Source organism: Nicotiana attenuata, chromosome 2 (assembly GCF_001879085.1).
Source record: "Nicotiana attenuata strain UT chromosome 2, NIATTr2, whole genome shotgun sequence".
NCBI classification, from domain to species: Eukaryota; Viridiplantae; Streptophyta; class Magnoliopsida; order Solanales; family Solanaceae; genus Nicotiana; species Nicotiana attenuata.
In genome coordinates, this window is record NC_031990.1 from 65498317 (window position 1) to 65570405 (window position 72089).

Consider the following 72089-nt stretch of genomic DNA (forward strand, 5'->3'; position numbering starts at 1 on the left):
TTGACAGAATTTCCTATAATATGCCAATACTTTTGATAAAAAACTGGGTGTAAGCCATCGGGGCCAGGTGCCTTAAGAGGTTGAAGGAATATAAGGCATTGATAATTTCAAAATCCTGTAAAGGGCTATTTAATCTAGTTTGCTCCAATGAGGTAAGAACATTAAAGGGGAGAACAAATGAAGTAGGAGTAGACTTGATTTGTTGAGTAGTAAAAAGATGACTATAGTAATTTGTAATGTCATCTCTAATTTTGTGGGGGTCTGTAATCCAATTTCCACCTAAGTCCTGAAGAGCAGTTATACGATTATTCCTACGTCGATTTAGAGTTGTTAGGTGGAAAAATTTAGTGTTAGCATCACCATTATTTAACCAATTCATTCTTGATTTTAATATCCAAAAATCCTCTTCAAGTTGGAGAATATGATTAAACTCCTTAGTAAGAGTATTTTCTAGACCTTGTAAAAAGTGGCTAGTTGGATAGTGAATAGAGGCTTGAATCCCACCTATTCTTGCCAGTAATTTTCTTTTCCGCTTAAAGATGTTACCAAAGTGTTCTTATTCTACACTTGGATTGATTCCATAAATTGGTTAACGGCAGGAATTAAGAGAATTTTTTCTGCCCAAACTTGCTCTATTACTGTTGCAAAAGTAGGATGAGTAGTCCATATAGATTCTAACCTAAATAATTTTTTCCTAGGAAAAACACAGTGTTGTAATTCGATTTTGATAGGGCAATGATCAGAATGAGTTCGAGGAAGGTGAGTTACCAAAGCATCACCATAACTAGAAATCCATTCATAATTAGCCAACACACGATCAATACGTTCCAAAATATTAATATTGTGATGTCTACCATTTGTCCAAGTATATCGACTACCCTTGTAACCTAAGTCTGTTAGAAGGCACTATTTAAAACAATCTAATAATTTATTAGCTCTAGTATTATTGATAGGCAGCCCCCCAAATTTATCTGAGGCATGTATTATTTCGTTAAAATCACCCCCTAACAACCAAGGTCCCTTATAATTATCAAAAAATATTCCTAATATTATCCCATAAAACTAATCTAGAGGCTAAATCAGTGCTTGCATAAATAGCACTTAATAAAAAAGTAAAGGGTAAAGGAAGAACCTGGACATGGCAATGTATCTCTTGTGTAGATGTGGGCCACCTGTGCTACATTTAAACATACTGCATTCCATAAAATAACTATCCCACCTGATTGCCTTACTGCAGGCACTTCTATCATACCTGTGAACTCTAAGTCATCCTTAAGAACTTGGTAGCATTGGCAGTGTGTCTCCAGAAGTACCATCAAAGTAGGTCGATTATAGTCTAGTAATGATCTAAAGTTACTACGAAACTCTACAGATTGAGCATCCCTACAGTTCCAAATTATAAAATTCATATGACTTAACTGGAGGTCATGCTGCCTAGTACTAGATTCTCCTGGACGAATCCTTAGAGTGGGGAGAAATAACATCGCATATTTCCCCACTAGTGGATTTGTTGTTGGTCTCAAACGGAATGAGGTTTCTAGCAGATTTTGCGGGCACCTTATGAAGATTTTCCTTTCGAACTCTTCCTTCTGGACGTAGACTTTTATGCCATCTAGGCATGCATGTATTGGCCTCGTCTCTCTGTTGTAAATCGATGGCTGCATCTAACTCTGCCTGAAAGTTGACATCCTGCTCGTCTGGTTCTATCTGATTGTGATGCTGTGGAGAAGGAGAAGGAGGTGGTGGTGTTGGAGAGGGGGGAGCTGCTTGCCCCAAAAGAGGTGTATGAGGTTGAGGATCCCAATAGGGTTGGATCCAAGGTGTGTTTGGAGTAGGAGGTGGATAAAAGGGCATGTGTATTAGATTGGGGTGGAGATGCGTGGGATCCCAGACTGGAGTGGGTAGAGGCAGTGTTTGGTATGGTGCTAGGTGGGGAGCCTGCATCATGGACCAATGATAACGAGCATAGAGGTATGTCCCCAACTGCATCCCTTCCATCACTATTTGTGCTAAATCTCTGGGATGATTTATGAGGATCGTCACCTCCTGTTGATTCACTTGCATGGTGAAGGTGAGAGCATGGTTGTACAAACCTGCCTCCAGCCAAGATGATAGTAGAGTTGGTGAGTGTGGTGTTTGTCCTGTGTATATTATCGTGTTTGGCTCCATTTGTAGGTGAGGTGGAGGGTGAGCTGGAGAGTTGGGGTTGTGTTGTAGTCGATGATTTGCCTTTGGTGAGAGCTTTGTCGTCGGAGATGATTTAGGAAGTTGAATGGGAACATGGTTGATACTTGGAGGTTCAGTTAGTGGAGGAGTCAAAGTGAGAGAGGATATATGTGATGATCTAAGTGGAACTGGATCAGTGTCAATGGTGGAGGATGGCGGTTGACTAGATTGACAAGAAGGGGGTGTAATGGACTGGGGAGAATTAATGGAAGAAACATGAGTGCCTATAGCAACAGTAGGTTGAAATGATGGAGGTCTTCCTATATTCAAAGGAGGAGGTGGAGTATATGGTAGTGTAGGTGTGTAATTATTATGTGGAGGTGAAGAAGGAAGGCTTGGGTATTGGGACAAGGTGTGCATGTGAGAGGAGCTATCGTGTCCAGTTGCATGGGCATTGATAGGGTTTGATATTTGAGAAGGGGTAGGTTTTGAATATTGCTCCAATTGGACCGAGTCCTTGAGTACTTGAGTGGTCTTTGAGATTTGGAAGTTATTAGGTATTAGGTTTGACAAGAGTATATCCTGTTCAGTTGGATTTTCTAGTAAACTATTGTACTTATTATTTATTAATACAGGGTTAAGGGAGGGTGTTAGCTTAGAACCATTTAAGTTAAGCTTAGTAAAGGGAAGGTTAGTAGGATTAATTAATCGTTGCTTACCTGAATGATTTGTCTCCCTTGTCTCTACTGGAGGTATCCCTGTCTGATCATCAAAGTAAGTAGATCTTCTAAGATTGGATTTCTTTCGAAATTGAATAACTTGCCATGCTCCCTTAACCGTAGCAGAAACATTTGGAATAGATTGATTATCATCCATGTGATGATCCTGTGTGTAACGACCCGGCCGGTCGTTTTTGGAATTTACGCCCCGATCCCCCCTTAACTGCTTTCCCTAAGTTCATTTCTGCTATTTTGGTTTGCCGGGACGTTCGGTGTTAGGATTCGGAGTATTTTGGGACACTTAGTCCCTAAATGAGAGCTTAAGTGTTGAAAAAATGGTCCGTAGTCGGAACAGTGTGAAGACGACCTCGGAATGGAAATCCGATGGTTTCGTTAGCTCCGTTAGGTGATTTCGGGGTTGGGAGCGTGTTCGGAATGAATTTTGGAAGTCCGTAGCACATTTAGGCTTGAAATGCCGAAGTTTGTATTTTTGAAGTTTCCGGTCCGATAGTGAGTTTTTGATCTGAGGGTCAGAATGGAATTCCGGAAGTTGCAGTAGCTCTGTCATGTCATTTGGGATGTGTGTGCAAAATTTCAGGTCATTCGAACGTGCTTTGGTTAGGTTTTTGATCGAAAGCGTATTTGGAAGAAACTTAAAGTTCTTAGGCTTGACCATTGATTAAATCGGGTTTACGGTGTTGTTCTAGGTGTTTTAAGGATTGGTACAAGTTCGAATAAGGTTTTAGGTTGTATTGGTGCTTTTGGTTGAGGTCCCGGGGGCCTCGGGATAATTTCGGGTGGTTGACGGAAAATTTTGAAGTTGAATGAATTGCTGAAGGTTCTGTCATCTGGTATTTCCGCTTCTGCGGCTTGGGAACCATAGAAGCGGCTAGACCACTGCAGGAGCAAAATTCGAGTGTTCCTTCAGTTTCCGCAGGTGCGGAAGTTTAACCGCAGAAGTGGTTACGCACCTGCGACATAGTAGTCGCAGATGCGGTCCTTGGGATTTTGATAGAAACCGCAGAAGCGGTAAGGAATCCGCATAAGCGGCAACCGCAGGTGCGGTTTAAGACCGCAGAAGCGGAACTCTTGGCTTTAATGAAAAACCGCAGAACCGGTGAGTTGGTCCGCAGAAGCGGGACCGCAGATGCGGTCCCTTGTCCGCAAAAGTGGAAACACCTGTTCTGATATAGAAAATTTGAGGGTTTGATTTCATAAGTTAGAAAAGTCAAATTTAGCTCGGGGAAGGGCGATTTTCAGAGGGTTTTGAAGAAAAGACCATTGGATTTGGGCCATTTGGAGTTGGATACTCGTGGCAAAGGCGTGGTTCCTAGTTGATTATTGAGCCGGTTCGAGGTATGTGGCTTGTCTAACCTTGTGTGGGGGACCTTTCCCCTTAGGATTGTTACTTGATATTTGAGTGCCTTGTACGTGAGGTGACGGGCGCGTACTTGAGCCGATTGATGGAAAATCCGGTTTTACTTAAGTTATTGAGATTTGGTTTCTTTCTTACTTGCCTTATTCTACTTGAAATTATAACTTGTGCTAGATTAGGAAAAGCATGTTTAGTTGACTTGATTGCCTAATTGCTTGAGTCGTTTTGACTGTTCTACGTGAAGCATGCTAGGCTAGTTCTATCTGTGTTGTATTTCGTACTTCATTCCTTGATATATTTCTGGCTGTGGTTGCGCATTTACATTGGGACTATGGTGTGGGATTCCGGTAGCTCCCCCCCCCCGTCCCTGTTTGTTTAGTTTCGGGACGTTACGGGTTCGTACGTTCCCGGTAGATCCCCCTGCACTTTTACTTTGGGACTACGGGTTAGATGCCCGATAGATCCCCCCTGCATATTGATGGTTGGACTACGGGACGGTATCCCGGGAGATCCTTCGGTTTGGCACATGAGTTGGACTACGGGACGGTATCCCGGGAGATCCACTGGACAGTTGAGAAAAGGGCTACAGGACGGTATCCTGGGAGACCCTCATTGTTGTTCTTGGTATTGAGCTGTAGTGATTCTGTGTTCATTTCGTTCCTTGTGTAGTTGTTATTATTTCGTTAGCCTGTCTTATCTCACTGATGTACTCATTATTTTTGTCAGATTTTCATACTGTTAATTAATATTATATTTTACCTCAGTAGGGCCCTGACCTTCCTCGTCACTACCCGACCGAGGTTAGGCTTGGCACTTACTGAGTACCGCTGTGGTGTACTCATGCCCTTCCTGCGCATGTTTTTCATGTGCAGATCCAGGTACCTCTTCTCAGACGCACTACCCTTGAGGCGAGGAGACACACGGAGACTTCGAGGTATATCTGCAGCGTCCGCATACCAAAGAGTCTTCTTCCTTATTCTAGTTGTAGAGCTGTTATCCTATCATACTTTTGATGTAGATATTCTGGAGATTAGAGTACTTATGGTAATTCTATTAGCCTGTGTTTCCCGTGAGTTTCCGGGTTTTGGGATTGAGTTGTAGACTTCCGCATATCTTTAGAGTTGTATAGGCCGGGCGGCCTTATATTCAGTTGTTATTTTCAGTTTTAATTGATTATTCCTCACGTTAAATTCTTATTCCGCACTGTTAGTCTTACCTAGTTGTAGGAACTAGGTGCCATCACGACATGTTCATGGAGGGTGAACGGGGGTCGTGACAAGTTGGTATTAGAGCTCTAGGTTCATAGGAGTCACGGAACACAGGCCGGTTTATTAGAGTCTCGCTGATCGGTACGGAGACGTCTGTACTTATCTACGAGGGGCTATGTAACTGTTAGGAAAAATCTTCATTTCATTTGAATTCCTCGTCGTGCGATATTTTTGGACATCAATTCTATACTTCTGACATCTATTCTCTCACAGATGGTGAAGACACGTGCTACTCGTGATGATCAGGCACCCGCGCCCCCTCCTGCAGCCGTCAGAGGCCGGGATCGGGGGAGAGGTCGAGGACGCACACGTGGTGCATCCAGAGCACCTGCGCGAGCTGCCGCCGAGGTACCACCAGCAGATCCAGCCGGAGCCCAGGCACCTATCACACCTACTACTGCCACTACTACTCTAGCGCTCCAGGAGACTTTAGCTTAGTTCATGAGTATGTACACCACCTTGGCTCAGGCAGGGTTGCTTCCCCTTGCTGCAGCCACATTCCAGGACGGGGGAGGAGCACAGACTCCTGCCGTCTGCACTCCTGAGCAGCGAGTGCAGGTTGAGCAGGCTCCCGAGATTATTCCGGCATCGCCTGTAGCGCCAGTTCAGCCCGAGGATGGGTCAGCTGCTTCAGAGGACGAGCAACGGAGACTTGAGCGGTTCAAGAAGTATGATCCCCCAGTGTTCAATGGATTAGCATCAGATGATGCCTTGGGATTTTTGGAGGAGTGTCATCGTATTCTTTGCACTATGGGCATAGTGGAGTCCCGCGGGGTTTCTTTCACTGCTTTTCAGCTTCGGGGAGCCGCCCATGATTGGTGGCGTACTTATGAGTTAGACAGTCCAGTCGAGGCTGTTTCACTGACTTGGACCCAGTTCTCGGATATGTTTATGAGAGAGTTTGTTCCCTATAGTCTTAGGGATGCATGGCGCGCAGAGTTTGAGCATTTGCGCCAGGGTGCTATGACGGTTTCAGAGTATGCCATCCGTTATACCAGGTTGGCCAGGCATGCACCGGCCTTGGTTGCTACAGTTCGGGAGAGAGTTCGCAGGTTCATTGAGGGTCTTATTCCACCCATCAGATCTAGCATGGCTCGGGAGTTGGATATGGACATTCCTTATCAGCAGGTAGTGAGCATTGCTAGGAGGATTGAGGGTATGCTCGCCAGGGAGCGAGGGGAGAGGGAGGCCAAGAGGTCTCGAGAGTCTGATGCCTCTCTGGTGCCCGTACCCCATCAGCAGGTCGTTATGGTAGAGGTTACTCGGGTCGCCCTGTACATTCAGCTCTCCCAGCAGCCGGCAGTGCTCCAGCTCCGCCTACACCTCAGGAGCATTACTATGCACCTCCAGTTTCTAGCGCGCCTCCTGCGCGGGGTGTTTCCAGAGGTCAGTCCAGCAGGCCTAGTCCCAGCCAGTCACAGCCACCGCGTCCTCCCAGAGCTTGTTTTGAGTGTGGTGATATGCGCCACATGGTTAGGGACTGCCCCAGACTTGGTAGGGGTGCATCTTCACAGACTGCTCAGCCACAGCGTGCTCCTCAGAGTTCTCAGGCCATGATCACAGCTCCAGCTGCTACCCCACCTGCCCAGCCGGCTAGGGGCGGAGGTCGGGGAGATAGAGGTCTCCCTCGAGAGAGGGGCCGGGCCAGATATTATGCTATTCCTGCTCGTACTGAGGCTGTTGCCTCCGACTCCGTCATTACAGGTATTATTCTGGTTTGTCACAGAGAGGCATCAGTTCTATTCGATCCGGGCTCTACTTACTCTTATGTGTCTTCTTACTTTGCTCCTCATTTGGGTGTGCCTCGGGATTCTTTGAGTGCCCCCGTTTATGTTTCTACTCCTGTGCGAAATTCTCTTGTTGTGGACCGCGTTTATCGGTCATGTTTGGTTACTATTCGTGGTTTTGAGACCAGAGCAGACTTATTATTACTCGGTATGGTGGATTTTGACATTATTTTGGGCATGGACTGGTTGTCGCCCCATTTTGCTATTCTTGATTATCACGCCAAGACCGTGACGCTGGCTATGCCAGGTATCCCGCGTATTGAGTGGAGTGGTACTTTAGATCACACTCCCAGTAGAGTTATCTCTTTTCTTAAAGCTCAGCGTATGGTTGAGAAGGGGTGTGCCGCGTATTTAGCTTACGTAAGAGATGTCAGTGTTGATACCCCTTCTGTTGACTCAGTTCCAGTAGTACGGGATTATCCCGATGTGTTTCCAGCTGACCTTCCGGGCATGCCGCCCGATAGAGACATTGATTTTGGCATTGATCTGTTGCTGGGCACTCAGCCCATTTCCACTCCTCCGTATCGTATGGCTCCTCCTGAGTTGAAGGATCAGTTACAGGATTTGCTTGGTAAGGGTTTTATTCAACCCAGTGTTTCACCGTGGGGTGCTCCTGTTTTGTTTGTGAAGAAAAAGGATGGTTCTATGCGCATGTGTATTGACTACCGCCAGTTGAACAAGGTTACAGTGAAGAACCGTTATCCTTTGCCTCGTATAGATGATCTGTTTGACCAGCTTCAGGGCGCACAGGTGTTTTCTAAGATTGTCTTGCGCTCAGGTTACCATCAGTTGAAGATTCGGGAGCCAGATATCCCGAAGACTGCCTTCAGGACTCGATATAGCCATTACGAGTTCCTTGTCATGTCATTTGGGCTGACCAATGCCCCTGCAGCTTTCATGCATTTGATGCACAGTGTGTTCAGGCCATATCTTGACTCGTTCATGATTGTTTTTATTGATGATATTCTGGTGTATTCCCGGAGTCGGGAAGATCACGACAGCACCTGAGGACCGTGCTACAAACCTTGAGGGAGAAAAAGTTATATGCAAAGTTTTCAAAATGTGAGTTTTGGTTGAGTTCTGTGGCATTCTTAGGCCATGTGATTTCTAGTGAGGGTATTCGGGTGGATCCGAGGAAGGTAGAGGCCGTGCAGAGTTGGCCCAGGCCGTCCTCAGCTACAGAGATTCGCAGTTTCCTTGGCTTGGCGGGTTACTACCGTCGTTTCGTGGAGGGATTTTCATCGATTGCTGCCCCTATGACTAGATTGACCCAGAAGGGTGCCCCATTTTAGTGGACAGATGAGTGTGAGGCGAACTTTCAGAAGCTCAAGATAGCTTTAACTACAGCCCCAATCTTGATGTTGCCTACCGGTTCGGGTCTTATATTGTCTATTGTGACGCCTCGAGAGTTGGCCTTGGAGCGGTGTTGATGCAGGATGGTAGGGTGATTGCCTACGCGTCCAGACAGTTGAAGATACATGAGAAGAATTACCCTGTCCACGACCTTGAGTTAGCTGCTATTGTTCATGCCTTGAAGATCTGGCGTCATTATTTGTACGGCGTGCCTTGTGAGATCTATACCGATCATCGGAGTTTGCAGCATATACTCAAGCAAAAGGATCTTAATATGCGTCAGAGGAGGTGGTTAGAGTTGCTGAGGGTTATGACATCACTATCCTGTATCACCCGGGCAAGGCCAATGTGGTGGCGGATGCCTTGAGTCTCCGGGCGGAGAGTTTGGGGAGTTTGGCATATTTACCAGCTTCAGAGAGGCCTATGGCGATGGATGTTCAAGCCTTAGCCAGCCAGTTCGTGAGATTGGACCTTTCAGAGCCCAGTCGGGTTCTAGCTTGTGTGGTTTCCCGGTCCTCCTTATTTGATCGTATCAGGGAGCGGCAGTATGATGACCCTCATTTGCTTGTCCTTCAGGATAAGGTTCAGCGTGGGGATGCCAGAGATGTGACCATTGGAGATGACGGGGTATTGAGGATGCAGGGCCGGATTTGTGTGCCCAATGTTGATGGTCTTCGAGAGTTGATTCTAGCAGAGGCCCATAGTTCGCGGTATTCCATCCATCCGGGTGCCGCGAAGATGTATCAAGACCTGAGGCAGCACTATTGGTGGAGGCGAATGAAGAAGGATATAGTTGGTTATGTGTCTAGATGCCTCAACTGCCAGCAGGTGAAGTATGAGCACCGAGCGCCCGGGTGGGTTGCTCCAGCAGATAGAGATTCCAGAGTGGAAGTGGGAGCGCGATCACCNATGGTGAAACCACAGTCCAGTCTGAAGATGCATCACAGGAAGGAACAGGTGATGGAACAGGTCCCTCCACCCAGGGCAACATGACAGGGGGAACTAACTAGAGAGGAACTGATCCTCAAACCTCGAGGGAACCTGTCCATGAACCTATTCCTCAGTAACAAAACCAGGAAGGAACATCCAAAGAAATTGACACTCCTATTGCAACATCCACGAAATTGGATATAGATGAACCTGGTTCATCTGTTGATCAGAAGTTGTATAGGGGAATGATTGCTTCTCCTTTGTATCTTACTACTAGCAGACCTGATATTGTTTTCAGTATAGGTCTTTGTGCTCGATTTCAAGCAAATCCAAGGAAGTCCCACTTGACTACTGTCAAGAGAATTTTGAGATACTTGAAAGGCACCACTGACCTTTGCCTTTGGTATCCAAAAGGTAGTAATTTTAACCTAGTGGGATATGCTGACGCTGATTATGCAGGTTTCCTTATGGATAGGAAGAACACCTCAGGTATGGCACACTTCCTTGATTCATGTCTTGTGTCATGGGCTACTAAAAGGCAAAATTTAGTGGCCTTATCTACTGCTGAAGCTAAGTATGTTGCTGCTGCTTCATGATTGTGCTCAATTGTTGTGGATCAAGTAGCAGTTGATGGATTTTGGTATTGAAGTTGGTTGCATCCCTATTTTCTGTGATAACACTAGTGCTATTAGTATGCCTAAGAATTCGGTTCATCATAAGAGAGCTAAGCACATAGATGTTAGACACCATTTTTTTAGGGACAACTATGAGAAAGGCTTGATCACTATGGAGTTTTGTGCTACTGACAAGCAAATTGCTGACATCTTCACAAAAGCCTTAGGTAGAGATCACTTTGAGAGGAACAGGTTGGAATTAGGGATGATTAAGATCACCTAAAAGGACCAGTTCAAGGTTAAACGAAAAAAAAATGAAAAAAAAATTGATTGAAAAAAATTGGTTAGAAAGTCTGTAAATTGTGTATAATTAGATTAAATTTTGCTCAGTCTCATACTTTCCTTAATATACTCTTGTGCCATGTGTTAAAATGACTCATTAATCTCTAATGATATTTTCTCTATTTTGGCAAATTTAGACTCACACAAGAGAATTATCAGTGAAGAACCTGGTTCATCAAGATAACACGGTATGTTTTCTACACTCTGCATAATTTGAAATAACTATATTTGGATCATGAGTAGAGTCCTACCAAATATCAAACTCCTTTTGGACTTATCCATTACAAGTGAACCAGTCCTATTCAAAAGAGTTCCAACCGAATGGAAGTATCTATTTTCTAGGGATACACTCCAACGTCTCTTCAAAACTGAATTTCAGTTTAATTAAACTTCGAAGAGTCTGAAAAGTTGTAGTTACCCCATCAATTATTCCCCTGTATATTGATCAGCTTTAGTGTATTCCTTACTTCATCTCTCTCAAGCGGTTAAAAAAACTCTCATTCTTCTTTCATCTTCCAAACACAATCTAATTCTCTTCTCTTCCATACCCTAGCCCAGATATGTCGAACACCTCTGAAAATCCTTCATCACCACCACATGAAACCACTTCACACCTTCTACAACACCAATCTCTAAGAAAAGTAGAGTAAAGATGATGGTTAGTGAGATTGTCGCTGAAGGAGAGCAAATCAAGAAAATAAACAAGCAATTGAAAGCATGTAGGGAAGAAGAATCCTAGAAATCTGAAGATTCATTTAAGTCTGCTACTAAGGGGGAAGAAAGTAGGTCTTCCGAAACTGAACAGGTATCTTCTGATTCTAAAGTTACTTCTGAGACAATTTCTGAAGTTGCTGCAAATTTGGAGAATAGATTTGTGCTGGTAGGATCTATAGCATGTGTTGAGACTACAGAATCTGGAGAAGTTGGTGGTAAAAATAAATAGGTAAAAGAAAAGAAGAGCAAGGGTGCTAGGAGTGCTGTGAGGGGAAAGGGTAAAAGAGTGATTGATTCTTCACCCACTCCTGTTGGCCGAACAAAAGAAACTGGTGCAATGGTTGTTTCGGGAGAGGTACTGAAATAGAAGAGAGTGTGAGCAAAACAGGGGGAAGTGGGAAGCTACTGAGGGGTAGGTTCAACTTGAAAAAATATAGATGAACCTGTTCCATCTGAATAGGAAACCCTTTTGGACCTACTGATAGGGTTATCAATGGCACCAAAACTCATGCCATTCCCTATGGTTTCATTCTTACAACTGTGCTTGCACATTTCAAGGTACAAGCAGGGATCATTTCGGGGTTAATACTCTGCTTGCTTGCGATTATGAAGTCAATGTCATTCTTAATGAACCTGGTTCATCTAAAAAGATACATATCAATAGCAAAGTCAGAGTCTTGGTACAGGAGAGTGAGGCAAAGGATATTGAGATAGCAAGGCTGAAGACACGATTGGTTGAGGTAGAATCTGAGAGAGATGTTCTCAGAACTGAACTTGCAAGGGAAAAGGAGAAGAATGATGGACTTCTTCAAGACATGCTGAAACTTCTCCAAGCAAATAACTCAGCCCTACCTCTTCCAAGCCTTAAATCCTAACCTAGTGTAGATCAACCAGTGACCCAATTTGAGACTTTGTTTCTTTTGCTCATGTTTTTAGTATTTTTATTTCTTCTTATGCTTTGTGGTAGAATCTTATCAATCATCAATGAAATTCACTGCCTTTTGCTCTAACTGTTTGTTTATATTTCTTTGATGGTTAAAATTCTTAGCTTGATCTATGATAATTAATCCATGATTGCATTTGAAGTAGCCCCAGTGGCCATGAGTAAGCTTTAAAATCTGGTTATCTCACATTTTTATGCAACTTTTCGATGATTCCAAAAGAGGGAAAAAGGTTGTGCTTTAAAAAAGTGATGTTTACACTTTGAACAGTGATGTTTATAACCTAATGTACCTGGTCCTTGATGTTAAGTGATAAAAAGAAAAATGTTTCTAACATTGTGTTGATGTTGAGCTGAGTTCTAGCAAGGCCTAAGTGTATGAAAAGCACAGTGTTTGTCATCATCAAAAAGGGGGAATTTGTTGGCTCAAGTAAATGTTAGTTTTGAAGACTGACAAAGGAACTCAGACATGAACCAGGTCCATCCAGTGGTCCATCCCTCAGGTTCACAAAAACGGGCAGATTCAAGCATGTGGGATGCACGTGAAGGAGATAAGCTTAACTTGGTGTATTTAATATCTCCTGATCGAAAAGGTTGCATAATTGATAAGGAGAAGGAGTCCTTAATCAAAGAGAACACAATTCAAGATAGGGAAGGAGTTAGAAGTTGAAATCAACTAGAACTCTTCCACCAAGGAAGAGTTGCATCAGAACTCTACTTATTTCTTCATCTACTAACTCTATAAATTGCAGGATGTTCTCATAGTAAAGTGTTGCACAAAAACGCAGAAGTTAAACGTGAATTGGGAGCAAAATAGCAAGGCTTTTTGCAAGCAGTTCGTGTGTGATTCAAGTGTGCAAACCAGAAGCTACATGAATTAGATTGAAGAACCAGCTCCATAAAGAGTTTTATGTATCTTTCTTTATTTCTAGTTCAATTGTAGTAGGTGTTTCATATTGTACCTTTCAGCTTTATCTAGAAGCAATTATAATAGGTATATTGAGTATTCAAGTTAGAGTTAACTTGAAGTTGTCGCAGCAGTTAGAGGCTGGTTGCCACAACGGGATTAGAGTTAATCCTTAAGTTTACAAAGAGTTTTTGTAAATGCCGTTTTGGCTCAGTGATTTTAGTCGAAGTTTGGGAAAATCCTACTGAGTAGTAGGTCGTGGTTTTTTCACCTTTTGAGCCAGGTGTTTTCCACGTAAAAATCTCTGTGTTCTTTATTTTCTGTATTTATTATTCCGCAAACAGCAGTAGTTAGTACATCTAGAAGAACCAGGTTCTTCTAGAGCAAAAATTGGGTACCACATAAATCACCCCTCCTCTTGTGTGGTATTGACGTTTAAAACATCATTTATATCCGGGAGATTGTCCGTCTGCATGGTATTCCAGTTTCTATTATTTCGGACAGAGATACCCAGTTTACATCGCGGTTCTGGAGAGCCGTGCAGTAAGAGTTAGGCACTCGGGTGGAGTTGAGCACATCATTCCACCCCCAGACGGACGGACAGTCCGAGTGCACTATTCAGATTCTTGAGGATATGCTCCGTGCGTGTGTGATTGAGTTTGGAGGGTCTTGGGATCATTTCTTGCCATTGGCGGAGTTTGCTTACAACAACAGCTATCAGTCCAGCATTCAGATGGCGCCGTATGAGGCCTTATATGGTAGGAGGTGTAGATCCCCGGTGGGTTGGTTTGAGCCAGGTGAGGCCAGGCTATTGGGCACAGAGTTGGTTCAGGATGCATTGGAGAAGGTTAAGACGATTCAGGATAGACTCCGTACAACCCAGTCCAGACGGAAGAGTTACTCGGACAGGAAGGTTCGTGATGTTTCATATATGGTTGGTGAGCGGGTTCTGCTTCGGGTTTCGCCTATGAAGGCGTCATGAGGTTTGGGAAGAAGGGAAAGTTGAGTCCGAGGTTTATTGGCCCTTTTGAGATCTTGCAGCGAGTTGGGGAGGTTGCCTATGAGCTTGCCTTGCCTCCCAGTTTGGCCGGAGTTCATCCGGTATATCATGTTTCGATGCTCCGGAGGTGTCACGGTGATCCGTCTCACGTGTTGGATTTCAGTTCAGTCCAGTTGGACAAGGACCTATCCTATGTTGAGGAGCCAGTGGCTATATTGGACAGACAGATCAGAAAGTTGAGGTCAAAGAACATTGCTTCAGTGAAGGTTCAGTGGCGGGGTCATCCGGCCGAGGAGGCGACTTGGGAGACCGAGCAGGATATGCGCAGCCAGTACCCTCATTTTTTTACTACTTCAGGTATGTTCTCTATGCTCGTTCGGGGACGAACGAATGTTTAAGTGTAGGAGGATGTAACGACCCGGCCGGTCGTTTTTGGAATTTACGCCCCGATCCCCCCTTAACTGCTTCCCCTAAGTTCATTTCTGCTATTTTGGTTTGCCGGGACGTTCGGTGTTAGGATTCGGAGTGTTTTGGGACACTTAGTCCCTAAATGAGAGCTTAAGTGTTGAAAAAATGGTCTGTAGTCGGAACAGTGTGAAGACGACCTCGGAATGGAAACCCGATGGTTCCGTTAGCTCCGTTAGGTGATTTCGGGGTTGGGAGCGTGTTCGGAATGAATTTTGGAAGTCCGTAGCTCATTTAGGCTTGAAATGCCGAAGTTTGTATTTTTGAAGTTTCCGGTCCGATAGTGAGTTTTTGATCCGAGGGTCGGAATGGAATTTCGAAAGTTGTAGTAGCTCCGTCATGTCATTTGTGATGTGTGTGCAAAATTTCAGGTCATTCGGACGTGTTTTGGTTAGGTTTTTGATCGAAAGCGTATTTGGAAGAAACTTGAAGTTCTTAGGCTTGAATCATTGATTAAATCGGGTTTCTGGTGTTGTTTTAGGTGTTTTAAGGATTGGTACAAGTTCGAATAAGGTTTTAGGTGGTATTGGTGCTTTTGGTTGAGGTCCCGGGGGCCTCGGGATGATTTCGGGTGGTTGACGGAAAATTTTGAAGTTGAATGAATTGCTGAAGGTTTTGTCATCTGGTATTTCCGCTTCTGCGGCTTGGGAACCGCAGAAGCGGCTAGACCACCGCAGGAGCGAAATTCGAGTGTTCCTTCAGTTTTTGCAGGTGCGGAAGTTTAACCGCAGAAGCGGTTACGCACCTGCGACATAGTAGTCGCAGATGCGGTCCTTGGGATTTTGATAGAAACCGCAGAAGCGGTAAGGAATCCACATAAGCGGCAACCGCAGGTGCGGTTTAAGAACTCAGAAGCGGAACTCTTGGCTTTAATGAAAAACCGCAGAAGCGGTGAGTTGGTCCGCAGAAGCGGGACCGCAGATGCGGTCCCTTGTCCGCAAAAGCGAAAACACCTGTTCTGATATAGAAAATTCGAGGGTTTGATTTCATAAGTTAGAAAAGTCGAATTTAGCTCGGGGAAGGGCGATTTTCAGAGGGTTTTGAAGAAAAGACCATTGGATTTGGGCCATTTGGAGTCGGATACTCGTGGCAAAGGCGTGGTTCCTAGTTGATTATTGAGCCGGTTCGAGGTAAGTGGCTTGTCTAACGTTGTGTGGGGGACCTTTCCCCTTAGGATTGTTACTTGATATTTGAGTGCCTTGTACGTGAGGTGACGGGCGTGTACTTGAGCCGATTGATGGAAAATCCGGTTTTACTTAAGTTATTGAGATTTGGTTTCTTTCTTACTTGCCTTATTCCACTTGAAATTATAACTTGTGCTAGATTAGGAAAAGCATGTTTAGTTGACTTGATTGCCTAATTGCTTGAGTCGTTTTGACTGTTCTACGTGAAGCATGCTAGGCTAGTTCTATCTGTGTTGTATTTCGTACTTCATTCCTTGGTATATTTCTGGCTGTGGTTGCGCATTTACATTGGGACTACGGATGTGGGATTCCGGTAGCTCCCCCCCCCCCTGTTTGTTTATTTTGGGACTAGGGGTTCGATTCCCGGTAGATCCCCCTGCACTTTTACTTTGGGACTGCGGGTTAGATGCCCGATAGATCCCCCCTGCATATTGATGGTTGGACTACGGGACGGTATCCCGGGAGATCCTTCGGTTTGGCACATGAGTTGGACTACGGGATGGTATCCCGGGAGATCTACTGGACAGTTGAGAAAAGGGCTACAGGACGGTATCCTGGGAGACCCTCATTGTTGTTCTTGGTATTGAGCTGTAGTGATTCTGTGTTCATTTCGTTCCTTGTGTAGTTGTTATTATTCGTTAGCCTGTCTTATCTCACTGATGTACTCATTATTTTTGTCAGATTTTCATACTGTTAATTAATATTGTATTTTACCTTAGTAGGGCCCTGACCTTCCTCGTCACTACCCGACCGAGGTTAGGCTTGGCACTTACTGAGTACCGCTGTGGTGTACTCATGCCCTTCCTGCGCATGTTTTTCATGTGCAGATCCAGGTACCTCTTCTCAGACGCACTATCCTTGAGGCGAGGAGACACACGGAGACTTCGAGGTACATCTGCAGCGTCCGCAGACCGAAGAGTCTTCTTCCTTATTCTAGTTGTAGAGTTGTTATCCTATCATACTTTTGATGTAGATATTCTGGAGATTAGAGTATTTATGGTAATTCTATTAGCCTGTGTTTTCGTGAGTTTCCGGGTTTTGGGATTGAGTTATAGACTTCCGCATACCTTTAGAGTTGTATAGGCCGGGCGACCTTATATTCAGTTGTTATTTTTCGTATGTTCAGTTTTTTTTAATTGATTATTCCTCAAGTTAAAAGGTTATTTTCGCACTGTTAGGCTTACCTAGTTGTAGGAACTAGGTGCCATCACGACATGTTCATGGAGGGTGAACGGGGGTCGTGACACTGTGGTGACTTGTCTGTATGTGCTTCATCATTCATAACAAAATTGCAAACCCTTTGATTATGGCCCATACGACCACACCTAACACACAATAAATTTAAACCCTCATAAAGAATGATTTGTTTATGGGTGCCAATGTATAAGTGTGATTTTAGAGGTTGATCAAGCAATACTTCCACACATAACCTAGCATATTGACCAGTACAAGTGTCCACCGATAATAACCTACCTATTTTCTGGCCTAACTTGTGTAAAATCATAGTATTCTGTAGGTAATTCCGGTAGACGTACCCAAATAGCTGAGGTTGTTAATTTTGTTTCAGAAGCCTTAAACTTAGGTTTCCATTGGCGAACCGAGAGAAAATGATTTAAAACAAACCAAGGGCCACCCTGCAAGGCATGGATTTTGTTTTCCTCTTTTTGAAATTTTAATAAGAAGAAGTCTGACCTAAATCAATTAGAGGAAGATTTTCAGTAGGTTTCCATAGAGCATAGATTTTTTATCTAAGTATTTGATGCTCAACTTTTCGACCATAAACTTTGATGATCACTGCATGTTGCCATGGTTGGTATAGTCTAGTTTTTTCTTCAACTGATAAAGGTATAAAAATTGAAGAGTCAGTAGGTGCATCCAGCTCATCGGAATTCTCCAACTGAGAAGTAAAATTTTGCTGGAAATATATTTGGTGTAGAAGAAAAGTTGTTTGAGTTTAAAGTTTGAAGATATATTTTTGTCTGTGTTGAAGTGTCTTTGATTGGATCTTGCATGTCAATATTCATATTAGCAGGCATGGTAGAATTTGTATTGGTTGAAGAGAGTATGGTAGAATTACTATTTGAGGGGATTTGATCCGGTGGTTCTGGTAGTTTGGGGGGAATGGAGGTGGATGGGTCGTGCCTGTTTGAGGATGGTATTAGGAGCATCTTTTCTAGAAAAAGATAATGATTCTAGTACTGATATCATGCTAACTCATTATATCGAATACTAAGCCTAATTCAACCTCAAATTTAACTCCTAAAATAAAAATTATGTACACAACAAGATATAAGAAGACAAACACACGTTTCCTCAACTAAGAACCCGTTTGGCCAAACTGTCAAAATCTACTTATTTTGAAAAGTACTTTTTTCAAAAGTACTTTTGGAAAAAAATAGTTTGTGTTTGACCAATTTATTTAAGAAATACTTTTTGCAACAATTGGTAAACAAATTGTGTTTGGCCAATCTTTCTAAAAAGTACTTTTGAGTGTCAAATTACCAAAAAGGATAGAACTAAAGTCTTATAATTCTTTTAAAGAGAAAAATGAACTCAAATATTTATCGTAAGAGACTATTATTTTTATTATTTAATTAAAATATAAAACATAAAGTAAACAAACATATTAAAGATTTAAAACAATTTTACACATATAGTTATACCAAAGCATATATCTAGTATAATTACTTATTGTTACATGATGATCTGAATCATCAAAATACATCATTCAGTATGAATTAGAAGTCTATTCCACAAATTACTATATATTGATAATCTACCATGAAATAATAAGTAAAGTCACTCACACATGATAATATTTCTCAACAATTTTATCTCTACGTCTATCACACGATGCCTCCATATTAGTAGAAGACTTGCCTTGCATTTCTAAAGGAATATCATAAGGTCCATCTCCTTCTCAATCTCAGCAGTAATTTCTTCATTAGCATAATAATTGAATTCCTTATCGGTAGAAGAATGTCGTCGGATGAAATTATGTATAGCCATGGTAATTGTAACCAGATGATTTTGAGTGCCAAATTTGAAAGATGGCGTTGAACGTAAAATAGAAATAATTTTAAATATATAAAGTAAATTATTTTTTTTGTAAAAAAATAGTTAAGTATGTTTAAATTCAAATTCAAAAAGAGTAACTAATTATTAACAACACATTAATGTAAATTTTTTTTTAAAAATTTAAATTCAAAAAGAAACTAATTAGTATTACCTAACCTTACTAACTTTGTCCTAAATTGCCAAATGTCCTATTTTCAGGCTACCACTTGGCTTAATTTGTGATGCTTTTTCTTCTTCTTCTTTTAATAATATATAGATAGATTATGCGATGGAACTGAAAATTTATTACCTATTTGTAGGTAATTTTCACAAATTAGATTTGATAACAGTTTTAAAGATTCGAGAACTAATAGCATATAACAGAAGAAATTATACATGATTATTTGTAGGAAGAGATTTGATAAAATCCAAAGAAGGATGTAGATAATTTGCTTTAGTGTCAAAAAAGAAGAAGATAATTTGGAAAGTTACAAGACATTACACAAAGAACAAATTAAGAACAAGAAAAGTCAATAAAGAATTTGGAAAGTTACAATATGATTCATGTATATGATATCTTTAATTTTAAAAGAACGGTAAAAACTAGAAACAAAAATGAAAAGAAAAAACTTAAATTAGTAAGGGATAATTTGGAAAATATAATTTTATGGCGAGGATAGTTTTATCTTGAATAAATTAATTTTCCACTTCTGCTTCTTGGAAGAAGCTAGAATTTTATACTTCTTCCCAAAAATAAAAAAAACTGCTCAGTCTTGACCAAACAGTTTAAAATTTTTTAAAAGTACTTTTTTGAAGGAAAAAAAAAAAGTACTTTTGGCCTCCATCATCGCCAAATAGGCTTGAGCACTTAAGCAACGAGGGGTCCACCACACCCTAATTAAATTGAAAATAAATTAAAAAAGAACAAGAAAAAGAATCAAATCCCAAGTTTGACTGGACCCGAAATATGAGAAAAGCAGCATATTTCTTAGCAAAGAATAGAGAGTGTTGAATGTAAAGGCAAGAGACGAGAGAGTCACAATACAAAAGTGCTATTCTATTCATCTTTGCTTTGTCTTTAGTCTTTACTTTCCTCTACTTCTCTCCTCTCTCGTTTGCTTCCGACAAGGAAGTGGAAACCTCAAAGCTGTGGTTCAAAAAATCGAGTCACCACTATACTATTTCCCTTCCCTTTCTTTCGCTTTGAGAAACTTTGTTGAGCCTTGAGAGTACATTATTTTTTGCCAAAGTTTGACAAATATTAATCCTAATTTGGCAAGTGTTTCCAAACGGCCCTCGCGGAGCAAATAAGTCCCAGGTATAGACAAAATTTTCCTCTCCCTCTCTTCTGATACCTGTTGTATCTCTTTCCGATTTTATAAAGTTACAATATTTTGACAAATTTTGTTCCCTCTCAAGACTATAAGAATGGAGAGAACTCCATCGGCTTGTGCGATGCAGTGGAGCATTGACCTTGAAAAGGGCCTCCGTTCTAATAAACCTGGTGAGTTATACTTTTTGTTAATTAAATTAAGAGTTCCTTCTGTTTAGTTGAATAAAAGTAGCTTTTAAGCACCAAGTGCTGCAAATTACTTTTTAAATCTTAGTAGCAGAGTCGGATCTAGGATTTTAGTTCTATGGGTGATTTTATAAAAAAATGGTGACATATAAGTGTTAGAAGCTGAAAATAAGGAGTTGATGTGTCTTCTTAAAACTGTTAACACTAAAAGGTGCTTATTATTACGAAAATTTTAATCCTAAAGTTATAGTTATGCGATAAGTTATGCTGCCTTGATTTCCATGAAAATATTGTATCACAGGCATATAATTATAGACTTTTGAAAATAATTAATATCCTGGGTAATCCTAGTTGAAGTAATATGTTTATGCTATTGCATTATAGAAATTCTCCCTGCTTTACAATTTAATCTTCTTAAATACAGTTGAATTGCACAATTCACTGATTTCGGAGGACGACAAAACTTTAAGCCACTATCACACAGGAAAAAGTATAATACAAAGCCTACTTTGTCCAAATGTATGCCTAAATTAAAAATTATAATAAAAAATGAGTCTAAAATTCGAAGAACAGAGCGCAATAAAATACAATATATTAGTTGATTTATCTCCACCATTCGATCAATTTATAACGTAATGCAATGGATATGCAAATCCATTTGAGCGTTGCAGTTTTCATTAGGGAGCCTTGCAAATTTCATATCTAATATCGACACAATTAAAAATCTGCTTCAAACTGGATGTTTGGTCAAATGGCAAGATGATATTTGTAGATAATGGTAATACTTATTATAAGGGATGGAATTATCACTTACGTGTTGGCCTTTGAAGAGAAAGAAAACTACAGCTTCTCCGGAACAGAAAAACAAAAATAAATAGGAGTGTGAAATGAAGGGTATTTTGGAGAGTATAAGAAAATTCAAGGGATAACATAGTAAAATAATTGGTCAAACTCAAAGAGCTTGTAAACTAAAAAGCATAAGTAAGGGGTGAACAACTTGTGGCTTCTTTTGGCTTAAAAGCACCTTTGGTGTTTACCAAACACCAAAATAAGTCAAAAAGTGCTTAACAGCTTTTAAGCCCACCCAAACACCCTCTTTGTCGTTTTCTATAAGAAAGTCTTTTGCTCTTACAATTTTCAATGATGATTCCAGTTTGATTGTCAATGTCTCTTAAATGTTGTGAAGAATCATTGTTTGGTTTAATCCATTTTGCAATAACTTTATCGTTTCTGAGTGATACTTGTGTATTTTTTCTCATGATGGTTAGGTAAATCTGCAGAAGCCATACTAGATATTGGGCCAAAACTTGAGTGGTGGAGTAGAGAGTCAAATCTTAGTGCTGCTGAGTACAAAGTATTCGGCTTACTTCGTGGGGAGGATAAGCTATTTGCAAATACTATCCTCCTTAGGCTTGCAGATGCATTTAAGTCGGGGGACAAACATATGAAGCTTTGCATTGTTAAGATTTTCTTGTCCGAGCTCAAGCAGAGGAGGCGATTGAGGAGCAAGGGGAGAAAAGATAAAGGGATCCTTTCGAAGGATAAATTGGATAGCTATAGAGAACTTCTAAGTAGAATAAAGATAGTATTCGACACTGGAGACGTTGAAGAGAGAGCATTGGCTTTAGCTCTATTTGGTTGCTGGGCTCATATTGCAAAAGATAGTGCTGATGTAAGATACCTCATCCTTTCAAGCTTGGTGTCTATGCATGTTCTGGAGGTAAGACGTGCTCATATTACTCAGCACTACATATTATTTTGACATTATTTACCTAATATTCATATTATTTATATGTGCATAATATTGGCATGAAATGAGTTTAGATGGAGTAATGTGGTCAGCGATTCATATAGCCAACCCCAACTTGTTTGGGACTAAGGCATAGTAGTTGTTGTTGTATTAGCCCAATATTGCTGACTGTTTTTTCCCAGTAAACGACTTTACAGTCCATATGGGGCTTGTATGAAATTTCATCACAACAGATTATCCACTGCTTGTTAAGATTTAGTTTAGGGATGACTTTATTAAGGTGTAGGAGTACAAGATGTTTCCCCCTGTCCATAACACATTTGTTTGGAAAATCTGCTTGCTCGTCTATGGCTCCTAGTTCCCAAATCCCAATACACAATTATAGGGATGATTTGGAGAAAGTGTGCTGAAGAGCATTGTAGGATATGAATGATCTAGATTTCCTGCCATTTCACCCCAAATATGTTTCAGAATAGTTTCCAGATTTTGGCAGCTAGCCCGCCTGTCATAAATAAGTTCTCCATGGTACTGTGGAACGTGTACCACGCTCACGCATTATGCCAAAAAATCTGAAATCTGAATGGTACCATGTATAACTTTACAAAAGCCTCCACATGAAAAAGTAGACTTTGGAAGGAAGCACCTTGTTCCAATTCTGGTTCTAGGTGTCGAGAAATAAAATCAAAACTTCTTGTCAATCTGTGAGGCAGTCCTCTCAAATTTTCTTCTGGGAAAAATATAAAATTAAAGTCTCCCTCTATGTGCCGTGGACCTTCTGAATTTTCTTCTGAGGCTCTAGTCTGCTCCCTTAGAGCTATCTCCTTCTAGCTGTGCATTTGTGATAAATGCAACTATGCAAGTAACACAAACTGGAGAGTTTTATATTCAGAGTGTTTTAGCTGAAGACTCACATGCTGTTTGTTTGATCTAATAGTCAAAATAGGAGTCCAAAAATATTCACAGTTTCCCGTTTATGTTATCAAAACAATGGCAAAACCAAGTTCTTTCCTAAATCCTTCAATCTTGTCTTTACTGACCAAAGGCTCTTAAGACAGACACAAGATAGGTGATTAATAGATCTAAAAAAATTTAACTCTTGAAAAAGCATTAGGGATTTGATCCCTTTAACCGCATTATGGATGGATCATTGGGCAACTGCAAGAATTTATGTTTGGAATTGTTTTTTGTGCCCCTGGGAAAGGTCTGATCATCTTACCTCCTATGAAAAATTATGCTCCGAGGCGATAATCTCCCTCTAGCAATTAAACTAACTGTGGAAGTTTCAGCATGATCAAACTTCTAAGGGGCAAAAGGAGTTAATCAAGCATTAGGCAATCTCATCCTCTATGGACCCTCTCGTGGTTCCTTTCTTCGCTATCGTCCCCACTGCCCTCCTCATCTGTCTGATATTCCTAATCAATGTGAAAGGGGTATCACTCTGATCATTGTCTCCTTTGTCCGTAGAGAACTTCGCTTTTTCATTTTGTCGCCAATACTTGACCATCTTATTTTGCGTTCTTTTTCTTTTAGTCCAGAGATTGAGGTAACACTAACTACATATTGTTTCTGTTTGCGTCTAACTTTTGGCATGAATGATAACTGATACAAACATTTTGCATCTATCTACAGGCAAAGGCTTCTTTGTTTGCAGCTGGATGCTTTTCTGAATTGGCGAACGACTTTGCTTATGTATTTCTGGAAATGCTTGGAGGTCTGCTGATGTCATCTGAAACATCAAGGGTTATAAGGTTAGCAGGAGGACGTGCTTTTGCTAAAATGTGGTGCTCACTTGTACTAGCGGATAGAGCTCATAAGGTTCAGTATTTCTCTTCAATATGTGTTTCTGCCACCAAGCACATGCAGGCGTTCTGATTACACTTTTTGGCGCATTACACAGGCCCCTTATCCTTCTTTCCCTTTTCGTTTTGCTCTAAAAGTGCTTGCTTTTCGAACAAAACATTTTTCAGAAACCATACTGTTAACAGTCATAGAGACGGCAACCTTATGCATGGTGAATGCAATGTTTTTCCTTTGTATGCATGAAACGCTAGGTATAATCTATTAATGACTGTTGCAATAGTTTCTTGTTGCAACTTACAACTTCAATAAAATAGGTTTTTAACGATACCAGGTACACCTGTATTTTCTGACCACTTGCTTACATGCAGAAGTGAGTTCAAATTTCTATTGCAGCGCTAAAGTGGACCTTTCTGATATTGCAGACTGGTATGAAGCTTATCCTAGAATCTTCGGAAGAAGACTTCTCGTTGGTGATGCTAGTTTCACTTTCCAAAATTGCTTCTAAATGGACATCTTTAATTCCTATACAGGTATATAATTTTACTCATTTATTTTGATTTTCATTGTTCTCTATTGCCAACAAACGTACAAAGAGAGAGGCAAGAACTACAAAAGTGATAAGGAAAATAAGAAAAGAAATAGAAGCTAAGGCCTCATTTGTTTTTTTTTTAAGATTAAGACGCCTGAATCTGAATACACATCTGAATGTCAAGATGTGTATTAAGATTAAGACATCTGAATCTGAATGCACATCTGAATATATTAAGATGTGTATTAAGATCTGGATACTATATAATTAAAGACTGTTTGATTTTTAACACCTCAATGTATAAAATTTATTTTTGTTTGAAAATTAATAAATATAAAATTCAAATGAAATACTAGCTAATCTAATATTCTATCAATAAAATATATAGTTTTTTAAAATATGATAGTTGTTGGTGGTGATGGCTAACGGGTGAATGCCGACTAGAGGCGGTAGTTGGTGGTAGTTCTGGTTGGTGATGGTGGTTCATGCTAGTAGCTAGTAGTGATTGGTAGTGGTGGCGATTACGATTGAGGATGGTGGTGGTGATAGTTAATTGGCGGGTGGTGGTAGTAGTTGTGACTGAGGAAGGTGGTGGGTGGGTGGTGGTAGGTTATAATGATGGGCAGCGCCGGCTGTGGTTGTTGATGGTGATTGGGTGGTCAGCTGTGGTAGTTGAGGTGGATGAGTGTTGACTATGGGTGAGAATGATGGTGGTCGGAGTGGTGGGGTAGTGGGTGGTGATGGTCGATAATGGTGGTGGCTATGATTAAGGATGATGGTGGCGTGGTGGTGGTGGCGGCGGCGGCGGCGGCGGCGGCGGTGGCATGGTGGTAGTTGATAATGGTAGGCTTTGGCGGCAGTTAATAATGAATATGTAATAGCATCTTAATGAAATTAAGTCTCTGTTATGGATCTTAATCATATAGACCTATTCAGACCCATTAAGTGGTTGTGAAGTAAAAAAAACAAACACACTTAATGATTAAGATCTGAATATTAAGATTCAGACTTTAAAAACAAACGCACTTAATGTCTGAGATCTGAATTAAGATTCAGACCCCCATTAAGTGCAAACAAATGAGGCCTAAGTGTTGTTTCAAAGTCCTAAATTATTAATGGTAAAGAACTGTAATGATGATAAAGGAAATAGAAAAATAAGATGGAGCCAAATTAATTTTCTTGAAATGAAACTTAAGACCCAAAAAGCACAAAAGAGCAACTACCATATTTTAAGGTTTTATGTAATCTTACAAGATGGATATGTTGGTAAACGGTGTGTATAGCTGGTGTTAGGAATTTATGATATTAATTTGAGGTTAATTATACAATGTCATAAGTCTTGAAAAATGATAAAAATCAGTACATAACCGGAACGTAGAGAAGGTTGCCTAAGTATGGTTTACACCGATCTCCTATGTGGACCTCCAAATATATCATTTTAGGCATGAAGCTGGTTTTAGAGAAGCTTCTGCCAGAGTAAGCATAAGTGCTAAGTATAGGGAATCTCTAGCTTTAGAGAACCCCTAATTTAAAAGACCAATTCTTTACCAATATTAGAATGAAATAGGCCTGAATAAAGCACAATGTATAGAGAAGAATCATATTTACTTAGGCTAACTAGGTTGGGATTTAGGTACAGTTGATTGATTGTTTAATATGTAAGGCATGCGATATTACTATATTAATCATGACTGAGGTTGTCTCTGCAACTAGTTGAATCATAGACTATATAATATCGAAATCAGGGACATCTACTGTACTTTCTACCTGATTTTTTGCATATTTATTACTGGATTTTGGTAACAGATGAAATTACTTTTCTTTACCAGATGGAACTACTTTTCTCATTTATGGCAAAGGACAGAGGTTTGAGCCTGCAAGCTTTGGCATTAAAATGCCTCCATTTCATTTTAGCCAAAGGAATTTATCACTTCCATGCCAGTTCAAATGTGACTCTAAAGTTGTTTGGTGTCATAAATCAGTCTGATTTTCCACCAGCTTTACAGTTTGAAGCTCTAAGAGCTTTATACAAGGTATTTCTTTCGTTCTGTCAAATTTATGGTATTGGCATCACAGGCCTACTGTTTACGTTCTCTTACTTTGCAGATGCCGCTGCCCAACCTGGAGACAATTCCATGCACAGAGATCCTCGCTAGTTTCTCCAAGTTCTTACAAATTGTTGAGTTCAAACTACATTCTTCAATTATCTCAGAGAGGCTTTTCTCTGTTCATGTATTAGCTAGTATTTTTTACAAGCTTTTGGGAATATCGAAAGATGCAGCTGGTGGAATTGGTTCAATTGTTGCATCTCACATGATTACTTTCACCATCGATCGTATCTCCCAACTAATAAAGTTAGTGGTTGATGATCCTCATCCAAACAAAGAGGCGGAGCAGGAGGTAAAGAGTTTACTCTTTATTTTAGTTAATCTGGTTGAAAGGCATCGAGATCTCTCTGGTATTGTATTGGATAAGATCTGTATAGTTATCGAACATCTGGTCCGCATGCTCAATGAAGTTACCAGCATGGAGAATTCAGGCTCAGAAGATCATCATATAACAGAGCTCGACAAAGAGAACCATACATCAACTGCATCGAGAGTTTTGATTTGTTTATCCCAGATTCTGATAACTTGCTTTGAAATGCTGGAAGTTTCCACTGCTGGTGCCGCCCAAGTCTTTAACAGAATGGAGCATTTGGTTGAGCATGTGCACCGGTGCAGCTTACTTCCTGTTTATATCCACGTAGTATATCACCTTTTATTGCACTTCCATGCTGGATATCACTGTATGTGGCTGAAGATAGGGGAAGATTACGGTTTCTAATAGAAATTTTCGTTTATCTCGTTGTAGTTCTCTCTCAGCTTATGGTTCCCTATCCCAGAATGAAAGTCTCATTATTGACTGTGTGAAGGAAATTTTGGATAAAAAAGACTACTGGTCGTCTTATAAGCTTGGAAAATATGCGGCATGTCATGGTGCATGTTGGTAGCTGCTTACATATTGGGGATCTAATTCCTATGGTTCGATCTGATATCTGTTGTTTGTGGTTGAAATCCTTATCCCGTCTTTCAGGAATTAGAAAGGCAATCCAGTTTTCAGGCTTACTCTTTCTGGAAATACTGCCGGGGAAACTACGTCAGTTAATCAAATTGAAAATGTTGTCGGGGCCTCCAACAAACTTTGTTCTTTAGAGGAAGCTTTTGGTACCTCTGTTTCTGGTCGTGCTTTTAGTTTCCAGAGATGGTTTATTACTATAAGATCAAAGGTTGTTGGAACGGTAGCAGATGTACTCAAATTATTGAGCACAAATTCGTTTTCAGAAGAAGCCTCCAGAAGTACTGAACGACAAAGGATTTTGGTTCAGCAGTCGGAATCTTCACAAGGACTCAGCTCTTTGTTGCAATTGCTTGCCCACGCTTCTTCTCAGCTCATGAGGCTAGCAAGAGAATTTGATCTCTTAGGAGCGTCATTCATTGGCATGGACAGAAAAAGTATGAAGATAGTTTCTGATCTTGGATTAGGTTGTTCACTATTAGCCTTTAGTACTGGATTAACATTTATTTTTGTCAGTTCCCATGGTAAACAAGATTGTAGTATTTATGGTCTTGAAACCTCAGAGGAGCAATTTCATACTCTGCTGGTTCATGACTTATTAAGGAGACTGGGCTACATAGACTTAGCGACTAGCAAAAATTTACGGCAGCTTTTGGATTTCCGTCGAAGTTCTAGGAGCTGTTCCATGAAAGAACTCCAAAATGAAATTTCTTCCTCTAGTGTTGAAGCAAGAGATGTTGCTAAACTTTGTAGATATTCTGTTCAGAGATTTCTTAGTTTGCAAGCGAGTACTGTACATGTCAATACTGGTATATCCCAAATTCCCCGTGATGCTTTGCAGTTGCTGTTCAACATTATTTTCTCGTGGATACAGATCCCTTTCCGGACTCCCAAACACTTTTTTCGATTGAGGTAACTGAAGTTTCCTACGTGGACTTTGCAATCAATAAGAGGATCTGGAGCTATTATTGGAAATGTTTTGATATTCTACTGCTGTTAGTCTGTTTTATATTTCATATGGTAGCCAACTCATGCTCAGATGCCATCGTCCCCTTTTTATCTAAAATGTCTCCAGTGGGAATATATAGCAACAGATCATCTAAAATAATAGTGGATTCTTCTTTAAAATATAATGATTCTAGAGTTTTGCATTCTTTAATTTTGATTGTATTCTAATTATGAACCGTGAAATGGCAGGCCTCCCATTTCTGCTGAGCTTTTCATAACAAATGAAGCTGGTAGAAGGATAGATAATATATCTGTCTTGTCAGGCTTTCAGCTCCCTCTAACTCTGTGCATTCAACTAAGAAATATATCTCCAGATCAGCTGTCTCGGGTGTCAAAGTTGTATTGCATCCTTCACTCACGAACATCCTTTCAAATATTTAGTGAAAGCGAGGATAAGAAAGTACCAGAGTCCAGTTGTCAGGCTTGGAAAAGCAATCACATGGTAGACCTTAATGACAAGCTATTGCACTTTACAACAGGGTCTCCCAAGAGGGGTGGATTACATGCTATGGGAAGTGCTGAAGGGACTTCAGTTGTGGATAAATTTATGTCTTTTGATCCTAATGAGAAAGGGCAAGGATTTGCAACCTGCTTGCTAGATGTTTCTGCATTTCCTGTGGGTTCTTACCAAATCAAATGGCACAGCTGTTGTATAGACAATAATGGTGCTTACTGGAGCCTTATGCCCCTGAACACAGATCAGTTCTTCACTGTACATGAATCTTCTAATATTGGTCCTTTAGTTGGAGTACCATAGACTGCAGGTATTTAGTTAAAGCCGGGAATGAGTTATTTCTATATATTAGAAGAGCTAGGTTTTGACGTGTGTGCTTCGTGGAATTTAATTCAAACCTGAGGGCTATTTAGTCATTTCAATTACTTAGTTGGTATTGCTTCCTGTGGTGGCTTTTGTTTTTGCAGCCAACACATCTTCATTTCTTACTCAGCCGTATCTTATTCCTTCATTTGTTTCCCTTCTCTTCAGTTTCTCAAAGATATACTCCAATTCATTTTGTTCTTGATGCTCTTTAAATCTGATATGAAACTTGGGGTTAGATAGTAAGGCATGAGGGAGAAGAGTGCAAGTCAGGAAGGAGAGACTATTTAAAGCTCTTCACCGGAACCAAAGGTGAACTTTCTCTCTTTCCTTTCTTTCCGTCTCAAGTGTTTGCTTTCCTCTATATTTAGTCAGGACTATGCAGCAGGCTTATTTGGGTTTCTGATTGTGGAATGCATGTATCTCTGTTGATTATGGTTGGAATCTTTTGGTTGACTGTTAGCTAATTTCATCTAAAACAACAGGTCAGGATACTTTAAATATCCAAATTCTAATTTCAAACTTTGATGTAGTTCCATAATCTTCAGAGAGTAGAGGATGGATTCTGTACTTAGATTTGGTGGCGATTTCCAAATGTAGAAGGGCTTGCCTGAAACTGTTGAGAAAGTGTATCAGTGAGAAGTTTAGCAAAAGATCCAAGAGAGTAACGTTTGCTAGAGTCATAAAATGTAGGCTTAAGATAGTTGTTGGTGGAGCCATTGCTGCCTATGGAGACGAAAAATAGCGACCTTGACAGGTCACTTGAGAACTCAATTTGCTGTAAAAAATCAATTCGCTCAGATAGATGCATGCACTACCCTGCAAACACAAATTAAAAGCTAGCCCATGGTTAATATAATGGCTATAATTCAAATTGGCATTTTGTGTGTCTACTATAGCAAGTAAGACCCAAAAGTACTTCGTCAAAGTCTCTAATTCTATATTGACTGTCATTCTGCCAGTCACAATTAGAAGACAATTTACAGGTAATCGGTAATGAAAAGTAAATAATTAATCAACGAACAAGGTTCAGTCTTCCACTTTTGAATAATCAAAGAGCAAGGTTGCAACAAGGTAAGTCAATCTAGAAAAGATACTTCGATTGAATGTTATTTATTGGTTTAGTCGCCACTCGCCAGTGAAAGGTCTTTTGCTACTATTTTGGGTTGCGACTGGATCCACTTTCTGCTGATGTTTCTGGATGCAGTTGAAGCCACTTATGCTGCTTCTTCTTGGATGTTACTACAAACACCTTTAAAGTTGTTCTGGATGCGGGCGGAACTACTTTTGTTGCTCTTTTCTAGATGCTGCTACAGTCATTTTTTGTTGCTGTACTATTAGGTTAGTCCAGCTGGTTACACATCAAACTCTTCAGTACTTTTAACTTCTAAGATCCAGGTCCATTCATTTTTGTTTCCTTCTGTATATGCTCTGTGTTCTCTGGCTTTAGTTTCGATCAGTCTTACTAAAGGTATTTAGTATCAAAATCAAACCATAATATCCCTTGAAAACAACTATTGCAACTAGGGGTTGAAAGGGGTATGCTATGCAGCTCTTTTGTGGCTCTGCCATTTTCCCGTCGCTATATCTCTGTACAATAACAGGGTAATCAATCAGCTTGTAAAGAGCTATTGGATTTGCATTGAAAAGCTCTTCTTGACTGTGTTTTTATGGTAGCATCAAGGTATTCTCGTTATATGAAGTGCGAGTACTTGACAAAAGGTTCTTTTTCATCCACAAAAATGCTAACTTAAAGCAGCATTTTAGAAAAGTGAAAAATACTAACCTAATAAAGGCACAAATATCAGTCGATCTCTAAACACTTAAATTCAAAAGCATTTTATTCCTCCACCTCCTTCACTTTATTGTTAGCCTTATTCACCCTTTCTCTGTGTCTTTTTGTATTTTCTTATGATAATTTTTTCTCTTGTAAGGTTAAGAGCAACATAGTTAATATCTGTGACTCTTCTCCTCTTGGTAAAAGGTACTATCATATCATGGTTTACTATATGATTTTTGTTCAAATTTCATCCTTTCTGCTCAAGATTGTGAGTATTTGTTAGCTCTAACAAGGAGGTAAGGGTAGTGCAAAAGCTTAAGCTTTTTGCTCTTTGTTATTTCCTTCAAGAAAGCTCTTTTACTCTTACATTGTTCTAGCCATTTTGAGATTGAGAGCTTTTGGCTTGATAAAACCAATTAATGGTTTACAAAAACAGTATTTAAAGGCCAGAATTGTGATTTTGATAGATAGGTAAGGCTGAACAAATATAAATAGCAGGTTCCTTCCACACCGTCTCTGGTACTTGTGTCTGTTTGCACATAGATGAGCTATATCTTCCGTTGTCCAAACATTGTTAGATTTGGTGAAACTATTGATCTTATAGAATTAATTGAGTTAAATGCTCAGAAAAGGTTCTGATAGTGTATTTAGCATGCTCCGTTATGCTTTACTCTCTTAAATTACTTTGCCTTTTTTGCTCTTTCCAAATTGAATCTGTTGAGATTCATGAAGGCTGCTACCATTTAAATGTGTCCTCTTTTCTTCCACCTTGACACCTTCACTTTGACAGATATCTGTTGTCTTGCTTCTTTGTTTCAGGTGATTTTTGGTTTTAAAAAAAAATTAAGAAGAAGGCACTGAGCTTCCGCCGAAAAGTATTTTCAGCTGCCTGCAAGAATCTGAAAAGGAATGTACATTTTGGACTTTAAGAATCTACTAACATGATGCTACCATAGAGATAAAGAATGTATATTTTGATCCAAAATGTATATAAATATTATCCAGCAATTAGTGTGCCTGTAGTGGTTCTTATCTAATTAGATACTAACTTACATGCATCAATTTTTAGTATCAGCCCTTTCACACAAAACCAAGTAATATTGGGCCCGTGCTGGCACGGACAATAACCACCTAGTAGTAGAAATATTTATTGGTTCATTTTTCTCAAAGAGGTAATAATCTATAAGCTTCGGCATACTCCCAGAGCACTTTCCCTTCTCTTACTTGATAGTTAAGTACTTGCACATTGTGTTCTATCTCTTATTGAGTTTGCTTTGATGTTCAATCTCGATTTTAATTTGGTGCCCCTGCATAAATCCAACATTTTGGATATGTGGCTGACTGGTAAGAGGTGATCCTTACGTGAAAAAGTGTTGCGTGGAGTTTTTAGCATTCCCTTTTGACTAGTTGGTAGTAGAGCATAGATCCAAGCATGAGCTCCTATAACGTGTTTATACTATGAAATGGTAGATTTTCCTTCAACTATTAGATGTTGGTTAAACCTTATATCATTTCCTTTTTTTTTGTATTCGGCAGCTGTATCTCAATCTACCACACTACAGATATCTCCCGGAATAGTGGCGGAAAACTCTCCTGGCTCTAAGCCAGGAACTAAAGTCATTTGTGAGAGAGTTCAAACACATGGCTTGTCAAGGCTAAAAAATCTGAGGAAGTACGCCCATTCAGTAAAGGTGAAGTATCATATATCAATCCAAGTGGGCGTCCGCCGTAATGCTGAGGTCTGCTTCCATAGGCGGGCCACTAGTCCTTTGTTTCTCTGCTATTTAAATTCTAAGAACTGAGGAAACTCTGTCTGATTCTTCTCGTAGTCTATTTCATGCTTTCCATTGAAAGTGGTTTTAGCATGATAACTTTTTTTGCTTTGAAAAATCATAATAGATCTGTAGCTGGCAGCTTGATATATTTGCTTCATGGGCTGCTTTTGTTATTGGTGAATTATTGTTTTTTATGTAGATCTGACAATTTCATCAAATGCATTAAGATTTTGTCAAACATATATATAATGTTGGTGTATGATATATAATCCTTCTTCTATCAATCCTACCCAGCTCTCAAGTCTCAGCACAAGTATGTGGTAAATCATTACTCTGAATCACATGGTATGTTAATTGTCTCCACCTTCCTTATATTTCTTAGTATTCGTTAAAGTTGTATCTGTTTGACTTGTAAATAAATTATAATGATTTGATGCATATCTAAAAATTTGGGTGCTTTATCACGTGCCAAATCTTTATTGTTGAGGAACATTTTTTCGAGATATACGGTTGTGTACTATAGACCCTTGTGGTCCGGCCCTTCCTCGGACCCCGCGCATAGCGGGAGCTTAGTGCACTGGGCTGCCCTTTAGAGATGTACAAGAGGTCTCTTAGGGGTCGTTTGGTACGCGGGATAAGGTGGGATAAAATGTGGTACTAAATTTATATTATGTTTGGTTGGAGGTATAAATGTATTCGGGATAAATTTATACCGCCAACCAACTTAATCCTGGGTATCCCATCTTATCCCATCAAACATGGTACTCCCTCTGTTCCAGTTTATGTGAACCTATTTCTTTTTTGGTCCGTTCCAAAAAGAATGACCCCTTTCTAAATTTGGAAACAATTTAGCTTAAACTTACAATTCTACCCTTAGTGAGAAGCTTTTATAACCACACAAATACTCAGGACCCCTTTTTGACTTGTTTAGGACCACAAATTCCAAAAGTCTTCTTTTTTTCTTAAACTCCGTGCCCAGTCAAACAAGTTCACATTAATTGGAACGGAGGGAGTATTATTTTATCCCATCTCCCAGCTGCCAGGACTATAATGTCGGGATAATTTAGTCCGCATACCTAACGATCCCTTAAAGCCTTTCCAAGGAAGGGGTAAGGCTGCGTAAGTTCCAGCCTCCCCAGACCCCACTTGTGGGAATATGTTTGTTGTTGAAGTCCGCTAAGAGAGTTTTATTTGTTCAAGTAGTTTAGCTTAGTAAAAAGATAAGTCGATCTTGGAGCCAATCTAGAAATTTAGGGTGCCCTATTTACAATTTTGGACATTACCATTAGAAACATTACTCCAACTAACAAATGAATCATATGATGTATATCATCCATATCAACGTTAACTAATCAGAATAAACTTTATATCAATGTTAACTAATTTAATAACCGAGAAATTCCCGGGGCCCAAAAAAGTTACATGCTCAATGTTTTATGTTTGAGCTATATGCATAGCAGCTGTATACCATGCATGTAAGTATATATCATGTTTTAATGTTGAAGTTTTCTGATTGACATTGAGGTGCTTCTAATGACAAGGGATGAAGCTTCTTCCAACTGGTAGGAAGAATTCACTAGCAATATTCTTGTATTCATCCATTGTGGGAATCTTTGCTACTATAAGTACAATCCTAGTGTTTATTCTTTGTCTATCTTTTTAAATTTCATAATAACCGTTGCTAGTTTCTTTCATTTAGGTTGGAGTGGGATCATTCTTTCTGCGCTATGTGCCACAATTGTTGCGTTCAATACTTAACGAGATTGGTATTGGTGAAGACATGTATAACCCTGTATGTAAGTTCTTATTGTTGGTTCTATTAGTTGTCTTACTTATATTTTGGAACTAAGGCTCTATCCATTCGTTTCGTTCAATATATCGGTGTTAGGAAAACCTTTTTCTAAGGGTCCTCATGCCAATGAAAATCTACCTCAGATAGCTTGATGTTGAGTGCCTCTATTTTAGTTAATGTCCAAAATTAATGTCAAAAAAGTGTATGTTGCAAACTCCTGTTGTTTTTTTCATGATAGATAATAGAGTTTTTGTAAGTGCAATCTACCTTTTGGTTTCGGCATTGAGCATTCTGCTTTCCGGAGAATTTTGGGTGATGCACTGAACATTTTTTGCAGTTGCAAATTCTGCTGCTTTTCCTCGTAATAGCTGGAGCTTGGTTGGGAAGGGGAGCCTTGGAGCAATGGTAAAGTTGTCTCCGTGTGACCAGGTCACGGGTTCGAACCGTGGAAGCATCCACTAATGCTTTTTAGGCTGTCTACATCACATCCCTCGGAGTGCGGCCCTTCCCTAGATGCTTTGTGAACCGGGCTGCCCTTTTTTTTAGCTGGAACTTGGTTGGGGTTTTGGGTTGTTCACAAACTTGTACTTGTAGAAGATGGATCCATTGACATCGGAGTATCTCAATATGTCGGTTGGTCCATTCGAGTTTTTGCTTCGGGATTGATCATTCAGGTTTCTATCATGGCTAGGAATACTTTTTTTTTCCACCTATTCATTTGATCCCCCAAAATTCTCACACTTTTGGTAGTCTGTAGCGCTTACTGGAGTTAATTGGGCAGTTACATAGCTTTATTTTTTCTTCAGAGTTCTCTGGATCTTTTATTGGTTTTGGAGGCACTGATCCGTGGAGTTCTGATTTCGCTAGTCTTGAGGAGATTGTTCCGTCCCAAATATGTTTTGCGCTTTTGCAAGTGAGTCTGCCTTTATTTTTATTGTTTTAGCTCATTTTTATTTTTATTATAGGGGTATCAAGCTGTTGAGTCACACTATGAAGGTTTGGGAGAGGGTGGTGGAGGCCAGGGTGAGGAGGTGCGTGTCTATTTCTGAGAATCAGTTTGGATTCATGCCAGGGCGTTCGACTGCGGAAGCGATTCATCTAGTAAGGAGATTAGTGGAGCAGTACAGGGAGAGGAAGAAGGACTTGCATATGGTGTTTATTGACCTTGAGAAAGCGTACGATAAAGTCCCGAGGGAGGTCCTGTGGAGGTGTTTGGAGGCTAGCGGCGTTCCGGTAGCGTACATTAGGGTGATTAAGGATATGTATGATGATGCTAAGACTCGGGCAGGGACTGTGGGTGGGGACTCAAAGCATTTCCCTGTGTTGATGGGGTTGCACAAGGGATCGGCTCTTAGCCCATTTTTATTTGCCTTGGCGATGGATGTACTGTCGCGACACATCCGAGGGGAGCTGCCTTGGTGCATGCTATTTGCCGATGATATAGTGCTGATTGACGAGACGCGAAGCGCAGTTAACGCGAGGTTGGAGGTTTGGAGACAGACCTTGGAGTCTAAAGGTTTCAAACTGAGTAGAACCAAGACAAAATACTTGGAGTGCAGATTCATTGACGGGACCTATGAAGCAGACGTAGAGGTAAAACTTGATGCTCAAGTTATCCTCAAGAGAGCGAGTTTTAAGTATCTCGGGTCTATTATCCAGGGTAATGGGGAGATTGACGAAGATGTCGCACACGCATCGGAGCGGGATGGATGAAGGGGAGGCTCGCTTCCGGTGTTTTATGTGATAAGAATGTGCCTCCAAGACTTAAGCGTAAGTTTTATAGAGTGGTGGTTCGACCGGCTATGCTGTATGGGGCTGAGTGTTGGCCAGTCAAGAACTCCCACGTGCAGAAGATGAAAGTAACAGAGATGAGGATATTGAGATGGATGTGTGGGTGTACCAGGAGAGATATGATTAAGAATGAAGCTATCCGGGACAGAGTGAGAGTAGCCCCCGTGGAGGACAAGATGCAGGAGTCGAGGCTGAGATGGTTCGGACATGTGAAGAGGAGAAACATTGATGCTCCTGTTAGGAGGTGTGATAGGTTGGCCATGGAGAGTTTGAGAAGAGGTCGAGGTAGGCCTAAGAAGTACTGGGGAGAGGCGATTAGACATGACATGACGTTGCTTCAGCTCACTGAGAACATGACCCTTGAGAGGAGGGTGTGGAGGTCGAGGATTAAGGTAGAAGGTTAGTGGGTAGTTTTTAGTTGTTCACCGATTGTCTTAGTAGCATGCATGTCCCTTCATATTCTTAGATTTTTACGTTATGTGGTTTTGTTCGTCTCAGGTATTGTATTCCCTGTTGCTATTATTTGGTACTACTTTCATTTATCTCTCCCTTTTTCTTTTCGCTTCCTTCTTTCTTTCTTCCTTGCTTTCCTCTTCTTCTCACCCTTCCTGAGCCGAGGGTCTATTGGAAACAGCCTCTCTACCTATATTAGGTAGGGGTAAGGTCTGCGTACAGACTACCCTCCCCAGACCCCATCTGTTGGGATCATACTGGGTTTGTTGTTGTTGTTGTAGCTCATTTCTCCCAATAATTTCTAGTTGATGCTTATGTAGTCTGGTCTTTTTATTCTATTGTTATGCATATAGGCGGAGGACTTTTACTTTTGCAGTAACTTCATATTTTCACACTGCCGTTTTCATGCAAAGCAGGAATTTATTACAAATAGACATGCGTTATCTCTGGGAATCTCAGGATTCTTACACATCACTGATAAAAGGGTCATATAGTTCCAGGACTTCCGAGAGAAATCGAAATGACACAATCGGTCGAGGTTAAACTGAATTAGTTATTAGTAGATGAAGTGCAAGGTGGAGCATCTCTTACATGTTTTTTTCCTGCATGTTCTCCTATCAAGCCGTCAAGCTTTGTTATCAGAGACAGATATATTCGATTCTACATCCCACAACACTCCTGCACGGAAGAAACTTTCAAAAGATGAGTGGAATAAGTTAACTAGAGACACCACAAAGAAGGCTATGGAAGAGCTTGTTTCTTCCCCAGATTTTAGCAAATGGGCCGTTGCTCACGCAGATAGGATTACTCTAGCTCCAAAGAAAGAAACAACCGCTAGCAGAGAAGGTGGTACCAATGGCTATGACAATAAAATGTAAGATTCTAGTGAGTGGAGATCATAGGTGTCCAGACTTGTAAAATGCTACTACACATTCTTAATTTAGACAGTGATTCCTTTTTGTGACTTATGTATAACGGTGTGTCTACATTCTTATTTAGTTTGAGCTAGTGTAACCTTATTGACTTGTATTAGGCACTGAAACTGACTACTTATTTTCGTTGGATGTAACAACTGGATTATAGAACGAGGCATTTTGCATTGTAGGTAGCCTGTGGGTTTATTCACAAATATGAGATGACTATAATTTTCATTTACAATGATGTCACTGCTTCATCCTGGTGTACTCATCTGTCATATGACATGCGCCATTGTTGATTATTACATAGTTTGATTTAAGTTCACCACTCTCTGAACTCCCAAATAGGTGAACCATAATATTTTGTCATTTGTTGAAGTTTTTAATTGCTAACGGCTCTCAAAGTTCAAATTTTACACATTTTGAGAAGAAATAACTAGCAATAAGTTATAGGTTTTGAGGTCAATAAAATGGTGACAATCATGGGAAGAGACAAGAATATTATGTGATTTTTTCATTTATTTTTAGCCTCATCATAGAAAAATCAAAACAAGGAAGGTGAGCTTCCGAAAGCAGGGGCTTATCTATGTCGAGGAGTATGGGGCACATGGATCCATGCTCCTCTCCCTACACTATGTATAATAATGTTAGTATATATTAAAAAAAAAAATTAGATTTATATGTGTACACCCAAGCTCAAAGAGTCCTATGATGCAATTGTTATTTGGTGCACCTTTGCAAAGTAAAATTAGGAAGTTCAAATCCTATTTCTATTTTTTATCCTTTTTTTTTTGGAGTTGAGCTCGGGTTTCAAATCTCATGTTTGTGGGCTAATGTTGGGTGAAATTCAAAAATAGCCAGATTTACAACTGGTCGTTCAAAAATAGTCCAGTTTCAAAGGTAATCGAAATTTAGCTACTTTTCATGTAAAGAAAAATCTGAGCGAAAATACTGTTCAAAACCCAGAAAAATACGCCAGTATATTATGCTGGAGTTCCAGCATAAGTATACTTAAACTCCAGCATATTATACTGGAGTTCCAAGATAAGTATGCTGGAACTCCAGCATAATATGATGGAGTTCCAGCATAAGTACACTAGAACTCCAGCATAATATACTGGAGTTCCAATAAGTATACCGGCCCAGCATAATATACTGGAGCCAGCAAAGTATACCGGTCCAGCATAATATGCTGGAGTTCATACACAGGTGCACTCAATTCCAGTATATTATGCTGGACCGGTCTCTGCCGCAGCAAAATAGTGGATATTTTTCATTGGCTTGGTAAACGCTGGCTATTTTTGAATGACCAGTCCGAAAACTGGTTATACCGTGCTATTTCCTCTTGTATTTTAGTTAAGTATTTTTTCTTTTCTTTTTTATTTGGTTTATTCATTCAAAATCCCCAAATCTAAAACTGAAATCACTGTTCTCCTCCAGTAATCTCAAAATTTTATATAATTAAATCAAATATCTATATTAAAACTAATAGCAAGGGAGGAGGTAGCATATAGTTAATGGTTCAGTGACCCTGACAATTTTAGTACGAAGTATAATATATATGTTAAATCACTAAAAATGCAACGGAAAATTTAATTTTAACCTATAACTTTAAAATGATAATGAATTCATGGTAAGAAGCTAAAGTGTGAACTTGTTATGTATAAATCTTTGATTCATCTCTTTGTAATAGTGCATCCATCTTCTTAATATTCCGAATCCGCCTCTGGTTGAAAGAAGTTTGCATTACAAAGACAAACTTGAAGGAAATTGTATATTTTAAAAATTAGAAATTCACTGTCTTAAATTTTTTATAAACTTCAGAAAAGATAACAAACATAGGAAATATTACGTTAGTATAGATATATAATAAATATTTCGTACTCATCACAATTGAATATTTCTGATAAATGCATTTTCTAATTGTTATGCATTTATAAGCTTTATCAAATACATAAAAGTCTCCATGTTCATTTGAGATGATACGGAGACCTTGTAAAACATAGGAAATACATAATAAATATGGAGACCTTGTAAAAGTCTCCATGTTCATTTGAGATGATTTGAAATTGTGTTAGAATTTATTACATCGATAGGTATTTTTTTACCACTTTCATGGAGAAGGAAAATATACTAGAAATATATGAATAAGTAGCTATAATACGAATTCAAATCCAATATTTTCAGAACTGACCAAAAAAGGTTTATTTATTTTTTAAGTTTCATAAAATTAAATATAAGAAGTTCCAGTTTTAATGAAGATCCTCCAGAAGAGTAAGATCAACAAGCTCGTGTCCAGTAGACTAGATGGGTGGGTTCGAAGGCTCGAGATTGCTGATGGGTTTAAATTGTGGGTCTCAGGACACGAGAGAGGTTAGAATGGGGTAGGTATCTTGGTTGACAAGGATCTTAGGGAGCTAGTGGTAGAAATTAGGAGGGTGAACGACAGGCTGATGGCTATTAAGCTGGTTGTGGGAGGGTCTACTTTAAATGTGATTAGTGCTTACGGGCCTTAAGTGGGTTTGGACGAGAAGATTAAGAGGCGCTTCTGGGAAGAATTTGAAGGGTTGGTACGTGGCATTCCGTTCACCGAGAAGTTATTTATAGGAGGTGACTGCAATGGTCACATTGGTGCGACATTTGGGGGTATGACGGTGTGCATTATGACTTTGGCTTTGGAGTTAGGAAAGGAGGAGGTACTTCGTTGTTGGACTGTGCTAAAGCCTTTGATTTGGTGATTGCCAACTCGTGTTTTCCAAAAAGGGAGGAGCACTTGGTTACATTTCGGAGTTCGTTGGCCAAGACTTAAATTGATTATCTACTCCTCCGGAAGTGTGATAGGAGTCTATGCATTGCAAGGTTATACTGAGCGAGAATCTCACAACTCAGCATAGATTATTGGTGATAGACTTAGAGATCATGAGGAAGAGGAAGAAGAGGGCCGTGTATGATCAAGCCAGGATCATGTGAGGTGCTTTGACTAGTGACAAAGCATAGGAGTTGGGGGAAGTTGTTGGCTATAGAAGCCTGGAGGAGCAATGGGGACGCGAGTTGTATGTGGACCACGACAACAGAGTGTATTAGAGTAGCTGCGAGAGAAGTGTTAGGGGTTTCGAAGGGTTCTCTGACGGCCACAAAGGTGACTGGTGGTGGAGTGAGGAGGTACAAGAAAAAGTGGAAGCCAAGCAAGCGGCGTACTTGACGCTTATAGAGAACATGGACGAGGAGGCGAAGAGGATGAACATGGAGGGGTATAGGAGGGCTAAGAAGGAGGCAAAGTTAGCGGTTACTGCGGCTAAGACTGCGGCGTTTGGGTGTTTGTATGAAGAGCTTGGGGCCAAAAGCAGGGACGAGAAGCTATATAGGCTAGCCAAGGTGAGAGAGAGGAAGGCTCGTGATCTGGATCAAGTTAATTGTATCAAAGATTAGGAAGGTAGGGTTTTGATGGAAAAGGCTCAGATTATACGAAGATGGAAGACATATTTCCATAAACTTCTGAACGAAGAGGGCGATAGGGACATTGTGTTAGGCGACTTGGAGCACTCCGAAATGCGCCAGAATTTCGGGTACTGTAGGCGCATAAGAGTAAAGGAGGTCGAGAAGGCTATGCGTAAGTTGCATAGGGGTATAGCTACTGGGCCAGATGAAATACCTGTGGAATTTGGGAAGAATGTAGGTAGGGCAGGTTTGAAGTGGCTCACTAGGTTGTTTAACGTCATTTTTAGGATGAAGAAGATGCCCGATGAATGGAGGTGGTGTACGATGATTCCTCTGTATAAAAACAAGGGAGATATCCAAAATTGCAATAATTATAGGGGGATTAAGCTGCTAAGTCATACTATGAAAGTTTGGGAGAGGGTGTTCAAAGTGAGGGTGAGGACCAGTGTGTCCATTTCTGAGAACCAGTTCGATTTCATGCCGGGGCGTTCGACTATGAAAGTCATTCACATTGTGAGGAGATTAGTGGATCGGTATAGGGAGATGAAGAAGGACTTGCACGTGATGTTCATTGACCTAGAGAAAACATATGACAAAGTCCCTAGAGAAGTGCTCCGCCGATGCTTGGAGGCTAAAGGGGTCCCAGTAGCCTACATTAGGGTGACTAAGGACATGTATGGTGAAGCTAAGACTCGGGTTAGGGTAGCGGGAGTAGACTCGGAACACTTACCAGCTATGATGGGGTTGCACCAGGGATCAACTCTTATCCATTCCTATTTTTCTTGGCGATGGAAGCATGACGAGACATATTCAAGGTGAAGTGCCATGGTGTATGTTATTTGCGAATGACATAGTTTTAATTGACGAAACGCGGGGTGGTGTTAACGAGAGGCTGGAGGTTTAGAGGTAGACCCTAGAATCTAAGGGTTTCAAGTTGAGCACGACCAAGACCGAATACATGGAGTGTAAGTTCAGCAATGGTACCCAGGAGGGGGATATGGAGGTGATGCTTGATATGCAAGTCATCCCCAAGAGAGGTAGTTTCAAGTACCTTGGATCTGTAATACAAGGTAACGGAGAGATTGATGAAGATGTCACACATCGTATCGGAGCAGGATGGATGATACAAGGTTTTAGTTAGACCGACTATGTTGTATAGAGCAGAGAGTTGGCCGGTCAAGAACTCGCATACCCAGAAGCTAAAAGTAGCTGAGATGAGGATGTTAAGGTGGATGTGTGGGCAACCCGGTTGGATAAGATTAGGAATGAAGTTATTTGGAAAAAGGCGGGATTGACCCCTGTGGAGGACAAGATGCGGGAGGCGAGGTTGAGATGATTCGGACATATTAAAAGGAGAAGTACAGAAGCCCCAGTTAGAAGGTGCGAGCGGTTAGCCTCTGTGGGCAGCAGGAGGGATAGAGGCTTAGGAAGTCTTAGGGAGAGGTTATTAGGCAGGACATGGCGCAACTGGAGCTGACTGAGGACATGGCCCTAGACATGAGGGGTGTGGAGGTCAAAGATTAGGGTAGAAGGTTCGTAGGTAATCGAGTGTTTCTCTTTGCCTTACTCAGTTTGCTAGCATTAGTGTTAGTATGATATCTTTTATTCATAGATGGCTATTACTACCTAGAGCTTGACTTCATTCTTAGATTTGATCTTATTTCATCTTGCTGTTATTCCTACTTGTTGCAATTACCTTTTTTTCGGTCGTTCTCTAGCCGAGGGTCTATCGGAAACAACCTCTCTGCCCTTCCAGGGGTAGGTGTAAGGTTGCGTACATCTTACCTTCTCCAGACCCCACTTGTGGGAAACTATTGGGTTTGTTGTTGTTGTTGTTCAGCTTTAATGATCAATATTTCTTTTATTATTTCACTTTGATGTATTTTATTTTACCCAGTATTTGGGCAAGGACCTTAGTTAGAATCCCACTGCCCCATTAAAATTTAAAATACACTAGACTTGCTAATTAAAACTAATGTATGTGATTTTCTTCGTCGCGTGTTTGTGAGGCGTGGTTTTTCCGGATATTCTATTGATCATATACCAGTGTAAAGAAGAAAAAGATCAATTTTTCTAGTAAGTTAAAGTATGAGCTTAGGAAAATCCTTCTAAAGGGAATCTAGTTTGAGTCCAACAGTGGTAATATGTTAGAGGAATCCTTTTAAAGGGAGTGTAGTTTTAGTGCAATAGTGGTAATATGTTAAGGGAACAACAGGACTCTTTAGCAACCTAGTAATTGTTTTAGTCTCAAAATCACTTCGTTTGGTCAAATTATTAATTTATGTACTATTTGACCAAAAATATAAATTTTCGGTTAAACTATTAAATTTTATGTAATGAAGGGTTAAACTTAGTTAATAATAATATCTCTAGATATAGAACATGACAACTTGGATGACACGGGATAAAGTCGGTGGGAGATTGAAAATAACACACATTTAATATTCCAAAAAGTATGGATAATAATGGGGGAATAACTAACAATTAATAGAAATAAATGGTATTTATGTAAATAGGCAGAACGATTCACCCAATAATGAATGAGATGGATAATTGTTCTTTTTGACAATGATGAATGACAGACAAATTGTTACATCTCGCGTTTTCGTACGTAAAAGTTTCATCGTAAGTTAGTCGATGTAGACTCGGGGATGAGATTATTTTTGAGGTTATAAGCATTTATGCTACTTATAACAAGCGATAAGTAAAGTGCCGTGAATGTTAGGGTAAACGAATCAAAGAAAATGAGTTTCGTTGAAGGTTGTCGATTTGGAATAAAATACGGTACGATCTACAATACCCGGTATTTATGAACTAGTGTCATACAAGGTACCCATAACCACAATAGTAGGGTACATAAAGTGTGTTAAAAGTAAGTAGTATTTTAAGTAATTTGAGATAATTCTTAATTATGTGGGTAATTGGTTAATTATTGGTTCATGGGAGATTAATTAGTTAAATAAGGAATTAGTGAATAATTAAGAATTTGGGATAAGGCCTAAAAGGCCCAATGTGGCAGCCCACCATTTCCAAATTAGTGATTCTTAAGTCACACTTCAAGGTGGCAAAAATTGGGGGTTTATGTGACACCAAGCGTTTAAAGGTGAGGCTATGGGTGTCCAACGGGACGGGACGGGACGGGACGGGACGATTTTAACGGGACGGGACGGGACGGGACGAGATTTAGGCGGGACGGTGGCGGGACGAAACGGGACGGGACAAACGGGACGAAACGGTTCGTCCCGTCCGGTCCCGCCAAACCAAACGGGACGGGACGGGACGGGACGGGACGGGTTCGTGGGCCTTAAGTGTATTTTTTTAAAAAAAAATTCTAGTTTTTTGAAAATTACTATGTTTTTAAAGTTTGCAACGGCTAGATTTTTGACTTATTTAATAAACTTAAATATTACTATGTTAGTATGTTAAAAAGAAAATTAGAAAACTAAGTAAAGAATTATAAAATATTAAAATAAAAGACTTGTAATGAAATAATCTAGTAAATATAAATTTATAATAGAATTATAATTTATTTAATATAATTTCAAAGTATTAACTATTAAGTAACACCGACAAATCATAAAAATAATTCATCTCTTAGAGCCATTTATTTTATTAATAGAACTTTCAAATCTCAAATACAAATACAATTCTTTTGAAGAGCACCTAATCTACGCAGCCACCTTCTAGGAAGGGTTCTGTTTGAACTAGGCCTCTTAGTAGCCAATTACAAATTATCATACTAATATTTGTAAGCTCCTATATATCTTCTTTGTAACTTATCAATAATATCTCTTGGACATTCTACTGGAATTGGCAATGTTGATTGATGTTCCATGAGCTCCATGCCGTCATCGCTCCCAGTGGTAAGTATCTCATTGTATTCTTCTTCTTCCCTAGTGGTTAGTTTTTCAAAACCAAGATTTCTTCTTTCTGAATTAATCCAATCTCTGAATAAGACGGAAATCTCTAGACTGTCCTCCGCTAATGAATGTCTATGATCTCCAATTTGAAATCTTGCCGCGCTAAAAGCACTCTCCGATGCTACTGATGATGCTTGAATAGCCAGGATATCTCGGGCCATAATTGAAAGTGTTGGAAAAGCCTTGCCACGCTCCCTCCACCATGACAAAAGTTGTTCCTTGCCTTCTTCGTCTTTAATATTTTCCAATCCTTGATTAAGATAAGAATCAAGTTCATCATCAATAGAGGAATCAAAACCTGTTATATCATCCATATCTTCCCATAAAACTTCTGCTCCAGACTTAGAAGTAGAAGGAGCAGTTTCAGTACTAGTTGTATCCATAGATTTATATTTATCAAACATTGATCTAGCATAAGAATATATGCTAGCTTGGCAGTTTTCGAGAGATGGTTGTTCATTTTCTTGAATTTCTAAATTCTCATAAATTTTACGAACAAGTCCCTTTGCACCTCTTAGTTTTAAAGATGGGTTAAGTAGTGTAGAAATTAAATAAACTTCGGGAATAGGGAAAAAATACTTTTTAAATTTTAAAATCATTTCTTTAATGGCTGGTGCATAAGTTGGATTTTTTTTATACTTACCAAATACAATAGAAATTCCACAAATATACCATAATATTTGTGTAATAGTAGGATAATATATACCAGAAAATTGTTTTGTAGCATAATAAAATTTTTCTAAAAATTTAGTAAGCTCTCTGATCTCATCCCAATCAGAATCAACAATTTGATCAACAGGGTAAGCATTATGCATATTAAATACCTTTTGGATGGGCACCCGATAATCATAAGCAACTGTAAGCATTTCATAAGTAGAATTCCACCTAGTACAAACATCTTTTGGAACTTTTCTAAATGGAAGGCCAGCACTAGCACATTGTTGAGCAAATTCACGAATTCTACTTTGTTTATGAGCACGAAAAATATAGCCACAAGCATGTTGTATTTTACTACAAGCATCAGAAAATAAATTAAGACCATCTTTTACAACCAAGTTAAAAATATGGCATGCACATCTAACATGAAAAATTGTTGGATTAATTGGACAAAGTCTAGATTTTAAGCTATTTGCCGCGGTTGTGTTAGCAGAAGCATTATCTAAGGTGATAGTTAGAACTTTATTAACGAGTCCATAAAAATCAAGTATTTGTAGAACAGTAGTTGCAATATATGCTCCAGTGTGTTTTGAATCAACAAATTTATAACCAATAATACGTTTTTGCAAGTTCCAGTGATGATCAACCCAATGACATGTAACAGTTAAATAATCACAACCATTAGGACTACGACCTATATCAGATGTGATAGACACTTTACAATCCAAGTGAAAAAATACACAACGAATATACTGAAGATATTCAGTTTGAAATTTAAAAACATCATTTCTAACCGTGGTCTTAGGAAAACCTTGAAAAGCAGGGTTATAAGTTTCTTGTATATAATGCACAAAAGCAGGGTGAGAAGGAAAAGTAAAAGGTAAGCCACAGACAGCCACCATTTTTGCTAAGTTCTCACGATCTCTATCTTTGTTATATTTGCGTAAAACATGACCAGAAGCAGGGTCAAGTTGTTGTTGAATTTGATTAGAACCAGATCCACTAGGAGTGCCAGAACTGATGGTAGGATCTATAATTTTTCCGGCTTCTATGTTAGCTTGTATCCATAAATCTTTGTGAGCACTTCTTAAGTGTCTAGTTAAACCCCCCGTCCCACCACTTACTGAGTGTGCAAATTGTTGCTTACATTTTTCACAGATAGCACGATGATTGACTTTATCATGTTTAAAAAATTTCCATACAAGTGATGTTTTGGGACGTTCAACCTTAGGCTTACCCCTTACAGGGGGTACAGGGGGTAAAGCTCCAGACTGAGATTGACTCTGAGTTGGAGCTTGTGTTGCGGGACTAGTGGGTGTTTCATCTAATTCTTCTTCCTCATTTTCTTCATCCTCATTTTCTTCATCCTCAAAAAAAATATCATTGCCAAATTGTCTTTGTAAAGTTTCATGATCTAATTGTTCTCCGACATGAACATCATAAAATGTGGGGGGTTGAGAAAATGAAGTTTCATCAACATGAGTCATTTCATCAATATGCTTTCTAACTCTAGGGGGTCTAGGAGAAGGGTTAGGATTAGGATTACTACTACTTTCACCTTTACTACTTTTTTTACTACTTTTTTTAAAAATACCAAATACATTTTTAGGTGCCATAATTTAAATACGAAACTAAATTAAAAAAGCTAACACAAATATTAAACACACAAATGAAATACGAAAATATAACACGTAAAGTAAACACAAAATTAAAGCACTAAAATGATATGCAAAAATTATATATTAAAATTAGGAGATGGAACGAGTGCACCGTGATTAAATATTGAAACTTGAAGAAATTGCCCGAAATATTGCTCCAAATACTTGACGAATTAATTTGAAGCTTGAAAGTTGCTCCAAAAAATTTGCCCAAATACTTGAAAGTTGAAAGATATCACTTGATAGTAACAATATTGAGAGAATAATATTGAATATTAGAATGTAAGAGATTTGAGAGAGAAGATTGATTTTTTGTGGGAAAAAATGAAGAAGAATGGGGGGTATTTATAGTAGAAAATAGGGCCAAAGTGTCAAATATTAAACTTAGGGGTTATATTAAAAGTTTGGGGGGGGGGGGGGGGGGGTTGGGGGTGTTTTGGGGGGTGTGGGGGCTTTTTGGACCGTTGGCAACGGCTATTTTTGCAATTTAAGCCGTTGCCCAACGGCTAGTTTTTAAATAAAAAAAAACAGGCGGGACGGGACGGGACGCGGGACGGGACGGGACGGGACGCGGGACGGGACGGGACGCGGGACGGGACGGGACGAAGGACGGGACGAAACGGGACGGGACGAAACGGGACGAAACGGGACGTCCCGTCCCGTCCCGTGTCCCGCGTAACATTGGCTCATCCCGTTTAATTTTTAGCGGGACGGGACGGGACCGGGACGGGTCGCGGGACGGGACGGGCCGGGCCGTCCCGTTGGACAGCCATAGGTGAGGCCCACACCACCAAGACCTAAAATCCCATCTCTACTCACAAATGAAGATGTATTTTACATCTAAGTTAAGGAAAGGCTTCAGCAAAGTTGAGAATTTCATTAGCAACGTTGCTTCAACCTTTTATTCAAACGAGATTTCTTAATATTATAGCAACGTGTGATTTGCGATTCTAAGGGAGTACGGTGCAATCTTCCTCAAATATATCATACGGATTGTTTCCTATTTCGATCTCGCTATTACGTGTTTCGTCGCAATTGGCATGTGTTAGAAGGATTGTCAAGAGAATCGGCTCAGGTATGTTAAGGCTATCCCGTCTTTCTTTTTGGCATGATCCATACGATACAAGCGAAACGAGCAAATGCACAACTTTCATAAGTGACCCTATTCATAGAAGTACTAGGGGTGTCTATGTTCTTGATTCCCCATGTGACATATTATTATATCTTGTGTTCAAGAATCTCAAAATAATACGTAGTCGATAAAGTTTATCCGAAAGGTATATTGATCTATTAACATATTTTTTTATGCATTTCATTCATTTATACATGTACATTGACCCATGACCAGATGACGTTATATACGCGTATATTATATGTATTTGGGATATTGGAAAAGGTTATGGTATTATATACGCACCACCACCTGATCAGTTGGTATATGTTGATGATTTTTGCCCATAGTGGCCGAGATGATATGATGGGATTCCCTCAGAGGCTTGATGATGTTATGTACACCTATACCTATGCATGACACGACATTTATATGCACGTGCATGAAATTATGAATGTTTCAGGATTTACAAAGTTATTTAGACTTACAGGCTAAATTCTTTATTCCATGCTTCATCTATGTCTTTTATGTACTAATTTTCATGGTTTACATACCCAGCACATTATTTGTACTAACGCCCTATTTCCCGAGGCCTGCATTTCATGCCCGCAGGTGCAGGTAGACAAGCTGATGGTCCCCCTTCTTAAGATCCTTAATCAACGAGAGTTGGTGTGCTCCATTTGATTCGGAGCTGCTTTTGATTTTTTGTACGATTGTTTGTATACATATATGGGTATGACGGGCCCCACTCCCGCCATGGTACAGTTGTATATTCTATTAGAGGTCTGTAGACAGTTTTGCACAGTTGGATGGTATATGGCCTTGTCGGCTTCCAGTTTGGGATATATAGTTGTCTATTGCGGCCTTGTCGGCTCGCCCTACCGTATTCTGCATGTATATGTATATGTATATATGTCTTTTGGATAGGTTTCCCTCATGTATGTTATTCTCGTAATTCAGTAGGTTATTGACAGATGTTATTCTTGTTATATTTTAGATGCATGTTTAAGGGTGTTCGACAGGTAGGATTCGGGCACTCGTCATGGCTCATCGGTTTGGATCGTGATAAAAGTGGTATCCGAGCAGTTCTATCCTAGGGTTGTCTATAAACCGTGTCTAGTACAGTCTTGTTTATGGGTGTGTTGTGCACCACACTTATAAACAGGAGGCTACAGGACATATAGGATGTTATCCTCCCTTCTTAGGACTGTGCACGGATCGGATCGGATCGGATTTAGCATATTTCGGATTCGGATTTCGGATTCGGAAAAGGTCAATCCGAATCCGATCCGAATTAACATTGGATCGGATCGGATTTTAAACTTTGGATCGGATAATTTTTCGGATTTTCGGATCGGATTGTCACTCATTAGAGTACTTGTTCGAAGTACATAAACAGATGCCGGCAATCACTTTCCAAATACAAATTGAGCAATTATATTTATCAGTAAGACGACTAGGAAAGATTACTGGACAGATTGGTCAACAATGTTCAATTTACACACATAGGAAAGGTTAGTGTATAAATTATAAAAGGAAAAGAATCAGAAAGGGCTAATCCTCCAACTGTGAAGACTTGAGAGTGGAGACTTCGAGAGGAGTTTTCTACTTCATTGGACTTTGGAGTTCACTAACCTGAAAGATGAGACTTCGAGAAAGGACTGAATTACTGAAGAAAGAAGAATGAAGAATGGAGGTCTTCACTGGACTGAACTCTGAAACTGAAGAGAGGAGGAAGAGAGGAAATATGTGATAGTGAGAGAGAACATCGATATAACCTAGGGTTGTCTGATAAATGAATAAGCTTACTTAACCTAAAATTTTAGGGTAGTATTTATATATAGGCCCATATAATTTCGGATTTCGGATCGGATTGGATTAAAATCATGCCAATCCGAATCCAATCCGAAAATCCGAAATTTTATAAAACATAATCCGTATCCAATCCGAAAATCCAAAATTCGAAATCCGAAAATCCGAAATAGAGTGGATCGGATCGGATTTCGGATATCCGATCCAAATGCACAGCCCTATCCCTTCTTATCTTAGATCGTGCGATATAAGAATTCATTTTCCTAACGATGTGTTATGCTTTCAGCGATGCCGAAGAAGGCTACAGCCGCCCAGAAGGGTAAGTCCGTGGCTGATGAGACTACTAGTTGAACGCCACGAGTTACCAGGGCTCGGGGATAGTCTCATAGTGAGATTCCATCTCAGACCTCACATACCCCGCCCTCTCCAGAAGATCTCCGAGGGGCACCAGCTCCAGCGCCCGCCCCTGTACGTCCAACTCCTCAGCCAGATGCACTGGGTCAGGATATGAGAGATGCTATTCAACTTTTAACTCGATTAGTAGCCGCACAGGATCGGCGTCAGGAAGTAGGTATTGGTCATGCAGATAGGTCGGTCAGTGCGAGGGTTCGTGATTTCATTAATTTGGACCCTCCCGTATTCACTGGAGCAGATCCAAACAAGGACCCTAAGGTATTTATTGATAAAATGCAAAGGATGTTGAGGGTATTGAAGGCCACTGTGACTGAGTCGGTTGAGCTAGCCTCCTATAGACTCCAAGATGTTGCAGTTAATTGGTACGAGTCTTGGGAGTTTTCCAGAGGTAAGGATGCTCCTCTAGCAGTATGGCATGAGTTTACAGAAGCTTTTCTTCATCATTATCTGCCACCAGAGCTTAGACGGGCCAGAGTTGATAGGTTCTTGACCCTTCGGCAGGGTAATATGAGTGTTCGGGAGTACAGTCTTCAGTTTGACTCGTTAGCCAGGTATGCTCCCACTATTGTATCTAAGATGGAGGATCGGGTTCACCGGTTCGTGATGGGGTTAGAGCCGCACTTGCACTTCAGCCAGACATGGATATTTCTCGTATTCAGGCATACGTTCAGGGTGTAGAGGAGCGTAAGCAGAAGCAGAGGGCCGACCGTGAGCATGATAGGGCCCATAATAAGAGAGCGAGATCTTAGGGTCCTTCTGGTAGTGTTTCGAGGTGGTCAGAGACAACAGTACTCGAGGTATCCAGCCCAATCATCGGCTAGCGCACCCCCTCAGTTTGGCGGTAAGAGATTTGATCGTTCCACATATTCAGGTCCTGGTCAGAATCCTAGGGCCTCAAGTTCTCAGTATAGGGGTGAGTCAAGTCAGATGAGGCCGCCCTTTCCACGATGTGCTCAATGTGGTAAGCAGCATGCCGGGTAATGTCGTATGGGGTTGGGTGTTTGTTATACTTGTGGTTATCCAGGCCACGTTATGAGGGATTGTCCGATGAGAGGTGATACAAGCATAGCTCAGCCAGCAGGATCTGTAGCTGGTTTGTCATTATCAGTACGCCCCCCTGGGCAAGGTTCAGAAGCACCAATCGGTCGTGGTAGAGGAAGAGATGGAGCATCTAGCTCGAGCGGTCCTCAGAACCATATTTATGCATTAGTATGTCACGACCCGGATTTCCCACCCTCGAGAGTCGTGATGGCGCCTACTAGTGAAAGCTAGTCAAGCCAATTATTCCAATTATTTAACCATTTTCATTTTTAATCCCTTAACAATTTCAAAACAACATAACAAAAGCAGCGGAAATAATAATAACAAAAACAATGCGGAAGAAGAAATTTGATAGTTTAGATTAAGGGTGTTAAACGGGCCGGGTCAGCCCGGTTCCGGACCGGCCCAGACCGGTAGAACCCGAAACCGGCCCGGACAGGTAAGGGGGGCTGGGCTGGGCTAGGTAGGGGGTTGGGGTGGGTTTGGACGGTTTAAATTTTTGAAACGGGCTACCCGGCCCGGTAAAACCCGTTAGATGAACAGTGCCGTTAAACCGATTAACCGGCTTGGCCCGGACCGGCCCGGAACGTGAATATAACATGAATATACCATAAATATACCATGAATATACTATAAACATACCATGAATATACCAATTATTGTATACTAATTAACATAATTTAAAATTGTTGGAATTTAACATATAGTGTATATATTTAGGGTATAAAACTATAAATGCTCAAATCATAGAATATGATGGTAACGTATTATTTATAAAATATGCTATATATGTGTTATTTTAAGATTTTAAGACAATTTGTGTTATTTTAAATTATTAGACGTATTTATGCTTAATGATTTAGTTTGTTAGATTAATTTGAAGTATTATTAATTTATTATGCATGAAAATTTAGTTTACTATTTATTTGTTAATTTACTTTTTAAATGCAAACTTTAATTTTGTAATTTTGAAATAAATATAGCACTTGCAATTTATAAGTGCAATTTTTTCCCATCTTCCTTGTATTCTTTATGTTAGTACTTTGTATTGATACTATAACTTACAATATTTATACAAAATCCAAAAAAAAAAATTAAAATTATACTAAACCCGGCCCGGCCCCCTCAACCCCTAACCCTTATGGTTCAATTTTTACCCGGATGAACCCGAACCCGTTAAACCCGTTAAGACCCAACCCGTAACCGGCCCGGACCGTAACCCGTACGGATCCAAAAAATATAGGCCCGGCCCGGCCCGACCCACCCGTTAAACACCTTTAGTTTAGATTAATACAAACTGCGAAAGTCTAAGTACAACTCTACCCAGAATCTGGTGTCATAATGTCACGGACCATCTATGAATACTACAAATAAAGTCAGAATAGAAATACACGAATCTGTCTCTGAATAAGTAAAAACAGAAAGGAAATGATAGAAGGAGACGCCAAGGCCTGCGGACGCCTGCAGGACTACCTCGGGTCGCTTGATGTACTGGAAGCAGCAACCTCACTGTGGTCCCAAAGCTGCAGCATCGGGATCTGCACACAGTGCAGAGTGTAGTATCAGCACAACCGACCCCATGTGCTGGTAAGTGTCTAGCCTAACCTCGGCGAAGTAGTGACGAGGCTAGGACAAGACTACCAAATAAACCTGTACAGTTATATCATATACAACAAATAATGACGACAGAAACTAGCAATTAAAGGCGGGGAGAGGGAACTTGCTGTGGGGAATATCAAGTACCAATAGAATCTCAGGAGAAAAGCATAAAAAACATCTTAAATTTCACGCCAGCCAGAATAAGGAATCAGTAATGAATCTATAACCACTTTTGTTCGTTATTGTTGCGGCGCGCAACCCAATCCTAATCACATATCATTGTTGCGGCGTGCAACCCGATCCAAATCATATATAACTGTTGCGGCGTGAAACCCGACCCCTCCTGTCCTCCCTTATTACTCCTCGTTGCGACGTGCAACCCGGTCCCATATATTATTGTTGCGGCGTGCAACCCGATCCAAATATACAAATCAACACTAATCACAAAAGAATCTCGGTAGGGGAACAATAAGGAAACAACAATATCCCGGCAAAGGAACCAACAACAAGAATAATCACATCCCGGCAAGGGAACTAACAGTAAGAATTAAATACGTCCCGGCAAGGGAACCAACAAGAAGAAGAATCACATCCCGGCAAGGGAACTAACAGTAAGAATTAAATACGTCCTGGCAAGGGAATTAGCTATAACCAAACCTATACCAACAAGTAACTTCACAAAAGAAACCTCAACTGGAGCCAATACTCTACAATGTCCAATTACCAAGAATACTTCCATAAGCCTAGTTCAACATTAATAAAATCATATTAAGCATGGATAATACATAACGGAGTCGCGACATTCATAGTATAAGACTCACGGGCATGCTTGACACCAACGTATAGGTACTCGTCACCACACCTATACGTCGTATTCATCAATTAACACATAGCAAATAAGACACAACTCCTAATCCCTCAAGCTAAGGTTAGACCAAACACTTACCTCGATGCCACAAACACAATTCAAGCCTCAACTACCGATTTACCCCTCGATTCCACTTCCAATTCGCTTGTATCTAGCCACAATTTACTTAATGATATCAATAAATGCTAAATGAATCAATGCTAATGCATAAAAATAAGTTTTCCAATGATTTCCCCAAAAAGTCAAAAATCGACTCCCGGGCCCACATGGTCAAAACCTGAGGTTCGAACCAAAACACGATTACTCATTCACCCACGAACTCAAATGTTTAATTTGTTTTGAAATCGGACCTCAAATTGAGGTCCAAATCCCCAAAATTTGAAAATCCTAGGTTCTACCCAAAACACCTAATTTCCCCCATGAAAACCCTTGATTTTGAGTTGAAATCATGTAAAAAGATGTTATAGATTAAAGAAAAAAAGTTAGAAATGACTTACAATCGATTTGAAGAAGAACTTTTCTTTAGAAAATCGCCCAAGAGAGCTTAGGATTTGAGGGAGTTTGAAAAATGAAGAATTTTCGGCTAAGTTATGATTTACACAGGCGTAGATATCGCATTTGCGATGATATGTTCACAAATGCGAACTCGCAATTGCGGCCAAGGCTTCTCAATTACGAAGTAAGGCCTGCCCTGTCAACCTCGCAAATGCGAACAACCGTTCGCAAATGCGAACACTGTTGGAGTTGCAAATGCGGCTGGAGCTTTGCAAATGCGAAGGTCACCCCCCCCCCCCTGCCCAGTCATCGCAAATGCGATGGTTAGTCGCAAATGCGAGCTCGCAATTGCGAAGCCTGCAGACCTGCAACACACAGCAGTTTTCCTAAGTCCAATTTCACTCTGTGGCCTATCCAAAACTCACCCGAGCCCTCGGGGCTCCAAACCAAACATGCATGCAAGTCTAAAAACATCATACGGACTTGCTCGTGTGATCAAATCATCAAAATAACATCAGTAACTATGAATTTAGCATCAAAATCAAAGAGAAATCCCAAGAACTCTTAAGTTTCAAATTTCACAACCGATGTCGATTCACGTCATATGAAGTCCGTTTCTTACCAAATTTTGCATGCACAACTTAAATACCATATAAGACTTGTACCGGGCTTCGGAACCAAAATACGGGCCCGATACCATCAAATTCAAACACATTTAAGTTTCCAAAAACTCTTAAAATTTCAGTTAAACAATTTTTTTCAAAAATTCATTTCTCGGGCATGGGACCTCGGAATTCAATTCCGGGCATACGCCCAAGTCCCATATTTTTCTACGGACCCTCCGGGACCATCAAATCACGGGTCCGGGTCCGTTTACCCAAAATGTTGATCGAAGTCAACTTAAATTAATTTTAAAGGCCAAATTAGCATTTTTATCAAATTTTCACATAAAAGTATTCCGGATATACGCTCAGACCGTGCACGCAAATCGAGGTAAGATAAAAGGAGGCTTTTAAGGCCTCGGAACATAGAATTAACTTGTAAATCAAGTTCACATCCTCCACCTCTAAAACAAGCGTTCGTCCTCGAACGGACATAGAAAAGTAGTACCTGAGTCGGGGAAAAGATGGGGATATCGGCTTCGCATATCGGACTCGGACTCCCAGGTAGCTGCCTCGGCAGGCTGACCTCTCCACTGAACACGAACTGAAGGGAACTTCTTTGATCTCAACTGACGAACCTGCCGGTCTAGAATAGCTACCGACTCCTCCTCATAGGTCAAGTCCTTGTCCAACTGGACAGTGCTGAAGTCCAACACGTGGGATGGATCGCCGTGATACTTCCGAAGCATGGACACATGAAATATTGGATGCACGACTGATAAACTTGGCGGCAACGCAAGTCTGTAAGCTACCTCTCCCACTCGATCAAGAATCTCAAACGGCCCAATGAATCTAGGGCTTAGCTTGCCCTTCTTACCAAATCTCATCACACCCTTCATGGGCGACACCCGGAGCAACACTCGCTCTCCGACCATGAATGCCACATCACGAACCTTGCGGTCGGCATAACTCTTCTGCCTAGACTGAGCTGTACGAAGCCTATCCTGAATGATCTTCACCTTATCCAAGGCATCCTGAACTAGATCTGTACCCAACAACCGAGCCTCTCCCGGCTCAAACCACCCAACCGACGACCGACACCGCCTACCATATAATTCCTCATAGGGGGCCATCTGAATGCTCGACTGGTAGTTGTTGTTGTAGGCAAACTCTCCTAATGGCAAGAACTGATCCCAAGAACCTCCAAAATCAATAACACATGCTCGGAGCATATCCTCCAAAATCTGAATAGTACGCTCGGACTGCCCGTCCGTCTGAGGATGAAATGTTGTGCTCAACTCGACCCGAGTACCCAACTCACGCTGAACTGCCCTCCAGAAATGCGAGGTAAACTGCGTACCCCGGTCAGAAATGATAGACACGGGCACGCCATGAAGACGAACAATCTCCCGGATATAGATCTCAGCCAACCGCTCCGAGGAATAGGAAACTGCCACAGGAATGAAATGCGCCGACTTGGTCAACCTATCAACAATAACCCATACTGAATCAAACTTCCTCTGAGTCCGTGGGAGTCCAACAACGAAGTCCATAGTGATTCGCTCCCACTTCCACTCAGGAATCTCAATCTTCTGAAACAAACCACCAGGTCTCTGATGCTCGTACTTTACCGGCTGACAATTCAAACACTGAGCTACATAGGCAACAATGTCCTTCTTCATCCTTCTCCACCAATAATGTTGCCGCAAATCCTGATACATCTTAGCGACGCCCGGATGGATAGAATACCGGGAACTATGGGCCTCCTCTAGAATCAGCTCACGAAGTCCATCCACATTAGGCACACAAATGGCACCCTGCATCGTCAAGACTCCATCATCTCCAACTGTAGCCTGCTTGGCACCTCCGTGCCGCATTGTATCTCTAAGGACACACAAATGAGGATCATCATACTGCCGATCTCTGATACGCTCAAATATTGAAGAACGAGCGACTGTGCAAGCTAACACACGGCTGGGCTCAGAGACATCCAACCTCACGAACTGATTGGCCAAAGCCTGAACATCCAAAGCAAGCGGTCTCTCACCGACCGGAATATACGCAAAACTGCCCATACTGGCTGACTTTCTTCTTAAAGCATCGGCCACCACATTGGCCTTCCCCGGATGATACAAGATGGTGATATCATAGTCTTTCAACAGCTCCAACCACCTCCTCTGCCTCAAATTTAGTTCCTTCTGCTTGAACAAATACTGCAGACTCTTGTGATCTGTGAACACCTCGCATGACACGCCATACAAATAGTGCCTCCAAATCTTCAGCGCGTGAACAATGGCTGCTAACTCCAAATTATGAACTGGATAATTCTTCTCATGAATCTTCAACTGCCGCGAAGCATATGCAATGACCTTGCCATCCTGCATCAACACCATACCAAGTCCAATACAAGATGCATCACAATAAACTGTATATGGCCCTAAACCTGTGGGCAAAACCAACACTGGTGCCGTAGTTAAAGCTGTCTTGAGCTTCTGAAAGCTCGCCTCACACTCGTCCGACCACCTGAACTGGGCACCCTTCTGGGTCAACCTGGTCATCGGGGCTGCAATAGATGAAAACCCCTCCACAAACCGACGGTAATAACCTGCCAAACCCAAGAAACTCTGGATCTCCGTAGCTGATGTGGGTCGAGGCCAGTTCTTGACTGCCTCTATCTTCTTCGGATCCACCTAAATACCCTTTGCTGAAATAACGTGCTCAACCAAAACTCGCACTTCGAAAACTTAGCATACAACTAACTATCCCTTAGAGTCTGAAGAACGACTCGAAGATGCTGCTCGTGCTCCTCCCGGCTGCGGGAATAGATCAAAATATCATCAATGAAGACAATCACGAAGAAATCCACATAATTCTTGAACACTCGGTTCATCAAATCCATGAAAGCTACTGGGGCATTTGTCAACCCGAATGACATCACCAAGAACTCATAATGCCTGTACCGAGTGCGGAAAGCTGTCTTATGGACATCGGATGCCCTAATCCTCAACTGATGGTAGCCCGATCTCAAGTTGATCTCAGAAAACACTTGGTCACCCTGAAGCTGGTCAAACAAATCATCAATCCTTGGCAATGGGTACTTATTCTTGATCGTGACCTTGTTCAGTTGCCGGTAATCTATACACATCCTCATCGATCCGTCCTTCTTCTTAACAAACAACACTGGCGCACCCCAAGGCGAGACACTAGGCCTAATAAAGCCCTTACCAAGCAAGTCTTGCAACTGCTCCTTCAATTCTTTCAACTCAGGCGGGGTCATACGATACGGCGGAATAGAAATGGACTGAGTGCCCGGAGCCAAATCAATGCAGAAGTCAATATCCCTGTCGGGTGGCATGCCCGGCAGGTCTGAAGGAAATACCTCAGGAAACTCACGAACAACAGGCACAGAATCCATAGAAGGAACATCAGCACTAGAATCACGAACATACGCCAAATAGGCCAAACATCCCTTATCAACCATACATCGAGCCTTCATATATGAGATAACCCTACGGGTAGAATGACCAGGAGTCCCTCTCCACTCTAGATGAGGTAAACCCGGTAAGGCTAAGGTCACGGTCTTGACATGGCAATCCAATATAGCATATAAGGGGATAACCAATCCATCCCCAATATGACATCAAAATCAACCATATCCAAAAGTAACAAATCTACCCGAGTCTCAAGACCCCCAATCATAATTATACAGGAACGATGGACACCATCTACCATAATAGAATCACCCACCGGTGTAGACACATATACGGGAGCACTCAAGGAATCACTAGGCATGGCCAGATACGGTGCAAAATAAGATGACACATAGGAGTATGTAGATCCTGATCAAATAGAACTAAAGCATCTCTACTACAAACCAGAACAGTACCTGTGATAACTGCATCGGAGGCATTCGCCTCAGGTCTGCCTGGCAGAGCATAACATCGGGACTGGGCCCCACCACTCTGTGCTACGTCTCTGGGACGGCCTCCTGCTGGCTGGCCACCACCTCTAGCGGCCTGACCTCCACCTCTAATACCTCTACCCCCACATCTAGCACCTCTACCCCCACCCCTAGCTAGCTGAGCGGGCGGTGGAACATCTGGTGCCTGAACCATGGCACGGGAACCCTGCTGCTGCGACTCAACACCCACTAATCTCGGACAAGCTCTCCGGATATGATCGTACTCACCGCACTCGAAGCATCCACCTGAGGCTGCATCTGAGGAAACTAAGACTGACCCTGGCAGGCCGGCTGACCATGAGAATAGCTCTGAAGAGGAGGTGCTCTGATAGGAGCTGATGGTGCATGGTAGGACTGCTGATCAGAATACTGCACATGAGAACCAAAGCCACCTGGAGCACCATGAGAAGTCTGAAGTGCTGAATGAAACGGCCTGGGAGGATGGCCCCTACCGAAAGAATCCCTGCCTCCAGATGAGGCACCACTGAATCTTTCTGAATGACGGGGCCTCTTGTCCGACCCCTGAACACTCCCCTGCGATAGAACCATCTCCACTCTCCTGGCCACATTGGCCGCATCCTGGAAAGAAATCTCACTCCCAGTCTCCTTAGCCATCTACAATCGAATCGGCTGAGCGAGTCCCTCAATGAACTTCCTCACCCTCTGTCTCTCGGTGGGAAGTATAATAAGAGCATGACGGGCCAAAGCAATGAATCTGGTCTCGTACTGAGTGACGGTCATAGAACCCTGCTGGAGATGCTCAAACTGCCTACGAAAGTCCTCCCTCTGAGTGATAGGAAGAAACTTCTCCAGAAATAGCTGAGAGAACTGATCCCAAGTCAAGGCAGGCGACCCAGCTGGCCTAGCCAAACAATAATCTCTCCACCAAGTCTTGGCGGAACCTAACAGGTGAGAAGCAGCAAAGTCGACCCCATTTGTCTCCACTATCCCCATGTTCCGAAGAAACTCATGACAGTTGTCTAAGTAATCCTGGGAATCCTTTGAAGATGTACCACCATAAGTAGTAGTGAACAACTTGGTGAACATATCCAACCTCAACAAAGCATCGGCAGACATAGCTGCTCCCTCACTGGTCTGAGCTACCACACCCGGCTGAACTGCTCCAACTAGCTGAGCTGCTGGAGTCTGAAATTGGGGAGCCATCTGCTCCGGAGTGCGGGTAGCAGGAGTCTGTGCTCCTCCCCCATCCTGAGAGACGGCTGGTGCTAAAGGAAGTAAGCCTTCCCGAGTGACACTCTCCATAAGGCCCACTAGACGGACCAAAGCATCCTGGAGTACTGGGGTAGCAATGAACCCCTCTGGGACATAATCTGGGCCTACCGGAACTGTCTGGGCTGGAACCTCATCATCAAACTCAATCTGAGGCTCCGCCGCTGGTGCTGCTGCTCTGGGCTAAGCTCTGCCCCTGCCTTGGCCCCTAGCACAGCCTCGGCCTCGCCATCTGCCCCTCGTAGATGCTGCCGCTGGGGGCTCGGGCTGCTGATCAGCGGATGAAGAAGCGCATGTTCTCGCCATCTGCGAAAGAACATAATAGAAGTTCAATTAACATTGAGAAACCAAATCGTACGACAGAGAAGAATAGAAGTGAAATTGTTCCTAACTCGGTAGCCTCTAGGGGATAAATACAGACGTCTCCGTACCGATCCCTCAGACTCTACTAAGCTTGTCCGTGAATTGTGAGATCTAAGCAACCTAGAGCTCTGATACCAACTTGTCACGACCCGGATTTCCCACCCTCGCGAGTCGTGATGGCACCTACTAGTGAAAGCTAGGCAAGCCAATTATTCCAATTATTTAACCATTTTCATTTTTATCCCTTAAAATTTCAAAACAATATAACAAAAGAAGCGGAAATAATAATAACAAAAACAATGCGGAAGACAAAATTTGATAGTTTAGATTAATACAAACTGCGGAAATCTAAGTACAACTCTACCCAGAATCTGGTGTCACAATGTCACGGACCATCTATGAATACTACAAATAAAGTCTGAATAGAAATACACGAATCTGTCTCTGAATAAGTAAAAATAGAAAGGAAATGATAGAAGGAGATGCCAAGGCCTGCGGACGCCTGCAGGACTACCTCGGGTCGCCTGATGGACTGGAAGCAGCAACCTCACTATGGTCCCAAAGCTGCAGCACCGGGAACTGCACACAGTGTAGAGTGTAGTATCAGCACAACCGACCCCATGTGCTGGTAAGTGTCTACCCTAACCTCGGCGAAGTAGTGACGAGGCTAGGACAAGACTACCAAATAAACCTGTACAGTTATATCATATACAACAAATAATGACGACAGAAACTAGCAATTAAAGGCGGGGAGAGGGAACATACTGTGGGGAATATCAAGTACCAACAGAATCTCAGGAGAAAAGCATAAAAAACATCTTAAATTTCATGCCAGCCAGAATAAGAATCAGTAATGAATCTATAACCACTTTTGTTCGTTATTGTTGCGGCGTGAAACCCAATCCAAATCATATATCACTGTTGCGGCGTGCAACCCGATCCAAATCATATATCACTGTTGCGGCGTGAACCTTATCCAAATCATATATCACTGTTGCGGCGTGCAACCCGATCCAAATCATATATCACTGTTGCGGCGTGCAACCCGACCCCTCATGTCCTCCCTTATTACTCCCCGTTGCGGCGTGCAACCCGATCCCATATATTATTGTTGCAGCATGCAACCCGATCCAAATATACAAATCAACACTAATAACAAAAGAATCCCGGCAAGGGAACAATAAGGAAACAACAATATCCCGGCAAGGGAACCAACAACAAGAATAATCACATCCCGGCAAGGGAACTAATGTCGCGCCCCCTTTTCTCTCACGAAATCGGGTTTATGACATTTGGTTGGGACAACTCTTTCCTTTTGGGAAAGGGATTTTGCAATTTTTGAAGAGTCGCCACCTAACGATTTTAAGGTGCGTTAGGGCACTTATGGGGTTCAACTACAACTACATTTGATAACCAGAGATAGGGTAAGGTCTTGAAATTATCCCAAGGGGAAGGTGTTAGGCACCCCTCAGGATCCACTAGTGTGGTTCCCGGCCAGATAGTTCTTTGTGAATTTGTACAAATAGCAAGTAAACAAACAAGGCTCAAATAAGAGGGGATTTTAAATACACAAGTGCTTGAAAATGATTAAATAAAGAAAGGTTTTGAAAAGACTTGTAATCTAGGCATGCTTATAAATGTAAAAGGGTCCTAGGTTTGTTTGTAATATGGATCACATCAATGCAATACCCGGTAATCACTCCTCAAAGAGGGGCTACACGTGGCATTAGCGCACCGGTCATCATATCCATATCTACCCTTCCCACCCCGTAAAGGTATTAAAGCGCGGATCGTCTCGACCTCTATTGCGTGCTATTACCCGTCCCATTCCTATCAGTCCCGGAGGAATTTTAGGACTACTATTCCTATAAGAGGGAGGATTTAGGCTGGCTCTTAGGTTTAAAGGCAAAAGGCTAAGGCGACATACAAAAACACGTAGGACTGTATTTAAAGGGGAAACATGTAGGCAATTAGAAGGCTCATATGGACCTCCGCAAATAATGCACATAAATAGCACGACTCAAACACAGTTAAAGCCTGAATTTAAGAAGTCCTAAAGCAGGGGATTTGAGTCAAAACCAGATTCATTATATAGCTCAGATAAGAAGTCCGAATCAGGCCTGCCTGTTGGTTGTAGCAGTTTGGTAATTAACGAAGGTAGTTCCAGTTTTATTCAAGTATTTACCTAAGGCTTGCCTAGGCATAATAATGATATCCTATGAGCATGATATCTGGAGTGATGCTGTAAACAGTGATTAATTTTAAACAGGCAATTTGGATCCTATAAACATGCTTTCTAAACCGTATTGATAAAAGGAGTAGGTTGTTTAAGCTGATTCAAGACAGTACGAGTCAAACAAATTTTTTAACTAAACTGGTTTTAGATCCTATAGGCATGATCTCTATTATAGCTGATTTTTATTCCTACAGACATGGTATCTAAGTATTAAAGGCTGATTTTTTGTCCTATAGGCATGGTATCTAATTGAACATGAGGTGGAGTAGGCAGGATTTATTTGATCACGGCGAAATTCCTATAGGCATGATTTCTATAAAAATATTGATTTTAATCTTATAGGCATGACATCTAATTTCGAAGCTGATTTTAACCCTGTAGGCATGATGTCTGATTATAGCCATTTAGATCCTATAGGCATGATGTCTGATTATAGCCATTTAGATCCTATAGGCATGATGTCTAAGTGTGGAAGTGAAACATGTAGAATTTATTAAACAGATCCTATAGGCATGTTATCTACCCTTTCTAATAACTTAAAACATGCATAACTACCGCATCCCTTTTTACTAGCCAACCCCAATATTTGTTACAAATTATTACAGACCAAATATTTAAATTACAAAAGAAGTGCTGAAGTAAGAAATTACAACCAAAAGAACCCTGATCTTGACTTCCTATCTGAGTTATATAATTAATCACTTCAAATGCCAATGATGTTCAAAGCCTTTCTCATACCTAGGTGTGTCAAAGTTCCCTAAGAGTCTCAAGGAACCCCGGGCAGTGCTTACACCCAGGTTTGCATAACCAGATAGAAATGGGTGCAGTGTGGATGGGCCAGCCCTTATGTGTTCAAGTTCAGAGGGAGCTCAAGGGTCCCAAGTCAAGGCTCACACAAGAGGGGCAGAACCTAGGTTCTAAGAATATAGTAGGAGTGCAGAACAGAGATTTATTAAAATTGGGTTGGAAATAATAAGTGGTAAAAGTGGTTTTGAAAACAGTCGGAGTAGTGAAACAGAAACAGTAATCATTCAAAGGGGCAAGGGATTATGGGATTTATTGTATAACCCCAGCAGGGGTCTGATTTGGTCATGCACAGCAATAGCTGGTGCTGGCATGGACACAAAACATCCAAAGGAGCACAAACACATATAGGGGATATGGGGGTTTGGGATTCATAAGGTGGCAAGTGAATAACAAAAGACTGATAGAGTACACATATAGGGAAACATTAATTTAAAAAGGGAAGGGAACATATTTCAGCATGCTAGTAACACAAATAGACGGCAGAGACATGAGCAGAAGTGAACATGAATGAGAAACTGAAGCAACTTAAAGAAACATGTTGTTGTTGAGACTTAAGAAGTTAACTAGGACATACCAGTAGAGAAGCAAAGTGCAGAAAGGTAAAGCAAACAAGAGTCCACAGTCTAGCCTTGGCTTTCAGCCGGCTAGACAAAGCAATAGCACAAGTAGCAGTAAAGAAAGAGAGAGTTTTAAGTGTAAGTGTGTGTTCTGAACTCAAGTTGTTCGTGTCTAAAAGAAAAGAGGGTATGGTATTTATAGTTTTGAAAACGAGTAGAGAAGAGGTAAAGTCTTAAACACAAACATGGAAATAATCACAATCAGAATCAATTAACACAAGTGTTTCCCTTTAATTAAGGAATCACTGTTTAACGGGTAGCAACAGGTTTAATTAAGGAAAGAAATCAGTTTGGGTACAAGCTGAGTATTGCCATATATGGGGGCAGTAAAAGTATGAAGTAAATAATCAAGTCTAAGTACAAAAATAGGCTTATTTTGGGAAAGGATTCGGCAAGGTAAAACATCACAAGAAAGGAAAGGAATCAATTAATTTTAAACAGATGAGTAAAAATTAGGGCTCGTAAGAAAACCCTTTTGCAATTAGTCGGAAGATTGAGGAAATCAAGATCAATCAATAAAGGAACATGATTCTGCACTTCACCATATAAATAGCAAGGAATGAACAAGCATGCAGAGTTAAACGAGTTGACAAAAAGAAGTAACACAAATATACAGTAGTAGTAAGGGTAAGCTAGGGTTCAGTAGTAAGAAAATATTCGAAGCACAGTAGTCAAGTGGGTCAAGTAGTCACATAGAATCAACAATGAAGAAGAACATAGCAACAGGTAAAAAGAGTCAGAAACAAGTAAAGGTCTCACAGTAACAAGTAAGGCAAAACTTTTAAGAAATTAGGGCTTCAACAGTAGCCGAATTTAAGAGATAATAAGAGCTCAAATTAGATAAGTTAAACAAGGAGAAGAGAGTCAGAAACAAAGAACTTAATCGAACAAGTACACATTTAAACAAACAATTTCAGAACTCGGATAAGACCAAAAAGGGAACTAGGGTTTTTGACATGCTGAATCAAATAGAAGGAAAGCATAAACAAGTTGTTTGAACATAGTAAAATCACGAAACAACACTAAAAATCAGAGAAGAGGTCTTTAAAAAGTTAAGAGAAACCCTAATCGTTGAAAAATGAAGAGTCATTTTGAAAGAAAAGTCAAAGAACCTTCGAGAAACACTTAAAAAAAGTTCATAGTAAGCACAAATCTAAGATAGATCTGAAAGAAATTGAAAGGTCTTGGAGATTAGGGTTTCGGAAAAACCAGAAAGGTGAGAAAGACCTTGAAAGTTACCGATCTAACCAGGAAAGTCAAGGATCTGCCTTGAAAGGCCATGAATGGCCGGAGAAAGGTCATGGATGGCCAGAGAAAGGCCATGAACAGAAGTCGAGCAAGGACTGGACCAGATTCCTTCGAGGTCTGGCCATGAAACCACAGAAACAAACACCCAGGATCCATAGGAGGCTGATACACATCTCAAATGGCCACGAGAGGCCATGGAGTAGGTAGGTATTAGGGTGGGATTAGATGGCGGCAGCTAGGGTTCATGAGGGATTGCAGAGAAAATTGAGAGGGAAAGGGATTCAGAGGCGGCGAGCGGTGAAAAATGAAGTAGGTTTAGGGGTCGTTCAGGGTTAAAAATGGAAAGGGTGAATGCTGGTCGTTGATCTGAATGATCAACGGCCTGGATTAAAGAGGGTAGGTAGGGGTCTAGGTTTGGGTTGGTTCAATTTGAAATTGGGTCAGGGTTTAATTGGGATTGGGCCGGTGAAATTGGGTTTAATTTGGGGTTCCAATTAGGCTAAAATTGAAATGCAATTGGGCTAGATTTTAAATAGCCATTTTTCCCTATTTAATTTATAAAAAAATAATAAATTAATTTTTGAAAAAAAATTAAAAGCACTAAAATGATTTATAATATATAATTAGCATTTTAAAAATATAGGACCTGATTTTATGAATATAAACACAATTAAATCTTAAAAAGGCTAATATTGCAATTATATGCACTTTATCTTAAAAAATACTAAATAAATTTGTAAAAATATGCAAAAATTACCTTAGCTATATTTTAGCATAAATATGAAGATCCAATAAATGAATCATCAAAAATAATAATTTTGGACATAATTATTGGGATTTTATGGATAAAAAAGGGAAATAAATTGATTTAAAACCTTCAAAAATTATGAAGAAATAATAAAACACTTGGATATGCTTACATATGCATATATATGCCATTTTTAAGTTATTTTGAATATATTGAAAATATATAGGGAAAAATTGGGTGTCAACAGCTGCCCCTCTTTACCCGGGAAGGATGAAAGAGTTTTCGGGTAAAGATATGATGGCCAATTTTGTCCAAGCGAAACGGTTTGAAGAGGTTTAGGCCGCACCCCGATTTTCGAGCTGCCTACATATCCCTGGTATTACAGTCATCATGCCATCTGTAGTTCAGGATTCGTCGGCGGAGTATGTCGACCGATACTTTCCAAGAACGAACGCAATATCTAGGGCTGTGCGAATGGACGGCTTGTGGGAACGTTAAGGTTTGATATTGCTGCAGGAACTGGAGCTGGACTGCTCCTGCCGGTTTACCTGCAAATAAACAATACAAGCATATATTGTGCGTAAATTTAAACATGATGCAAATTCCCATTGGACCATGAATGTTGTCTTTGGACGGTCAGGATGACGTCCTTAGACCATGACGTCCTGGGCCATGAAGCGTATGATAAAGGATTCGCAGGCCATGAAATGATGCTCTCGGGCTTTGAGGATGGTGCCTCCTAACCATGATGCCTTTGAATAATAATATACAAAGAATTTTTAAAAAACCCTCGGGCCATGACATGGTGTTCTCGGGCTATGAAGATGGTGCCTCCGAACGATGACGCCTTTGGATGAGTTGGCGATATTTCAGCCCATGAAGGATGCAGTAGCATGTGGCGATCTTTCAGCCGTGCAATGTGGCGATCTTTTAGCCGTGCAATGTGGCGATCTTTCAGCCGTGCAATGTGGCGATCTTTCAGCCGTGCAATGTGGNAAATAATCATTGGGTTTTTTATGGATAAAAGATGAAAATAAATTGATTTGAAACCTAAAAAATTATGGAAAAATAATAAAACACTTGAATATGCTTACATATGCATATATAGCCCCTTTTGAAGTTATTTTGCATACTGAAAATATATAGGAAAAAATTGGGTATCAACAGGTGCCCCTATTTACCCGGGAAGGATGAAAGAGTTTTCGGGTAAAAATATGATGGCCAATTTTGACCGAGCGAAACGATTTGGGAAGATTCAGGCCGCACCCTGGCTTTTGAGTTGCCTACAGGAATCGAGCCGTATGTAGTTCAGGCTCCGTCGGCGGTGTCCCATTCGTTGCACGTCTCTCTGATTGAGTCATCGTGCCGACGGGTACTTTCCAAGGACGGACGCAATATTTCGGGCTAGGTGAGCGAACGACTTACGGGAATGGTTAGGTTTGATGTGGCTGCGAGCACTGGAGCAGAAACGCTCCTGCCGGGACGGCTGTTGCTTGCCGGTTTAGCTGCAAATAAATAATACAAGCATATATTGTGCGTAAATTTAGACATGATGCAAATTCCCGTCAGACCATGAATGTTGTCTTCGGACGGTTAGGATGACGTCCTTAGACCATGACGTCCTGGGCCATGAAGCGTATAATACAGGATTTGCGGGCCATGAGATGATGTTCTCGGGCTATGAGGATAGTGCCTTCGAACCATGACGCCTTTGAATAATGATATGTAAAAGATTGAAAAGGATCCTCGGGCCATGACATGGTTTCTCGGGCTATAAAGATGGTGCCTCCGAACGATGACGCCTTTGGATGGGTTGGCGATATTTCAGCCCATGAAGGATGCAGTAGCATGTGGTGATCTTTCAGCCGTGCAATGTGGCGATCTTTCGGCCGTGCAATGTGGCGATCTTTCGGCCGTGCAATGTGGCGATCTTTCGGCCGTGCAATGTGGCGATCTTTCAGCCGTGCAATGCGGATGCAGATGGAGGTAGAGCTTAATCTCGGAAGGCAGAATAATAGTCTTATGCAATGCAAATGCAGATGGAGGTAGAGCTTAACCTCGGAAGGCAGAATAGTATCCTTATGCAAGTTGGAAGGCAGAATAGTAGCCTTATGCAATGCAAATGCAGATAGAGGTAGAGCTTAACCTCGGAAGGCAGAATAGTAGCCTTATGCAAGTTGGAAGGCAGAATAGTAGCCTTATGCAATGTAAATGCAGATAGAGGTATAGCTTAACCTCAGAAGGCAGAATAGTAGCCTTATGCAAGTTGGAAGGCAGAATAGTAGCCTTATGCAATGCAAATGCAGATAGAGGTAGAGCTTAACCTCGGAAGGCAGGATGGTAGCCTTATGCAGGTTGGAAGGCAGAATAGTAGCCTTATGCAAGAAATAAAATAGCAAATGACACTAGAGTTTCTTAGCTGATAGCAGATTGCGGCGTGGTGATTACTGGGAGCATTGTGACATACGGAACATCATGGGTGCGTGCTGATAGCATATGTTGTTAAGTGCAATGGTTCGGAGAATCGTATTCTTGAACAATGTTTTTTCTGGGGACGTACAATATGTTTTAATGATTTCGCAATCCTTGTGCCTGTATCCAAAGAAAAATCGTGAGTTTTTTAAAGGGGGAAAGGTTAGTTCGTATCCCCGCTGGCCTTGCTTGACTCGTTCTGCTTTGATCTGGTGATACGATTTGTATCATTGGGGTAGTGTTGCTAAACGAAGCAGTTTTAAAAACAAACATGCATGATTTTGTAAATTATGACATAAATGTATAATTAAAATAGTCTTTAGATGAACCGATGAAATTTTGAGGGTCCTCCTCAAAATTCTGCCCCAGTTTGATGGGTTGATGTTTCTGACTGTTGCTCGTGCGGTGATCGGCTGAAATTACTTCGGAATTTTGAGGGTCCTCCTCAAAATTCTGCCCCAGTTTCCGATTTCAGGGGGAAATGAAAATTTTATTGAGTTGTGACCGAACCTATAGGGCTGCCTACGTATCCCCTCTTAAATGGGAATCAGTTCACGCGTAGTTCAATTTACATCATATGAGGAAAGCATAAGGATTACACATAGTAACGCTTGACTGCATCTGAATTAATCGGCTTTGGCCAGACTTCTCCGTCCATTTCTGCAAGTATGAGGGCTCCTCCTGTCAAAACCCGGTGAACCATGTACGGACCCTGCCAGTTGGGAGAGAACTTCCCTTTGGCTTCATCTTGATGCGGAAAAATTTTCTTTAACACCAGCTGTCCCGGTGTGAACTGTCTTAGCTTGACTCTCTTGTTGAAGGCTCTGGACATTCTGTTCTGATAGAGTTGACCATGGCAAACTGTGTTTATTCTCTTTTCATCTATAAGGGCTAGTTGCTCATAACGACTCTTCACCCACTCTGCGTCATTGAGCTCGGCTTCCTGTATGATCCTTAGAGAAGGAATTTCTACTTCAACGGGAATGACAGCCCCTGTACCGTAAACAGCATATAAGGGGTTGCCCCGGTCGATGTGCGAACTGTGGTGCGATATCCTAATAGAGCAAATGATAACTTCTCGTGCCACTGTTTATGCTTCTCTGTCATTTTCCTCAATATCTTCTTGATATTCTTGTTGGCGGCTTCCACGTCTCCATTCATTTGAGGCCTGTAGGCTGTGGAATTCTTATGTCTGATCTTGAAAGTCTCACACATGGCTTTCATCAAGTCGCTGTTGAGATTGGAGCCATTATCAGTGATGATTGATTCTGGAATCCCGAATCGACAAACAATAGGGTCGCGGACAAAGTCTTCCATGACTTTCTTGGTCACTGCTCTGTAAGATGTTGCTTCGACCCATTTGGTGAAATAGTCAATTGCCACTAGGATAAACCTATGTCCGTTGGAAGCAGCAGGCTCGATTGGTCCAATGACGTCCATTCCCCAGGCGGCGAACGACCATGGTGAGCTTGTTGTGTTGAGCTCGTTTGGAGGTACCTTTATCATGTCTGCATGTATCTGACAACGATGGCATTTTCGCACATACTGGATGCAGTCTGTTTCCATAGTCATCCAAAAGTAACCAGCCCGGAGTATCTTCTTTGCTAAGACAAAACCGTTCATATACAGACCACAGGTCCCGGCATGAATTTCTTCTAGTAGCCTGGATGCTTCTTTTGCGTCAACACACCTTAATAATCCCAAATCAGGAGTCCTCCTATATAGGATTCCTCCGCTGTGAAAGAAGTTGTTGGACAATCTCCGAAGTGTGCGTTTCTGAGTATGATTGCAAAGCTCCGGGTACTCTCCTTTTGCCAAATATTCCTTGATATCATGAAACCAAGGCTTTCCGTCTGCTTCCTCTTCAACATGGGCACAATAAGCTGGCTGATTATGAATTTTCACCGGAATGGGATCAATGAAATTCTTTTCCAGGTGTTGTATCATAGATGATAGGGTGGCCAATGCATCGGCGAACTCATTCTGGATTCTGGGAACATGTTGGAATTTCGTCTTTGTGAACCTCTTTCTCAATTCTTGTACGTGATGCAGATACGGAAGTATCTTGGAGTTCTTGGTTTCCCGTTCCTCTCGTACCTGATGTATGAGAAAAGGTGAATCTCCAATCACTAGCAGCTCTTGCACGTTCATGTCAATGGCCATCTTGAGCCCTAAGATACAGGCTTCATATTCGGCCATATTGTTGGTGCAGGGGAACCTGAGTTTGGCAGACACTGGATAATGCTGACCGGTTTCCGATACCAAGACTGCTCCTACGCCAACTCCTTTGAAGTTTGCTGCTCCATCGAAGAACATTCTCCAACTATCATAGGATTCTGCAATGTCTTCTCCTATGAATGATACTTCTTCATCAGAAAATACATTTTCAAAGGTTCGTATTCTCCATCCACGGGGTTTTCGGCAAGGTGGTCTGCCAGTGCCTGTCCCTTGACCGCTTTTTGAGTTACGTAAACAATGTCGATCTCACTCAACAGGATTTACCACTTGGCTAGCTTGCCAGTGGGCATGGGCTTCTGAAAGATGTACTTCAAAGGGTCCATCCTTGATATGAGGTACGTAGTATAGGCACAGAAATAATGTCTCAGCTTCTGAGCTACCTAAGTCAAAGCACAGCAGGTGCGTTCCAAAAGAGAATACCGGGCCTCGTACGGGGTGAACTACTTGCTGAGATAATAAATGGCTTGTTCCTTCCTCCCCGTTTCATCATGCTACCCCAAAATGCAGCCGAAAGCTCCATCTAACACTGCAAGGTAGAGTAATAAGGGTCTACCTGGCTCGGGCAGAACTAAAACCGGTGGTGTTGACAGGTACTCCTTGATTCTGTCGAAGGCCTTTTGGCAGTCATCGGTCCATTTGGTAGCGGTGTCCTTCTTTAACATTTTAAAGATTGTCTCACAGATAACTGTAGACTACGCTATGAATTGGCTGATGTAGTTCAGCCTTCCCAGGAAACTCAACACAT

General features: G+C 41.0%; 2 protein-coding genes and 1 pseudogene across 3 annotated transcripts; 2 read left to right on the forward strand and 1 right to left on the reverse strand.

The window, feature by feature from the left end:
• On the forward strand, nt 19835-27398 carry LOC109211744 (integrator complex subunit 7-like). 2 transcript variants are annotated; one of them, XM_019375321.1, is made up of 7 exons: nt 19835-20139; nt 20241-20325; nt 21609-22060; nt 23720-23905; nt 24313-24420; nt 26249-26452; nt 26526-27398. In XM_019375321.1, exons 2-7 carry the CDS (start codon nt 20250-20252, stop codon nt 27243-27245), a joined length of 1746 nt encoding a protein of 581 aa, XP_019230866.1. In that variant the 5' UTR covers nt 19835-20139; nt 20241-20249; the 3' UTR covers nt 27246-27398. The 2 variants fall into 2 exon arrangements, with proteins under 2 accessions (XP_019230866.1, XP_019230873.1); XM_019375328.1 differs by having other exon boundaries at nt 21621-22060.
• On the forward strand, nt 27383-38047 carry LOC109220488. The gene is made up of 6 exons (XM_019384959.1): nt 27383-27442; nt 27502-28388; nt 28674-33201; nt 34556-34652; nt 34986-35561; nt 37309-38047. The coding sequence occupies exons 1-3, from the start codon at nt 27383-27385 to the stop codon at nt 29239-29241; spliced, it is 1515 nt and encodes a 504-aa protein (XP_019240504.1). The 3' UTR covers nt 29242-33201; nt 34556-34652; nt 34986-35561; nt 37309-38047.
• Nucleotides 55949-59361, reverse strand: LOC109220506 (annotated as a pseudogene).

Excerpts from the sequence above, each read along its gene's own strand:
- LOC109211744 (XM_019375321.1), top strand. The coding sequence starts at position 20,250 with ATGGAGAGAACTCCATCGGCTTGTGCGATGCAGTGGAGCATTGACCTT. Across the intron at positions 24,421-26,248 it reads CATCTTTAATTCCTATACAG|ATGGAACTACTTTTCTCATT; the intron begins GTATATAATTTT and ends TTTCTTTACCAG. Across the intron at positions 26,453-26,525 it reads CTCTAAGAGCTTTATACAAG|ATGCCGCTGCCCAACCTGGA; the intron begins GTATTTCTTTCG and ends CTTACTTTGCAG.
- LOC109220488 (XM_019384959.1), top strand. The coding sequence starts at position 27,383 with ATGCGGCATGTCATGGTGCATGTTGGTAGCTGCTTACATATTGGGGAT. Across the intron at positions 27,443-27,501 it reads TTGGGGATCTAATTCCTATG|AAAGGCAATCCAGTTTTCAG; the intron begins GTTCGATCTGAT and ends TTCAGGAATTAG. Across the intron at positions 28,389-28,673 it reads AAACACTTTTTTCGATTGAG|GCCTCCCATTTCTGCTGAGC; the intron begins GTAACTGAAGTT and ends GTGAAATGGCAG.